A 72089-nucleotide genomic window follows, 5' to 3' on the forward strand; every position below is an offset into this window, starting at 1 on the left:
CCGCCTGCCGGTACGCTACTATCAATTTAAAATGTGGCAGTGATGTGAAGAAATGGGTAATGAAAGATTTTCGTCGGGAAATTTAGGCACCTAAAATATATAGTAACTCTCGAATCAATATACCACACATCAAAGAGACACACCACACACCACCGCTGTATATATGTATGCACGTTGTATATCCAACGCATCATGTACGTGCAGCAGCTGAAAAAGGGAACGAGTAGAAATGCTTGCTTGGTTAAATGGAAGCACAGGCCCTACACAGCCCCAAAAAGCCACACCAACAAGCAAGAGAACACAGATTACTGTATGACACCGATCCTTGGTCTCAATTCATTGGTGTTTCTACATATACTAATCCCAAACCGAAGACATCTATCGATCTTACTGGCTTCCAAAACAAACAATTTTAACTTGCACCATCTCTGATCTCTCTCGGGTCGGGTAGCTTTCTCGCTCCCTGTACCATGCTTCCTTGAACTCTCGTTCGCCTCTCATCTCCCATCCGATCCACTGTCGCCCAGCTTTGCTGCCACCATTCACCATGGACATGCTCAACTTCGTCCTCCTCGTATCCTCCATCTACGCGTCGTCATCGTTTACACCTGTGGCGGCAACTGACGCCGATGCCCTGCTCCGGTTCAAGTCCTCCATCCAGAAAGACCCTGGCGGTGTCCTCTCGTCTTGGCAGCCGAGTGGGAGTGACGGCGGGCCATGCACCTGGCACGGCGTGGCGTGTGACGGCGGCGACGGGAGGGTGACGCGGCTCGACCTCGCCGGCAGCGGCCTCGTCGCCGCACGCGCGTCGCTCGCCGCGCTCTCCGCGGTGGACACCCTGCAACACCTCAACCTGTCCGGGAACGGCGCGGCGCTCCGCGCCGACGCCGCCGACTTGCTCAGCCTTCCTCCCGCGCTGCGGACGCTGGACTTCGCCTACGGCGGCCTCGGCGGGAGCCTTCCCGGGGACCTGCTCACGCGCTACCCGAACCTCACCGCCGTCAGCCTCGCGCGGAACAACCTCACCGGCGTGTTGCCGGAGTCACTCCTCGCCGGCGGCGCGCCGAGCATCCAGTCGTTCGACGTGTCAGGCAACAACCTTTCCGGTGACGTCTCCAGGATGTCGTTCGCCGACACGCTCACTCTGCTCGACCTGTCCGAGAACCGCCTCGGCGGAGCGATCCCGCCGGCGCTGTCGCGCTGCTCGGGGCTCACGACGCTCAACCTGTCGTACAACGGCCTCACCGGGCCGATACCGGAGTCGGTGGCTGGAATCGCCGGCCTCGAGGTGTTCGACGTCTCGTCCAACCACCTCAGCGGCCCGATCCCCGACAGCATCGGGAACTCATGTGCTTCGCTCACAATTCTCAAGGTGTCGAGCAACAACATCACGGGACCAATCCCGGAGTCTCTGTCGGCGTGCCATGCGCTGTGGCTGCTCGACGCCGCGGACAACAAGCTGACCGGCGCCATACCGGCCGCCGTGCTCGGCAACCTGACGTCGCTCGACAGCCTGCTCCTCAGCAACAACTTCATCTCGGGCTCCCTCCCGAGCACGATCACCTCCTGCACCAACCTCAGGGTCGCCGACCTCAGCAGCAACAAGATCTCCGGCGTGCTGCCGGCCGAACTCTGCTCGCCCGGCGCGGCGCTTGAGGAGCTCCGGATGCCGGACAACATGGTGACTGGCACCATCTCACCGGGGCTTGCCAACTGCTCGCGCCTGAGGGTGATCGACTTCAGCATCAACTACCTGCGTGGCCCGATCCCGCCGGAGCTCGGCCAGCTGCGCGGCCTCGAGAAGCTGGTGATGTGGTTCAACGGCCTAGAGGGCCGGATCCCGGCGGAGCTAGGGCAATGCCGCGGCCTCCGCACGCTGATCCTCAACAACAACTTCATCGGCGGCGACATCCCCGTCGAGCTGTTCAACTGCACCGGCCTCGAGTGGGTGTCGCTCACGAGCAACCGGATCACCGGCACCATCCGGCCGGAGTTCGGGCGGCTGACCCGGCTCGCCGTGCTGCAGCTGGCGAACAACAGCCTGGAGGGCGTGATCCCCAAGGAGCTCGGCAACTGCAGCAGCCTCATGTGGCTGGACCTCAACAGCAACCGACTCACCGGCGAGATCCCGCGGCGGCTCGGCCGGCAGCTCGGGTCGACACCGCTCAGCGGGATCCTGTCCGGCAACACGCTGGCGTTCGTGCGCAACGTGGGGAACTCGTGCAAGGGCGTGGGCGGGCTGCTGGAGTTCGCCGGCATCCGGCCGGAGCGGCTGCTGCAGGTGCCGACGCTCAAGAGCTGCGACTTCACGCGGCTCTACTCCGGCGCGGCGGTCAGCGGCTGGACAAGGTACCAGACGTTGGAGTACCTGGACCTGTCTTACAACGCGCTCACCGGAGACATCCCCGAGGAGTTCGGCGACATGGTGGTGCTCCAGGTGCTGGACTTGGCGCGGAACAACCTCACCGGCGAGATCCCGGCGTCGCTCGGGAGGCTGCACAACCTGGGCGTGTTCGACGTGTCGCACAACGCGCTCTCCGGCGGCATCCCGGACTCCTTCTCCAACCTCTCCTTCCTGGTGCAGATCGACGTCTCTGACAACAACCTCAGCGGCGAGATCCCGCAGCGCGGGCAGCTGAGCACGCTGCCGGCAAGCCAGTACACTGGCAACCCGGGGCTCTGCGGCATGCCGCTGCTGCCGTGTGGGCCGACGCCGAGGGCGACCGCGTCGTCGTCCGTCCTGGCGGAGCCCGACGGCGACGGCAGCCGTTCTGGCAGGCGTGCGTTGTGGAGCGTGATCCTGGCCGTGCTGGTCGCCGGCGTGGTGGCGTGCGGTCTGGCGGTGGCGTGCTTCGTGGTGGCGCGCGCGCGCCGGAAGGAGGCGCGCGAGGCGCGGATGCTGAGCAGCCTGCAGGACGGGACGCGGACGGCGACGATCTGGAAGCTGGGCAAGGCAGAGAAGGAGGCGCTGAGCATCAACGTGGCCACCTTCCAGCGGCAGCTCCGGCGGCTGACCTTCACGCAGCTGATCGAGGCCACGAACGGGTTCTCGGCCGGCAGCCTTGTCGGCTCCGGCGGGTTCGGCGAGGTGTTCAAGGCGACGCTCAAGGACGGATCGTGCGTGGCCATCAAGAAGCTCATCCACCTGAGCTACCAGGGCGACCGCGAGTTCACGGCGGAGATGGAGACGCTGGGCAAGATCAAGCACCGGAACCTGGTGCCTCTGCTGGGCTACTGCAAGATCGGCGAGGAGAGGCTGCTGGTGTACGAGTACATGAGCAACGGCAGCCTGGAGGACGGGCTCCACGGCAGGGCGCTGCGGCTGCCGTGGGATCGCCGGAAGCGGGTGGCGCGCGGCGCCGCCAGGGGGCTCTGCTTCCTTCACCACAACTGCATCCCGCACATCATCCACCGGGACATGAAGTCCAGCAACGTCCTCCTCGACGGCGACATGGAGGCACGCGTCGCCGACTTCGGCATGGCGCGGCTGATCAGCGCGCTGGACACGCACCTGAGCGTGAGCACGCTGGCGGGGACGCCAGGGTACGTGCCGCCGGAGTACTACCAGAGCTTCCGGTGTACCGCCAAGGGCGACGTCTACTCGCTGGGCGTGGTGTTCCTGGAGCTCCTGACGGGGAGGAGGCCGACGGACAAGGAGGACTTCGGGGATACCAATCTCGTCGGCTGGGTCAAGATGAAGGTCAGGGAGGGCGCCGGCAAGGAGGTCGTCGACCCGGAGCTTGTGGTTGCTGCCGGGGATGGAGAGGAGAGGGAGATGGCGAGGTTCCTGGAGCTGTCGCTGCAGTGCGTCGATGACTTCCCGTCGAAGCGGCCTAACATGCTGCAGGTGGTCGCCACGCTCAGGGAGCTCGACGACGCGCCGCCGCCGCATGAACAAGCGCCTGCCTCTGCTTGTGACTGATGGTGATGGTGACGCTTCATGGCCACTGTTGTGTACTGCTGATGCCCATTGCTCGTTTCTGTGCATTTCTGCTCACAGTAATTCTGTACTGATGGACTGATCTTGAAGTACAAATTCGATGTCATCCTTCTTATACTTCAGTACAGATTGAACTGTTGCAATCAATCTGATCATAGCAAGAAAAAAAAAGATAATTTCTAAAATTCTTACAAAGTTACAAGAATCAGAAACATCGCGTGTTCAATTTCGTATTGTCTATAGTAGTTATTAGATCTATAATGTTTCATAAAAAATAACTCGCCTCTACTATTTTAGAAAATTGGGAAATTCATTGTTTCAATATTTTAGAAAATATTGCTAGCTTGTCTCTTTTGGGAAATTCAATATTCGTATTGTCTATAGTAGTTATTAGAAAATTGGGAAATTCATTGTTAAGAGATACATAGAGTGATTCAATATTTGTATCTGAGTTACTCACATCTATCTTTTAGAAAAGATAATCTAAAACATCCACTTAATTTTGCGTCTAAATTACCCATAATTACAAATATGAAAGCTAACCCACAAATTTGTATATAAAATACCTTCCTCTACCATTATAATAGATAATGTAAAGTAACCCCTAAGTTTGCATACAAATTGCCCACATATGTGATTATAAAATATACTATAAAGTAACACATGGCTTTATCTAAATTATTGCCGACCTCCGTGGTTATGTCATTATAAAAAGTAATCTAAAATATCTCCCAGTCTACACATATCTATTATAATAAATAATTCAACAATCATAAAATATGTTGCTGGTGTTTCTACATTATACACTTCTAGCTACCACCTTTAGATTAAAAGTAAGCATGCTATGTGCAACTATGTACACCAAGGTCATCCCCAATTTTTGTTTGAATTTTGAGATGTGAATTGGGAAAACAAAAAACAATGAATTTCCCAATTTTCTAAAATTTTGCTTCTAGAAAAAGATTTTGTTTCCTAAGTTAATGAAAATAGGATATAAACTTATGTTGATGAGTTTTTTAAGGTTTCAAAATGTGTTTAGAGGCCTACTAGTTTTCCCTCTAAAATTTCCAATTCTTTCTAGAACTTTTTTTCTATTTTTCCTAAACCAAAATCCAATTTTTAGATGCAATAAATTTTTTTACTGAGCTCCAAATATTTTATTTGGATTCTCCACATTTCAGTTTTATCTATGAGAATTTTCTATAAATGTAATGTTTTAGGAAAAATTTTGTGTTCTAAAAACTATTTTGTTTTTTTCTAGGATTTAATTTTGAATTCGAATATATTTTGAAAACTCGAAAAATAAGAAAATAAACCCTAATTTCTCACAACCACAAAACTAACATAGATTACTACAAAAATGAGTTTTAGCATTGGAGATATTTTTTTAGTAGAGGCGGCTCACCAAACCCAAATCCACCACTAAAACTGGTTTCCGAGCTAGGAGCTGGATCTAGAGCAGTCTTTAAAAAATAGGTGCAGCATAATAAAAATCATAACTTTTTAAAATAAAGTTGGATAAAGATAAAATTTATGAAGAGATGTACTACTTAGGCACCTTTCATTTTAAATCATTTAACCCTCACAAATTCTGTTTGAAGTTCTCACATTTTGAAATTCTATTTTTTAAAATTTTCTAAACTAGTTGGGATGGAGAAATAACCAAAACTAAAGTTATAGATGTCAAAAAGATCAATCTAAATCATTGCAATTGATAACATTTTCATTTCAAATAATATATGGTCCTAAAAATTAGTTTTAAGAGCTCACATAACGATCTCGAATAGAGAAACGACAAAAACCAAAGGTCTCTTGAAGTGCTATACAAGTTGGTAGTTGATAACTTTTTTATTTGAAATAATTGATCCAAAAAAAAGTTCTAGATCCGCGTCAGCTGGAAGATCCTCGTCGCGCAACTTGACAACATCATGCGGATCCGCCCACCGCAGCCCTCCACCTTGGTGTGCTGATCGCGGTTCCACGGCAGTGGCTTGCGCACCATGGCCATTCCGCCGAACAACTCCTATGGCTTCGGCTTGTGCATGATGAAGCCGCGCATAGGGATGACAGTTCCCATCGCCAAGCCCCCGCCGATCTCCCATCCACTACAAGCTTCCTATGCCCCACGCAATGGTACTGCCGCCTAGCTCGCTTGTGAGTTCCGAGGAGGGGAATATGTGAGGACCCATGGATTTTGGCCCATGCACATACCCACAATTGCGGAGCCTATTCCAACCTGATATGACAACAAACCCAACCGAACCCAACCTACTGTTTAAGCAAACCTGTTACAGCCCATCCAAAAGCTAACCCGCTTCTAACCCCAACCCAAATAACCCATTTCGACCCAACTCATTAGCGGGGCGACTTCCATATGTTTGAAAACTAACCTAAACCCAAACCAAACCAATCAAGTAGTAGTAGCGTATTTTAGAAAACAAATGAAGCCACCGTTTTCACTGTTCAAATTAAACCAACCCAAATTGTTGGTGTTTTCAACCCAAGCAAATTAAGATGTTTGACTCCCAATCTATTTTAGCAAATGGTTTTGAACCCATTTCAGGGAATGGTTTTCGTACAAGAACACGACAGGAACTATTCTAGGCTCCCCATCAGGTACGGACATGCTGCGCCGGCTTGGCATGGCTCCCGCCCTTGTCGGAGACGACAGGGCGGTGGTTCAGCAATGCAACGACTAGGAACAACATGTTGCTTAGGAGCTGAGGCACATCTGCATGCTAGATTGCAATAGCTGTGCTGGGACGTGGGCATGCTCGTACACCTGGGACAAGTTGAGCATCGATCGAGCCTAGCGCCCATGCAGCGCCGCGGCGAGCAGCATGGTCACCGCATTTGCATGCGCCTCCTGCTAGCCATGGTTGTGCGCCTCTCGCTCCCGTTGACGGCCGCAAGCGCCACGGTGGCCACAAGAAACACTGCTACATGACGTTTTTTTTTTTTTTTGACCTTCTCAGAAATCATCACAGAATTACATTGTCTATACCAAAGATGATACAACTGTGACGATTAGACGTCACAGAGCAATGTGGCAACTCAGTTGTGAATCTGTGATGAAGAACTTGGTTTGGTCATAGATGAAACATCCAACATGGTGCTGATGAAGCATCCAACGTGTCTTGTCGTCGAAAACTACGTTTGAATTTCTTAAATTTGTAGTTGACAACTTTTCCATTGGAATCCGTTTAGGGCCTCAAATAATCAATATATGCTCGGTTTGGGATAATATGTGGGGAACTAAACTCTAATATAGACACAAGTGAGTGATAGGTGGAGTGGTAGAGAAGGCTACGCGCAAGGGCAAGGTCTCAGGTTCGAATCCCACCGGCCGCGAAGCACGCGATTTTACGCGAAAAAAAGCATGCCAATGGGCCTTTCCTATAATTAAAATCTTTTTTTTCTATTTTTAAAAGTCAATTTTGTATTTTTGGTAAAAAAACCGCCTATAAAAATTTTGTAGAAATAACCCTAATTACCCGAAATGTGTATGGCCCATAATAAACAGACTCTGAAATGTGTATGGCCCATTAGCCCAATAGGGTTATTTCCCCACTTAGTCACTTCTCACTCCACCCCGAACCCAAACCCTAAGTCTACCGCACGCCGCACTCGCGAGTCCAGGAGGCGCTGCCCTCGTAGTCCGTCCAGGAGGCGCCGCCGCCGGGTCGCATTCTCGTCCCACTTCCGGCCAACTCTGGCGCCGGCAACCGCCCACCGCCCGTCGTCGTCCCCCACCCACCGCTGCAGCACCCGCCCCCTCAGTCCCATACCTGACCCCATAGAGGTTGGCCGATGGTCAGGCAGAGCAGTCCGCTCATGGCTAGGCCTCAGCTAGGGTTTGGGGCGCGACTGCTGCGTGCGCGCCGGCGGCCTCCGCTCTCCACCAGCCGCGACGCCGGTGTCCTCCACCGGCTAATGGCTCCTCCAGGGTAATGGCTCTAACCCTAAATCCCTCTTTTTTTTTGTGTTCTGCGCATCCTATTGAGTGAGTTTTGTAGAGGGCCTGGTTGTGCGTGTGCCATCGGGGCAGATCGATGGAGCGGCTGCTGGCTCAGGTTTGGATTTTTGTCTCTAGATGAATTTCTCGTTCCTACAAGTCTTGACCCCTTGTACAGAGGCATACGTGTCACCAGTTCTCAAATGGGGAAAAGTTTGGATCAGGGACAAGTTACAAATCTACATCTGTTACTTTGATTTTTAGTGTCTTCTATATGTGGCTAGTTCAGTCTACAACTTATAGCATTCTTTGCAATGGTTCAGATAGCTCATGATTAGTATTTCGTTATTTACAAAATCAGAACTATACAATGGAGCAAAATAACTATTTCTGTACATTCTGTATTTGCTATGATGACCCATTGATGCAAATTAATTGCTTCTATTCAGGAATGCCTAGTGATGCCTTGTACAGGGATTAGTAGGGCCATACAAAATTGGGGATCCAGATCGTGTCCATATATCCAAGCAGATAAAGTCAAATAAATGGTTTCTAGACTGTACTCTTTTGTATTATGCCATTCAAATGCCTTTTGTGTTGCATTCTTGGACATTTCCATATAGCTGTTTTTGGCACAGATGTTACCGAATAAGTTTGTGGTGGCAGTTCGATCAATCAGTCATCTATGCCTTGTGGTAAGCATGTTTGGTCTTCATTTCTACAAGTGGCAAGTGCTAACTTAGCTGAATAGCACGTGCGAAACATTATGTATCACCAAAACCTCTTTCATATGATTGTCTTCTTTTTTGCACGAATCATTCAGATGCTTGTCTTAAGCAGCCTGAGCTGCTCATCCTATTGCAGGCCTCAGTTTGTTATTCGAAATTTATGCTTATTTGGTGCTATGATGGTAATGGTGCAGGGTGTTGAATGAGCCCTTAGAGAAAGCACTTGGAGAACACTTCCATTGAACCTGACTTCGCCGGTAATACAATTGCTATTTACAGACCATTTTAGTTCTTAGTTTTGGTCAATTTATTGTTTACATGCTCTAGTTGTTTTTTGTTGGGTGCAGGCATCAGGGTGCCCAATGGCCTCTTCTTGCAGGTAAACTGCCATCTTTTGTACAAATGAAGACCTAAATAAACATGTCCTTTCTTTCATTTGCAGTCTATCCTATTTAGAATTAATTATAACAGCTCTGTTCTAAATCCAAGGTTGGGGACTAGGGGTTGCTATTTAGACTTCAATTTAATTCCTCTCATAGGTTTGCGTTGTGGGTATTTACATCTGCAATGAAACATTGGATTAATCTGTCTCTATGCTTTTCTGACATAGTATTATTCACCTTTGTGTCGAGAGATCTTGGACTTACTCAATTACTTATAACATGCAAAAGGTTGCCTTTATTTTTTGTTTAAAGATCCATGTCCCCCTACCCCTCCCCTGCAAAAGTATATGACTATGTTTTAGCTGAACTAGAACATGCAGGCTTCGAAAAAATAACTGAAATTGTAAGTGTATATTTTTTCCCTCATATTTCTCTAGTTGGCACCTTAGGTGCATGATATTAATAGCTGAAAATATGACTGAAATTGTGTGTCTGCAGGACAAATTGTTGCTCTCTCCAGCTGCAAAAATAGACCAGGAAGGTACTGTGCTCCGATTATCAAAATATTATGTTCCAAAGTGGCATCAATAAGGCGAAGGCCTCTCTATAATGCAATAAGTATTGTGCATTAAGAAAACCCATAGAGCAGTTACCTCATGTACTATTAGAAATCTTCGGGCTCATGCTCATGTATTGTTAGAGATCTTCGAGGTTGTGGCTCAATGTGGGCAGATACTTTGTAGCATAAGTTGTACAAGTATATAAGTGATTTGATTGCATATTTTGGAGCATAAATTGTACAAGTATATAAGTGATTTGATTGTTGAAATGGATGAAACATGTGTAATGTGTGAGATTGATCGACAGCTGTAAAAAATGGCTACTGAACAACAGCACCTATATTTTTTTTGTTTTGTAAATTGTCATTAGTGACGCGTATTCGCTAAATGAGTCATTGATGAGGTCTACACCAGCGACACGTCTTAGCTGAACGAGTCCGTGACGGAAATCCATGACGTTTTAGATCATCACATACCCTTTTCCTATGCTTCTAGACCATGCAATCCATGACGGAAATAAATACGAATCTGTGACGGCTCAATTCGGTGCAACAAATCTATGACGTGAGATACATGACGGATTTCTCGTTCGTCATGGATAGTTGACTGTGACGTATTTTTGACAATCTGTGACCAAATCCATCGTCATGTAAAGCACCAATCCTTGTAGGACTCCATCACCGCTAGGAGTAACGCCATGGCATCCTGCCAGGACTTCATGTCGTTGACATCTCTCCTCAGTCATTGACATTGCTGGCAAGCTAGGCCAAGCCGGCATCAAGCTCGAAGCTACCTCGGTCATTGACAACGACGGTGGGCTAGGCGAGGCCAATGCAGATGCAGACCTCGTCCTAACTCCACGAACTATTCTCAACAACCTGATCCAAACCTATGGGTTGACATATATAGTTGGGGAGGGTTCGGTTCAACCCAAAGGTTCTTTGAACCGGCCCAAAAAATGGTTTAAATGAGCTCTATTTCTGGCCTACTAAGTCAGTTAGGGTTAGTGGTCTCAATTCAATCGATCCTTTGGATCGAGAGGTTCGATCCTGCGTCTCCCAGCCGTTGGCGCCGACCCCGTTGCCACCCTGCCTCTCGGCCACTGCGCCGCCCACGACCATTGTGGCCACTCCGTCTCCGGTAGGAACCATGCCCGCCACCTCGGATCCCGCCGCGCTGCTGCCCAAGTCCACCCCAAAGGCGTCCTCTCCCGCCCCGGCGCCCAAGGCCAAGGCCACCTCGCCCGCTGCCTCGCCACCGGTCCCCGAGCTACCGCCCGCCGCCTCCCCACAGGTCGCCGGGCACTCCTCAGTGCCCTGGATGGCGTCCCTGACGTACTAGACGACGCTGGCCGCGGCTGCGGGGGCCACTATACCACAACACCAACATAGGCGCCGAACCGTCTGACGCGAAAAGCCGTTATAGCCTCACACGATCTGACGCAAAAAAGATATAGCGTCAATCCTGAGCTGACGCAGTAAGTCCTGACGCTAAAGACTTATTGCGTCAGACCCGAGTTTTTGCGTCAGACAGCATGTCACCAAGATTTGTTATTGCGTGAGACAGTCCATTGCTAGGATATAGCGTCAGTCCATCCAATAGAATTCATATTTATAGCGTCAGATTGTTCAACAGGATAATTTAAATGTAATAAAAAAATAAATTCAATTGAAAAAACATTTAGGACATATATATATATATATATATATATATATATATATATATATATATATATATATATATATATATATATATCAAATCCACATTAAAGCTTAATGTCCATCACATAAACATATATAAGCACATACATCACATAGAGGTCAATACATACATATATTAATCTTGTCTCTTGCATGTTTACATCACATCCAGCAAATTAAGTGAAGCATACAATCTTGTCTTCACATTACATCATCTAATAAAGTCAAGTCTACCAAAAGCACATGAATGTACACCAGCAAGCAATCATAATAGTTTGTGTTTGCTACACTAAGGTTTGTGCACAATCATATTGAAAAACAAAAATAACATCCACTAGGTTATCTGGAGAAGCATTTTCCATAAACTCAAGCCAAAGACTTGTTGCCAGCACTTCCTGAAAAATGAAACATGTTTAACCAATTCATTCAAAGACATAAGTAAATTGAGGATATATTGTAAGTGAAATTGCTAGCAATATTCAGCTGAAGCTTGACCACTTGCTCTGCTGGAAGCAGATGCTCTGAAACGGGGGTTATCTAAAATAAAATCTCTACTATATGAAGGAAAACAACAACATGCACAACAATCTTGGATAGGATCACATATTCATGACCAAAGAGCAACAATGGCACAGAAAAATTTATCTAATAGCCAACCATTGAGAACAAACATCCACAGGCTATCTAACATAGTTTCTGATGAATGCAAATTTAGGAATATACCTGCAATGCCCTTGACAGGTGTACTGGATGCCTTGTTGCATTCCTTCTTCCTGCATTCTTTTACCTATCACATATAGGTTTAAAATTAGGAACATTATTGATCATGTATCACAGATCAAACCAAAATGAGAATTATTTCAAGTCTAGTTTATTACTGCTTTGTTTTAGGACAAAAACCATATACTTGCAGATACTAGCACATAAGAAAGAAATACATACACAAACTGGATGGAAGCTAAATTCGTTCTTTTCAATGTAGACAGGAAATTCGTTTATGTATTTTGAAAGGTGGAGAAAACTTAGGAATAGTCCATACCAGTGGTACAGATGATTTGCTTCGTACTGTTGAAAAGGTCCTTGGTCTTTCTTGATAGGACCTTCCATTTTCCATGTCCGCTTCCATCATGATGGAATATGAGTTTGCCCTCCTTGTCACTGGAAAAGGAATGAACTTCCCAACTTGGGGTAGGTCGCCCCCTGAGCCCTGGCGCTGAATTTTGGATAGTCTATGTCTGACCACCTCTCAAAAATAGTAAGCCCTAAAAGTTAAACACATCCAGATTTTCTTCAGCCTCAGTGACAAACTTCTCTTTGATTGAAAGGGTCCTTTTGCTGTCAAGTCTACAAGAGGATATTAACATGAAACTAGGTATAGTGAATGTGCTATAGAAGCGATAAAGGTATAGTGAACGTTCTATAGAAGCACGGTGAACAAGCAAAAGGTACAATTGTTGCCTAAATCATGAAATCCGTTTAGAATAAAATAAAGTACAGGACCAAAGTACCGAGGCACCTTCTATACTAAGGACAATTCAAAAGTATATAATCTTCATTCGACACACCTACAATCTATGTGGCAGATATGGCATTTCCCAAATATAGCCAATACAGGGATATGTTTCGGTAATTTAGATAATATAATAAACAATAAGACACGTCAAAATTGTAATAATGGCAGTAGAGCCTAGCTGGAAGGCTTAGCTGGGTGGAGATCTAACAAATAACCAATCTCTTCGCTGAAAGTTTACACAGTTAAAAATCTAGCAGAAATATTACTCTTACTTCATTTATTCCATCAGGACTGGGTCCAGGTAAGGAATAATTTTAATTTTCGGGCAAGTAGCAGTTCTAAGTTCAGAACCAAGTGCAGTAAAAAAAAGAGAGTAAACATCCTCTGTTTGTAATCACTGGGCAGAGAAACAACTGCAGACGGAGCAGGGGTAGGTTCTCACCGCTGATTCACGCTGGCCGGCACATGGCGGAGAGCTCGTAGCGCGCCCGCGCGCATGCAGGCGTCTTTGGCAAACGGAACCCCTGGGACGTCCACGGCGAGCGGATGCCGCCTGCCGAAGCTCGTGGCGCGGTGGTGGATCTGGTCCCTGCCGCGGGGCACGGGGATGGATCTGGAAGGAGGAGTGAGAGGAGGCGGCGGCACCCACGGGAGCAGTCGCCAGCACCGGAGTGGGTCACGGGAGAAGGCAGCAGCGAAGCAGGCCGCCACGGATCTGAGCTCCATGGTGAGGGCGTGGGTCGAGGCAGGAGGGAGCAGAGGCGGGCGGGAGCGGGCAACGGGATTTGGGGCCGCAGGATTTGGTGGCGGTGCTGGCAGGATTTGGGGCATGGTTAGGGTTTCAATGTATACATGGGCCAGGCTCAAATTTCGCGGGCCAACTAAGCGGCAAGCTGGCAGGTTTTCACTAGTAAAATCGACTTTTAAAAATACAAAAAAAATTAATTACAGGCAAGGCCCACTGGATAATCGCCCGCCCGTCTCCGTCGAAGTCGCAAGTCGTGGTTTTTTTCGCGTAAAAATCGCGTGCTTCGCGGACAGTGGGATTCGAATCTGAGACCCTACCTTGCGCGTAACCTCCTCTACCACTCCACCTATCACTCACTTATGTCTATATTAGAGTTTAGTTCCGCACATATTATCCTAAACCGAGCATATATTGATTATTTGAGGTCCTAAACAGATTTCAATGGAAAAGTTGTTAACTACAAAGTTTCATAACTTTTCAAGATCTACAACTTTTATATTGGTAGTTTCTCCATCTGAGGTCATTTACAAAATTTGAATTTCAAATTTGAGAAATTCGAACATTGTTTTCGATGACAAAAGATGATTTCAAATGAAAAAATTATCAACTATAAAGTTTCATAACTTTTTGAGATCTACAACTTTCATTTTGATGGTTTTTTCAAACGAGGTCAATTGAAAAACTCAAAAAATTTAAATTTTGTTTCTAAAAGAGAAAACTGAGCACGGGCAGGCGAGCGAGGGTGTGGCCCATTATTTCTGGACGGTGTACCTTTTTTAGCGTCAGATAGTTAGACTCTGAATATAAGTACCTACAGCGTCAGACAATAGCATGCTAAATTCAGATTTAGCGTCAGATGGTCTCTGGGCAATGTTTAGCGTCAGATTATCTAACTGCAAAAAAAGGATTTTGTGTCAGATGTCTGACGCTATAAAAGTGTTGTGGTGTAGTGGGGTAGTCGGACGAGCCCCCTCGCGCGTCGGGCGCCAGCCGTCCTTTGAGTCTGACGTCGCGCGCTGCCGCGATGGTGTCTGCTTTCCTCCTGATCTCCTCCTGCAGCTCCGGCTTCAGCGCCACCTTGGCCTCCTCGGCCAGCTCGGCCCGCCGCACGGCCTCCTCTAGGCTGAACCGTAGGTCGTTGATCTTTGTGCGCGCCTCATCCAGCTGCTTGTCCTTGACGGCAACGTCGGCGCCGGCGTCGCTACCCTTCGACACGAGCACGTACCCGTCTAGCTGCTTGGCCCCCTGCCCCGGCTCGGGCTCCAGCTCCTTCGTGTACAACTCGTCCTCGTCTTTGGAGACGATCTCCGTGGCGGAGGCGCAAGTATCTGAGCTGCCTTCTCGCGGCGTGGAGGTCGCTGGAGCTGTGGCCGGCTCCGCTCGTGGTTCTTGGTTCGACGCGCTCGCGACCTTCTCAACCTTGGCGATGCTGATGACGTCCTTGGCATCAGAGTGCACGCTCTGGAAATCGTCCGTGGAGCTCTCAAGGACAAAGCTGGCATCATTCCCTTGGCACACCGTGAAGTCTGGAAGTGTGCCATCCAACTCAGCTAGTTCCTGATTGCTGTCAGCTTCGACACATGGTTGATTGGCATGGTTATCTTCTCCAGAGATTTTAGCAACAAGACATCTTGTCTGCACATACCGTTGCTTAGTCTTGTACATACACTTGCTTGGTCCGTATGTGCATATAGGGTGGGTCGAACCATGATATCCATTAATTGGTGCACCGCGGGTCAGAAATTTACTTAAATAATTTGGCCGGTGCTCCATTTGATTACAAATGGATAAATGGTTCGGTTACGGTTCGTTCCAAGGTTGAACCACCCCTATTTTGAGGTTGACATTACTTGAGACAAAAATATAAGTCACACTGATCCATCCCAAAGTATTTCCTCCAAATAAACCAATCTAATCCAATGCATTTATGATACCAGCCCAATGTATCTAACCAAGGAGCAAGAGTCCAAAAGAGAACCCACACCGTTAGCAGGGCAACCCAGCACGTCCATCTCCTCACGTACGCTTCCAAAGAGGCTGCCGGGGTTAGCACGCGCGGGTGCGCTAGAGATTGGGTAATGTTCAATGTGTTATTAAATCATTGATCTGCATATCTTGTGCGAAGAAAAATCATCTGCATATCTCACTGACTGACTGACTCATTCGTTCATTCAGGTAATACTGTATGTGTAACACCTCAGGCGCCAAAACAAAAACCCATCATCAAAGTAAAGCGCGGAAGCAACAACAAGGACAAAACTTATATTAAGTAAAGTTTCAACTTAAACATTTTTATTAAATCATGAAGGATCACCTTCATGGTACACTAAGTTTATTACAACAAGCCAAGAGCGATATTATTTTATCTAATTGTGGGTGAAACCGTGAAGATGTGCCGTTAATCCCATCCCTTCAAGCAAAGCATCCAAACAAAGCACCTAGAAAGATAGAGGGGTGAGAATAAATCTCAGCAAGCAAACTGTCTGAACATGTCATTCAATCTACAAGTTAACTAAGCATCGATTAAAAAGTAGAAGATATGACAACATAAGAAATTAATAATTCATACTCAAATTATTTATCAAGTGATAGCAGCATAATGGAGTAAACATCATCATGGTATTCAATAAATAAACCACCTCTTCAAATAGAAAAAAATGCCTCATATCCACATCCTCAATGCAAGTAAACCTCAGAGTGCAGATGCAATGCATATGCATGTCCACTGCCTCCATACCCAACAAGGTATGAAGCTGCATCGTACCCCTCCTCGGTGAACGTACGATGCTGTACTGGTACAGTCGTGGCTAGCAAGCGGCGACATCCACGAATGCCATGCAATGCAATATGATGCAATGATATGATGCGACTGCAAGAGTAGTTGCCACATATATCATTTACCTCCACAATCAAATATATCACACTTACCTCGTGAAAAAAGATAAATACTTCCCACACATGCCATATGTTTCCACAATTATAAAACACACCACTTACCTTCCAGATGACATATGAGATTCAACAATTATGATCACAACAAATAGTACTATAAAGAATACGTTAATTAATTCATAATAGGTAGATCATCTTAGTTCAGTTAATGTTACAACAAAATGTAGGTAGAACAAACAACAAGTCAAGCTGTAGCAACCACCGCTACGTTTACTTGCCTCAAAACAGCGATGCAAGAACATGAGCTAAGAATGATCTAAAGACGCACCACCTGTTCAAACATTATCACCTCAGAAAATAAACTCATTGAAACATTCATAAATGACAAACAAAACACTTCTATGGCCTACACCATTACTCTCCTCAAAACAGCAACCAAACAACCAATCAACATCACCAACCCTACTTTACATTTTTAGTGTGAATAGGTTACATGTTCAAAAATTACGAAATTTTTGTAGAAGATATAAAACTCCGTTATCTACAACTTTTATATAAATCAATCTGGCATATGAGATCTATAAGATAGCATAAATAGCCTCTGAACTTGACTGAACTTTTCTGATGACAAAAACAAGATAGCAAACTTCTAAAATTATAAACATAGAAAACTTAACTAATATTCTTCAACTTTCATGTTATAAGCTTTGGATTTTTATGGACTGAAAGATACTCATAACAAGCCAAGAATCCAACTACACTTTTTCAGATAGCAGAACAACAACTGCTGACTAAAACACACATAACTGGAGCTATAATGATCGAAAATCTATGATATTTAACAATCTGGAAAGCTTATGAAATTATAAACAAGTTTTATTTAGATCATTCTATGAGATTATGGACGTATGACAATATAAAACTGAATGTATCTAACTGTGTATAGATTTCAGACAGCGCAAATGCATCAATAAACAACGACCATATCTCCTAAACCATAAGGGCTACAATGGTGATCTTTATGCCAAAAGAAAGATATTAAAGTCTGATGCTTGAATACAATTTCCCTATGATTTTTAGATACATAAAAATAGCCCAAAACAACACATAACTTACAACTGCGCAATCTGGAAAACACAGCAGGGCCTAATTTCGAGATTAGATCCCTAAACCGTCAACTAATCCAAAGGAATTATCAAACCCTAGCATAGATTTTCCACAAAACCAAAAGAGAAAAGAAGAATTTTACCCCAATGAGTTAGATGAGGAATGAACACGGCAGCGATCCACGAAAGAAACCCCAGTTCCTCCCACCTCCTCCCTTCTCTCCTCACCTTTCTCTTCTCCCCTCTCTTCTTTTCTTTGTCCTGGATATGAAAAGCTATAGATGGCAACTAAAGACTTGGGAGGGGGAATATAAAAGGCCACCACGGGTACTGTAGCGGCGTGACACTGTAGCGTTGTGCTACGCTAGAACTCCTAATTATGTATTTACCATTTTACGCTTTCTAACATACAAAACGTATTTTGGGGTGTTACAGTATGTTTGTTTTGTCTAAAAAATGCTGTATGTTGTTGACCGCATCCCCAGTTCTTAGGGAATGAACTTGGTTGCACTCTATAATTTGTCGCATATCAGACTACTTATGGTTCATGAGCTTGTCCCCACATGAGATCGATCTTCTTTAGGCCTCACCTGTTTGCGTGCTGCCCTTCGTAGTTCGCTTTGAGATACAAAGGTGCGGGGCCAGCGGCAGAGTTTGACGGCTTGCCAAAAACAATACGGGGACGGCGATATAGATTCTGATCAAGATACGATGTGGAAACCACCACAGTAATGCCAAAATACCAACCACAAACGTTACATTGGGATTGGGGTCCCGGTTGGAGGGCCGACGATCGACCATGTATTATTGTATTGGTATTATATTATACATACAATGTATTGGTATTTATAAATATGTAAACACTTAAATAGTATAAAAATATCTCTATACTTTGTAATGGAAAAAAATATCTATCAAGATTATATTTTAAAATTGAGACAAACTAATATCAGATTATATTATGGTTGATATGATCGCCAGGGTCGAAGCTACGTAGTAGCTTGCGGGTGCCCAGGCACCCACAAAAATTTAAAAAACCACACATTTTCACCATTGTTGTGGATTAAATTTCACACCTATAAGAGAGAGGCACCCCCATCCAATTCGTTCTAGCTTCGCCCTTGATCGTCATAAAATAAGTTATAGGTTTTAAATTCTATAGAAATGGTAAAACATAAATAGATATAGATATGTACCATTCGCATTGTTTTCATGAATTTTTGATAGTTTTTTCCTCTCTCGTTGCAATGTACGGACCTATTTGCTATTAAAAATAAAAAGTTAAAGCTAAGCTTTGAACTTGAAGACCATCATATGGAAACTAGAAAAATACCAACCACAGATACAGATGTACATTGGGATTGGGGTCCCGGTGCCGGCGGGCCGACCATTTATATTGCACAATGCTCGTGTATAGTAATATATACGACCTTTACTGCGTTCAAAACAAGGCAGTCCAAGCATACTATAGAGTTATAGACCGTAGCAGGTGCGCACGGAGCTTTTCACAACACAGTCTTGATACCACGTACCGTAGCACGCACAAGTCATGGCTGCCGGCGGGGGTGCCGACCAAGGGAGCAATGCTGCGACTTTTCCCATGCCAGCAGTGGCGCTGAGCTCCGGTGGGAAGCCGATGCCGCGGGTGGGCTTCGGCACGGCGACGGCCACGCTCGGCCAAGCCGAGGGCCGCGCCGGCGTGACGGAGGCCATCCTCCGCGCCCTCGACGCCGGGTACCGCCACTTGGACACCGCCGCAGTGTACAACACGGAGGCCTCGCTCGGCGACGCCGTGGCTGAGGCCGTGCGTGCTGGGACCGTCGCTTCCCGGGACGACCTCTACGTCACGTCCAAGCTCTGGATGACCGACGCGCACCCCGGCCGTGTCCTGCCGGCGCTCCACAAGACACTTCAGTATGTGACTACTATATATGTAGCCACGCACTAGCAGCAGGCAGCACAGCAGTACGATTGATGGTCTTGTTGCGAACAATGCCTAATTCTTTTTGTCGATCAGGAATCTGCAGACGGAGTATGTGGACCTGTACCTGATTCACCACCCGGTGAGCATGCAGCCGCCGGACGAGGCTCGAGGAGGAGAAGGGCCGGCGGTGGTGGCGAAGAAAGGCCTTGTGGCGTTGGACATGGAGGGTGTGTGGGAGGAGATGGAGGAGTGCCACAGGCGAGGCCTGGCCAGGGCCATCGGCGTCAGCAACTTCAGCTGCAAGAAGCTAGAGTACCTGCTCTCCTTCGCCAAGATCCCTCCGGCTGTTAACCAGGTGGAGGTGAACCCATGTTGCCGGCAGGAGAAGCTCAGGCAGTTCTGCAGGACTAAAGGTATCCAGCTATGCGGCTACTCTGCCATGGGTGCCAGCGGCACGGCATGGGCAAACAACTCCGTCCTGGAGTCCCCTGTCCTCAAACAAATCGCCCAGGATAGGGGCAAAACCGTTGCCCAGGTAATGAACTCTTATAAAATAGTACTAGTAGATTTCACTACTGTTATGATTACAAGTTAGAAGTGAACTTATATGAGCCAGCTGCTGATGCTGAGGTTGCAGGTGTGCATTAGGTGGGTCTACGAGCAGGGTGACTGCGTGATCGTCAAGAGCTTTAACCCGAGCAGGATGCGGGAGAACCTTGGCATCTTCGACTGGGAGCTCACTGACGACGACCGCCGCAAGATTAGCGAGCTCCCAGAGTCCAGGGGCAACTACGATTTCTTGGTACATGAGTCTGGGCCATACAAAACAGTAGAGGAGTTGTGGGATGGTGAGATCACAGCCGGCCAATCTAACGAAACGCCGCTCGTCTCCTACGACTGATGATAGTGCTTTATTTGTGATTTCCTTGGTCATGGAGGCGGGGATTGTATCAGGTCTTTCTCTTTGTCAAGACAGAAATGGTCAATATAAGTTATGGAGATGTGAATTTACACAAGCAAAACCTCACTTATCCGCGCTGACCTTCAAACGGGCTTCCATATCTCACACTACTACAGTCAGGTACAGCAGGGGCGGCTAAATAAGCTTTGTAAGGGCGGCTGGCCCAGCCGTCCTTATGCAAACGCTCTTACTGTAAGGACGGTTCAACACCAGCCGCCCTTACAGTGGGCCACTGTAAGGGCGGTTGGAAACAACGACCGCCCTTACTAGTGACCACTGTAAGAGCGGCTGGTGCTTCCAGCCGCCCTTATAGTGAACATTAGTAAGGGCGGCTTGTGTCTCAGCCGCCCTTAAGTTTTTCACGTAGTGTCAGCAGGAAAGTCCTTTAATCAAGATACGGAAACACTTAGACAATGATGTAATGCTACAAAGCCTGCAACTTGCTTGTAAGACTTGATGCTGATGTTGATGTTGATGTTGTGATGTACTGCTACCCTTAACGATTAAACTTCTTCTATACCTATACATATGTAATTGCGTAATTGTGGATGTTGAGAAATTGTATTTATTTTACTGTATCCCTCACATTAACAAATTCTAGCCCTCTCTAACCTACTCTATCAGTTTTTGGGTTTTTTATTTATTAATTGTGAATTCATCTGCTGCATAGCATAACTTTTGGTCTAGCTCTGTCTCCTATTTGCTTTCCTTTTTTTTTGAGGGGACACGAGGGGCTCAGGGCCCCTACTGAGCTATTTGCATTCCTTGAGCCTAATAAACAATAATTGGTGAAATTAAAAAACAGAACAAGAGGATATATAGAGTCTGTTTGGAACTACTCGAACTCTATCGTAGAGCAGCTCCAAAAAACTAAAGTTTCTAAAATAGCCTTTTAGATGGTTTGCAAAACCCTATTACTTTCTGAGTAGAGTTGGCGGAGCTATCCCTTGGCTAGTAAAATTGGAAGTGGAGCTAAAAAAAGGTGGATCGAAACAGTTCCCATATACACATGCCAGTAGCCAATCTCAACAATGCAACTTGCCACATACATGTAGGCTCTGTCCATTCAATATATTATACTGTATAGTATGATATACAGTAAGATGTTTGGTGGTAGACGATAAACCCTTAACAACAAGATGTTTGAGATGATTTCATAATCTTGTTATGTGTGTCTTAGTCTTTCTAACGTGCTTTATAGTATTATCTTGTTATGTTTTATACTTCCTCCATCCCAAATTATAAAGTATACTAAGAATCTTGAGAGTCAAAGTATCTCAAATTTGACCAAAATTATAAAACAACTATAAATATTTATATCATTAAATAGATATATATACTGCGAAAATATAATCGATAAAGAACCTAACGACACTTAGTTGATATCATAAATATTGTTATCTTATCATACAAATTTGGTCAAATTTGGCATGCTTTGACTCTCCAAGATTTTTGAAATGACTTATAATTTAGAATGAAGGGAATACGATTTTATTATGTAGAGAATATTAATAAGTATATATGACAAAATTTGTTATATTTCTCTCTCAATATAAATAAAAATTATAAATTTATACTAGTAAACAAATTTTGTTGACACATGTTAGGGGGACCATGTCGCCTGCTAGCCCCCATGGCTCCGTCACTGGTGTCAGTGTTCTAAATCACCGGCTAGTAAATTTCTAAGATTGTGTGTTGAGTCTTGGATAGTGAGCTTGGAGGGCACAAAAGAGTTTTGCCGTAGGGGTTACAAACAGGCGAGAAAGGGAGAGGGCTCATAGGTCTCTGTATTGCGTGGATGTATTGTTGCTATATGTGTGTGAACAAAGAATATTCAAATATCTTGATAGAGCCCCAATCCCTCCCTTTTATAGCTCAAGGGAGGAGCACTGGGTTACACTGTGGGAAGAGAGGGAAAAGAGAAAAAGAAGAAAGAGAAAAATAGAGGAATGCAATGGAAGAAGCTTTAGCGGTGGTGTTGTTCTCCTCCAGCAGATGGGCCCTACTCGCCCTGATGTTAAGGATCGAGGTGCTCCTTGCATCATGGACCTATTCGCCACTGTGGTAATAGTGATGTGTCGCTCACCGTGGTGGCAATAGTAGCACGTCGTCCGCCTGGTTGTGGAGCCATGGCGCACGGTATGGCTTGCGGTCCAGTCTGCACCCCCCGGACTGGTGCCATATGCGATTTGAGTGGCATAGTGCCGATTCGCCCGACACTATTACGGGTGTGCACTCCTAAGTCTGGCCCAACTTGGCCTTGGGTGATGTAGGGTGTGCCAACTATTGTACTATGGCATGGCCACTGTAGTATGAATCACCATATCGGAGTGGTTGGGGGACAACCCAGGACCTCTGCGGGTCGAGACGCTTTTCGCCCAACCCTTAGATTCACCCCAAGTCATAGGGAAAGGCGAAGGCTCCCCCAACGGGTTGGGTGAGGCAGAATGCATGTTCCATCCCACGAGTGAAGAAGGCCTCGCACCCAAGGGGTTGTGCGAGGCAAAACTTATGTCCAGCCATTGGATGGGCCGAAACTAATGTTTGGACCATCAGAAGAGGCAGGGTTCCTTTGAGAAGGACTAGATCAGATTTGGGTCATGTTCTAAGTCACTCAAAGTGGCTTTAATGGGTTATCAAGGCCATTTATCTGAGTACCTTGACAATGGTACCTCACAACGGTCCTTACATATCAAATTTATTTATCAAATAAACAAAGAAAAGGATCCAAATGAAATCAACATCCAGATTTAGGGTTTTATCTGACAGAATTCCACGAGTTTTGGTGTTTGTGTATTTCTGTAGGGGGTTATCAGGAAATACGGAAGAAAGGCCCACACGTTGGGATTACATAGAGATATTAACGTGCCGCGCAATTATCTTACATCTAGAAGACTCCAGAAGCCACGGGAACGAAGCGGAGGCCGAACGGGGCCTGGCCCAGGGCGCCCGCCCTGAGGACCATGGCGCCCGCCCCCTGTTGGAGTCCAATCAGGACACTCTTTCGGGATCAAGCTCCACCGACCTAAAGGATCAAGGATAACCGTTCAATCAATGTCGGTTTGATCCAACGGCCCATATTCACTTGGAAGGACTATAAAACCAGACCCCTGGCCCCTGAAGGAGAGAGCCTCTCAACCCTAATTCATTATTCATCAAGGGAGAAGAAGCCTCTGATCAAGCCTAGAGCCACCACATCAATTAGATATCTAGATTAGCATAGCTACATAGGATTAGAACTAGGAGTCAATCTTCGATTGGTTTCCGGATCTGTCAAGAGGATTCTTGGTAATTCTCTAATTGTTCTTCTAATTGTTCATCTTTGTTCTTCAATATTATGAATATGACTTTGTTCTACTTCAATATATTGCTTATGACTTTGCTCTACTTATTTATATTAAGATTATATTGTTCTTAGTCTATCATAGTTATATACTTGGCTTAGTTAGATTGGATCTATATACATGTTTAGGATCGTATAGCGTTTATCCATCGGATCCATGGGTAAATAATAGATATTGTGTAGGCGTGGTGCTTATACCGTATTTATCTGCGATTGTACCCTATATGCCAGATCGCGGGGTAGTTCGTGGTAGTGACAGCTCCATTGATTCTTATATAGTCCCCCTCTCGTGTATAGGGTTGGCAGAGCAACATTATTACAGGGGAGTGATTGCGATGTTTCTCATATTCCTTGATAATATCACTATGCATGGGCGTAGTCCTGTCTCACAATGATTGCTAACACTACAAGAAACACATGGCTTTTTAACATTTAGTTATGTCACAATATATGGAATTTATGTTACAAATTATGGAATTTATGTTACAAATTAAGATTTATGACATCAAGTTGACAAAAATGAAAACGTGGAAAAGCCCGCGTCATAAAATGATTATGTGACATTTGTTTGGTTCATGTCACAAACATATGACATTGGTTTATTGTCACAAAATCGTAGGCCTTGCCACGTGGCAGCTGACATGGCAGGGAGAAAAAATGTCACAAAATGAGTTTTGGCCTACTAAAGCCCACATAGCTCATGGGCCTGAAATCTATTTAGAGTGGTGTTAGCTGGTCCATTATTTTCAATTACAACCCATATAGATTTCGAGCTCACAACAATTCAGCCCATATAATATTTTTTTACTCTCATAATACATCCCGTATTTTATCCCACATATTTCAGCCCATATTTTTCACAAGCCCACAAAATTAAGCCTATTTTTTTCCAGCACACATAATTCAGCCCATATAATTGCATCCAAATAATTTTCCAACATATAAAACATCAGATCCAAATGAATTAACATCTTCACAGTAAATACAATATCATTACATCAATCTATCAATTCATTACAAATGTAGGGTCTCAAGCAGCAAATAGGCATAATGGCATTCTAGTGATTAGCAAGTACCCAACTGCTTCAGTCTAGCTGCTTCAGTTTTTCCTCTCTGAAGTTTAGAGCCTACAAATATACAGTAAAGGATAAGTTGCAATTATTCAAAAATCTCTCACAAAATATATAGACTCAAAATCTAGTGATTTCAAAGACATGAAAAAGGCAGTCAGCAAACCAGAGACCAACACATCTTATCAAGATAATAGAAATGTGGCCTCGAATTATGTTCTTCTATTAGACTCAATCAATCAAATCCCAACTCTGAAGGCAGCATACATAACAAAGAAAATGCTTCCTTTTTTTCTTTTTGTTCAGACCAAAAATTTATATCAAGTCTTAAACCAGGCACCAATAGCAGTCTGTACATGGCAAATGTACAAAATATAAGTGGATGATATGCACTAATTGACTTTCCAAATAGAAACTACATGCAGCAAAAATTACCAGGTATTAGGATCTCAACATGAATAGGCATTTACCTTTAGCTGACGGTGTCCCAAATCTGGACCTTGATGACCTTGCCGTCGACCTAGAGACTGCGGGTGGCGAACTCGACGACGCTAACGCCCGGTACCCGCCTGGTGAAGCGGGAGAGGAGGTTGGACTTACTGATGCCGGAGCCGCATTTACTTAAAGACAAACCCTCAACTGCAAGTAGTCACCCCCTTATTTACCAGTTCACTGCCAAGCTTTGTGGCGGATGAAATCATGCTGAAAAAGGAACCACATGCTACTCATAAGACAGAAATACAAAGTGCCCAAAAAAAGCAAAATGGCCTTTGAAAACTAAGGGAAATCAAACCATTTTTCTTCTGCACTTATGAAAATAGTACAATACTTTGCCACTCTAACTTGTGAAGGTGAGCTCAGCTAAGTTTGTTACAATATAACTATCATTCATTAAATATGTAGCACCAGCCTACTCAGTGAGTTTCCCATAATTATCAGAAGTATTATGTTAGCTATAGAAAACCGAGTCAAAGCTTGGACAGAGGTATCCTAAAAAAGAATCTATTGTGCCTGTGCACATACCCAACTAATGTAGCACATATTGTAACATTTAAAAGGAACCAGCAACTTAGAAAGAGAAAAATATCATATGACACCATCGACAATAAAATATTACTAAACAATTCAAGGGTCTGCCCTTATCCACTAAAGCTAGAATGAACATGCACACGGGCAGTTTTTGGTCCATACAAAATAAAAAATCTGTAGCAGCTCAACCTATGAAAAAGAAACATGTTAAGTGCATCATCAGACAGCCTGTACAAAGCTATGACAGCAATAAGGTATAAGTAGTTAAGTGCATCATCAGACGGCCTGTACAGACATGTAGCTGAGTACACTAAAAATTGGAGGTACTCGCAGGAGGGATGGACTCAACTTGCTATGAACCTTGATAAAAATGTGCCTCAGAGCTACTGACCCCTCTTTCAAGTAACCCACAACTCCAGTAAATGTGATACATAACCTGGTCAACAGCTCCCTACAAATGGATATGAAATCGATTCAGTAAGCAAGTATGGGAGTATCTTAACTCAAACTATAGCCTTGTATTAGACAAAGAAGGAAGCAGCAGCATCCGTGCTAGATCTACTAAGGAAAGAAGATAGCATGGAGCGATTTACCTTGTCATCTGTGGCCACGGTACCCTGCCCTACCCCACATCGGCAGCTCATGCTGATGCGCCTTCGCCCAAGGCTCGCCCTCCACCTCGGCGATGCTCGCACCACACAGCTATTGTCCGTGGCCACACCGCTCCACTTCGGCCGCGCAGATGGCAGACGGACGACATCGATCTCAGAACCTCAATGTTGATCCGGCCGGGGCAGACGATGGTCCAGAGAGAGGCCACGACGGCGTCGATCTGACCGCTACTAATCTAGGAGAAGGTGTGGTGCTGCCAGTGAAGCCCCTCGTCGGTTCTCGGAGGAGGGCATGGCCTAGCGGGGGCGAGCGATAGAGTGCCGGCGGCTGTGTGGTTTGTGCTGGCGGAGGATGAGGGGCAGTGAGTTAGGGTTGGAGAGGGGAGCAGCTGACCAAAAATATTTTGTTTCCCAGGAGCCTGTGCTGTTCGATCAAAATGGATGGTCCAGATCGTCCCATGAGTCACGTGGGCTTGAGGGAGCTAAAGCCCAACGCATTAGGCCCAAGTTCCATCCATATATGACTGATTAATCAAAATAGATGCACTGTTCAATAAAGTATACTTTTTAAATAGTATTACGTTTTTCAACTAGTATCATGTTGGTGATTATAAATCTAATTAATTTAGAACCATACATCCTTCGGCCAGTTAGAGGTAGGAGGGGGTTTTCATTTTTTTTCTTTTATTTTCTCTTTTCTTTTTCTTTTTCTTTTTGTTTTCTATTTTCAATCTATTTTCGAAAATAAAACCAAATAAACTCAATCTACAGGTGGTAACCTATGATCAATAGATGTGGCAAAAGGCCTTGTCAACATGCACAATTTATTTTTAAAAAAATTAATAAAATAATTTGTGACACACAAACAAGCCTTGTGACACAGAAAATATTGTCACTAGATGAAATTTGACTTGTTAAATGACATTTGTTGTGACATACAACTTGTTATTGTCACTAAGTCACAGCGCCTAAAATATAATGTCACAAAATAGATGATATAGTGACATTATGATAATTGTCATATTAAAAACGTTAAAAAGCCACACATTTCTTGTAGTGTAAGTATAATTGCACTAACTATGATAATGCTAGACTATATAGTTAAGAATAACTTAGGAAATATTCTTGTAGTTCGTTCTAATACCATGCTAATGACTTGCTAAAATATCTAATTGAGGTGCTTATCATATTTATATGTGGCTAAGTTATGCTGATCAGATTAATTATCTTTGTCACTATTCATTACTCTATATATCCTTTATGTGACACTTATCCCTGTATGAAAGAGTTAGATAAATATTCTCAATTATACATACAATGATAGATACTCAATCTTATATTCCATTCTATAATCAACATTGATGATTACTAATCCCTTCCCAGTGGTAAAAATATAAATAACGATACCTGGAATACTTCCCGGTTAAAATGCTACATCGGTATTATCTGTGCGCTTGCAGATCCCATTCATTATTTATTTAGATGAACAATTGCATATTTCAATACCGCGTCTCTCATGTCATGCTGGGGATGACAACTTGGCTTAAGTGGTATGAGGGATAGGTTTGGCATTTTTGGCGCCGTTATCAGAATTAGAAAACTAAGTCTACTTTTGGTAATGACGTTAAGAATACCCAACAACCCCTAGGGTCCGTGGGTGATAGGATGCCCATGGTGTGCATGGGCTCGGGGCACACATGAGTAAGTAAAATGAACCCTTGGCCCATTTAGTTTGATTTTTGGTGTTTGGTGATAAAAAAATCAAATTGGATGAATGTGTTTGCAAGTGTTTTTGTTGTAGTACAAACAGGGTGCATATGCAGACTTGGACTAGTTTGGAATGAGGAAAAGATAATCAACAACCAAAAGTAAGACCCCAGAAGATGTGTTGATATTCAAAATGAAGCTAGGAATTTAAGACGCAAAGAAAAAAACTCAAAGCAATAATGGAGGAGACGACACAAAGAAACATAAATGGGGTAGGCACTGCTTGCCTAGTGGTGGGACTGCCCACACTGGTGGTGGGACCGCCAGGAGGACTGGTTCACTAGTGACACTAGTGTCCACCAGCTCTATACCTCTAGATGGGGAGTACAAACACCATGTTTTTTGCTCAAGCTTCAGCTATGCCTCACAGCCAGACCGTGAGAGCCGACGGTGGGACCGCTAGGCATGGGCAATGACATGTGGGGAGGAGGTGCGGTAACCATTGGTGCAACATGTGACCATTACCAGCCAGATGGTGGGACCGCTAGGTCTCGGGTGAGAGCTGTTTTGCCCCAACGGCTATATTGAGTGTTTGGGATTACAAATACCCCCAACCTACCCAAACATAGGGGGAGGAGTTGGGAAACTTTCCATAGGTGTTGATACACCTCTCTAGTGTTGTGCATATGCATAGTGCTTAGTGATATATTCGATTATTAGTGTAGGTGCTTTGCGAAGTGAGGGGTACATGCATCTATTGCCCTCTCTCCTTTGTCTGAGAATAGCTATAATGCACATGCACTACATTCCAAGATGGAGGGAGCATCTAGTAGCAACCTAGTAGGAGGATCCTATGCACCTCCTAATAATTAGGTAACTAAGTATTACCCAAACTCTAATCCATGTCCGATAGTGTGTTGTTGGTCATCCATCACTACATCTCTGCTAGAGTTAGGGTTTGCTCCCCCCTATCCCCTGTTGGCCCCTAGAATGCTAGTGGTAGGTTGGCATATCAGTGGGGTATAGGTGCTATAGCAAGGTAATGGAGGCGCACCATTGGTCACGGTGGGTGGTTTTGACTGTCTGCAATGGCTAGTGCAGCGGATAGAAGTCTCAGCAGCAAACGATTAGTAGAGGTGATGGATTACTCAAGGAACATTTCAAAGCACTTGGGCCAGGTGGTTTCCTAGCAGATTTACCAAAACTTTTGAGAAGTAATAAGATCATCTACTGCCTATGATTTTCACCAGGGGGATTAGCCATTGTTTAGTTGGACTTGGAGGTTATAACCCTCATTCCAAAGGTGTTGGAAGAAAAGCAAATACAATAATATATGCCTATTTGCCTATTGAACATTACTTTTAGAATGTTTACTGAAGTAGCTACTAATCATGTTAATAAAGTGGTTGACCACATAATGTGCCCAACTCAATGGACTTTAATGAGTGGATCCAACATCCTTGAAGGGTATTTATCCTGCATGATACAATACACAAACTATAAAGGAATAAACTAAATAGGGTCATTTTCAAAATAGATTTTGAGGAATCATGACAAGGTTAGATAGCCACTTTTGCTACAAATGCTGCATATGAAAGGTTTTTCACCCAAATGGATCAAATGGGTTGAAACTTTATCATGGGTGGTATATGGAAATTAATGTAAATGTTGAGATTGGACACTTTTTCCAATGAAATAAGTGGCATCGTCAAGCGGAGCCTCTATCTCCTTTTTTGTTCAACATAGTTTCTAACATGTCAAGAGTTCTTATTAATAGAGCAAAAGAAGATGTGGAGTTAAGAGGAGTGGTGCCACATCTGATGAGATTTTTTGAGACTTGATGTGGATTTTCGTAATTTTGAGAGTTTGATTAGGGTTTTTTGGTTTCTGAAACATTATTTGAAATTTTGGGTCAAACCATAGGCATATAGTTAATAATAATCATTTTCTAATTGTAAACACTATGCATAGGTATGAAATTCAATTTCTAAACATTTTAGAAACTCACATTCCTCACCCTTTTTTTAATAGAGTATAATCCCATTTCCATTGAAACAATGGAAATACACATGTTGTCACCATTGAAAACAAAAATAAAACAAGTGTTGAACAATTTTAAAAAGTATAAAATATTTCACTTTATTTTGTGATTTCTAGTTGCATCACCAAGTAGAAATTTTTGGGTGCAGCATTATATTTACAGTAGATGAGGTCTTTAGCACTTCACCACTAAATATTTTGTGGAGACTGGTTTGAATGTACCTAAAGTTAAACAAAATCATTTGGAAGTGGTATTCTCCACAAGAAATAATTTTTTGCATTAGTATCTTCGTACAGGAATCATTTTAAGAAAAGATAACTTAGCCAAATACAATTGGCAAGGCAGGGAACAATTTGCTGTGACCATAAAAATGAGGTGATTCACTTCCTCCATGAATGCCATTTTGCCCATATGGTTTGGGCCTACATATACACGTTGCTTTAAGCCTTTATTAACCTCATAGTGTTTTTTGCATGTTCATGAGTTGGCTTACGGGGTTTGGGACGGATTTAAACCATTCTTTCTTCTTGAGGTAGCAGGTACTTGCTGGTCTTGATGTTTGAAAAGAAACATGCTTATTCTTCTTTGTAGGTGGTATATTTGGTTACTCGTTGGCTTCACATATCAGTATGAAATATGGAAAAATAGCATTTTGAGTGTGCAATGGTCAATACAGCACCCTTGCCAAGTTTAATGACCAGATGGAAATTTTACTCATTTTCAAAAAGGAAAATATAAATGGTTCGGCTCTACGGAATTGATTTCCTCTGCTTAGTTTTTATTTGAATTTCTAAATTATCATGAAAAAATAGTAATATATTTAGATAGTCATCATACATTTAATAATGCAAGGTGCCTAAGAGCTGAATTTGTTTAGGCGAGTCTTACAGAGTCAGGGTGAGTCTTTTTAGTCATTTAGTTGGCCGGCTAGTTATAGTTCAATGGACAAAGTGACAAACCCCCGACCACCATATTGTCTCTAGTCCTGCTCGCATCTTAATGTAAATATATATGCAGACCTCATGCAAGTTCGGCCTTCTTAAGCTGTGGTTTCAGAAAGAAACAACTCAACTGTAATTTGTTTTTGCCAAGACCACCAAGCTTAGCTTTTCATTTTTTGATTAGACTAGGTAGCGTATCCGTGCGTTGCTACAGGATAATAAATATTATGTACTAAAAATACATAGATCACATAATAAGATAACATTACTATAAAATTTAAGTATCAATATTAAAATAATATTAATGCAAACCACAAAGTTTATGAAATTAACATAGTCATTCCATCCGCCGTCCATATCACCAACGACACCAGCGCCAGTAGCGTCCTTCGCGGCACCATGCTCCTTATGACTAATATTATTTATGCAAACAAATATGATGTTAGTGAGATATTATTTGTGCAATAAAAATTGAATGAAAAAATTGCATTTATGAGTTAGTAATGTAATGTTACCTTACCTATGGCGTTAGGACCTCCTTAAATACAATATTTTTCGTGAAAATTCCATCCGTTGTTGGGATCTTCTTATCCTTATCTTTTTTATTTGACGTATTCTTAGGTTTTTTTCCCTCGGCATTCCTTTTAGCATTTTTCTTATCCATCTTTTTGGCCTTCTCCTCTTGTGCATCCCCATCAGGTGGAAGGGCAAGGATCTTAATATTCGTTCTTGATGTGGCTCTAGACATTGCAACGTACAACTGTCCATGAGAGAACACCGGTGCGGGTAGGTACACACCCACGTTTGGGATAGTTTGGCCTTGTGACTTATTGACTGTCATGGCAAAGCTCAACCTAATAGGAAACTGCTTCCTCTTAAACTGAAACGGGAACATCTCGTCATCAGACGGGCAGAGCGGTATTCGAGGAAGGAATACCCGCTTTCCAGCATGCTGCCCCACAACAATTTCCGCATCAATTGTATTTCTTCGGAACCCTCGCACCACCAGCCTTGTACCATTGCATAGCCCATTAGCAGGGTCAATATTCCTAAGCAATATGACAGGACATCCGAGCTTCAGCTTCAAGACGTGTGGCGGTAGCCCATTAGGGGTCAGACTATTAAGGAACTCTGATGGATAGTAGTTATGTGGATCATCTACCGCGGAGTCAAAACTGTGATACACTGTCTCACCTCCCTGGAACATATCAATCATTTTCATATTGATCATGTCCACCCAATCGTTACGTGTAGATAAAATCGCTCGGGTGGTGATGTAGTCTTTGTCCGCCATGTTTTTATTTAGATCTGGGAAGATGATGTCGATCAATGTATGAAGATCTTTCTCTGCATCGCCAGAGTACAGAACACAGATCTCGTCTGGAATACGTACATTACCATCTCCATTAACCTCTTCTGTTCCTCCACCAATACGCAATAGATAATCTGCAAACCATGGATCACTTTGAGCCCTCATGTTACGGACGAGCTTTAGGTGGCGTACGGATTCCCAAAGATATGACCTTCGTAGAGAAGCACCGACTATCTGAGCCCTGGAGCCTTTCCGCACAACAGGGAGGACCTGTCTAAAATCGCCACCAAGGACAACAGTCTTACCACCAAAAGGTAGGTGTGACCGTCCCATTATATCTCGTAGGCTGTTGTCTAGTGCTTCAACATTTTGTCTCTTTGTCATAGATGCCTCATCCCAAATAATGAGAGCTGCTTGCTGCAACAACTTGGCTGTACCACTCTGTTTAGTGAAGGTACAACAACCGCCCTCTTGAAGAGTGAGAGGTATCTTGAAACGGGAATGGGCCGTCCTCCCACCTGGCATTATGGACGCTGCGACTCCAGATGTAGCTGTAGCCACGACAAGCTTGTCCTGGCTACGAAGTTTTGCAATTAGTGCCCTATACAAAAATGTCTTCCCTGTTCCACCAGGTCCATCCACAAAGAACAGCCCGCCTTGTTTGCTACAGACCGCGGCCATTATCTCATCGTATGCAGACCTTTGCTCAGTGTTGAGTGAGTCGCATAATAGCACATCTTTAGGATTCTGCTCGATGCTAGCTTCCTCAAATATCTCACGAGGAATATGGCTGGCATCGTCGTATGAGTGATCAATATCTGGAAGAGGAAATGCCTTTATGCCCTTCCCCATAGACTGCAGCATGTTTCTAATATCTATTAAAACCATCTGTTGTACCAGATCAGGAGATGGATTATTACGGCAGTAGTCCTCTGACATTGCATCATAGTGTTTTTTCCATAACCCCATCACATCATGCGGCTCGCAAAATACCAGTATTGTTGCGAACAGTCTTCGCAAAGAGGAAGGCATCTGAAATAAAGTAGCTTCAGTTAAACATTCATCCAAGGTATTATCTTCTTCGATTAGACCTCTCCTTTCTGCAGCTTCACGAAAAGAAGGTAGTAGAATACCATCAACTGTCCTGAGGTGTTCGTATGAGGTAGCACCAGCAACATTATTCAAAAGAACACGAAGAAAGTAGCGTTCACCCTCGGCAGGATGAGCAGAGATGACTCTTCCAACTTGGAACACAGAGTTTTTCCTTTTCTGCCAGAATTTACCATCAGACTGCCAGGTAAAATGCTCGGGGAAGTCTCGATATAATATTCCGCGAGCTTCCTCATGATTCTTATTTGCTTCGAAGTATGCTGTGAACATTGACTCTTATACACCTGGTCTGTTAACGATTCGTTCGACCTTGTCCCGTTTGTGAAATGCAACCATGTGCATGTCAGGTAGATGAAGCTGCAACTGCTGTACTGGTGGATGATTTTTGCTCAAGTCAAAGCCATATATCCTCCATAGCGCTTCTGGAGGCGTCACCCAACGGGCATCTCTATACTGTTTGATCTCATCAATGTTTCCTTTCTCGTCTTCTTTATCGGTCTCCCTCATCACAACCGATGCCCTATCATGTCCCTTGTATATGTATTTGAACAGATATTTTACTGTTTTTATGCTCCCACAAGCCTCAACATTTATATGACAGTTGAAGGTACGTAGCAAGCAAGGGTTGTAAGGGACGACCCATTGATTGTCAAGGTAATGGCCTCGAACTTTTTGCATGCGCCCATCATTGCGTCGTCGATAAATGGGGTATGAATCCTTTCCTTGTGTTGATGCCTCACAGAATGGGCGTGGGTAAAGGTTTTTGCATGACCCACGACCTACTGTGCACGGACATGATGGATTAAGCACCCCACAAGGACCATGCATCATATGTTTCGTGACCATCTTGTATAGCTCGGGGTACTTTTTCTTTTTTGGTAGCTCTGCACTGATGATCATATCATATTGCTCAGGACATGTGAGCTTGTACTTTCGTTCCATTATTAGCAAGAAGTGTGCATGCGGCAAACCCCTCTTTTGAAACTCTACTACATATACGTAGGCTTTAACCTTCCCAAGTATGTCTTTTTCCATCAACATTTTCCTCATTGCATCCAACTTTGCTCTGAAGACCCGTGTGACGAGATCTGGGCGGTCCTGTGCTGTCTGGCCTGGGTAAAGTTCATTCTTGATCTCATCCCAGTTAGGGTTACAAGTCATTGTGAGAAAGATATCAGGTTTACCATACTTTCGAACCAGAGCCATTGCATCCATGTATCGACGCCTCATATCACGGGGTCCTCCAATGAATGATGAAGATAGGACAGTACGCCGTCCGACATTCTCAGCAGACCCTTCACCCGAATTCATGCTATCCACCAAGCCTTGGTATAGATCAGCCCTCAATGTATCCTGATTCATCCTCATGTAGTCTAAACGTGAGCTCTCAATCTTGATGTAGGTGTCGACGGCAAACTGCTGGAAAAGGCGTTTGCCATAGAGTATTGGATTAAATATCCCTGGCCGCATCTGAAATTTGTAGCAATAGTAGTCACGCACGGAGACACATGTATTTGAAACAGGTTCTACAAGAAGACATTGTTCAAATTAGTATCATGAGTTAGCAGAAAGGATTTTACTTTGCATTATTTAAAAGATTTGAAATTACCTCCATCATTGTCACCATTGTCAGCACGCCTTTTACGGGTTTCTCGAGCTCGCTCAACTTGAGCCATAGTAACACCCACTTTTGGAATGCAATTGTGCCACCCAAGCTCACCCTTTGGAAAGAACAATGGGTATGACAAGGAGTCGTAACATGCATTATATGAGCGAATGTCATGTATAGACCGATCTTTCCCTTGGAGGAGAACACTATGCTCAAATTGACCATGACGCTCACTACCCTCAACCCAGACGGCGGCAACCTCTGATGTCAACGGCACGTTATATGTTCTCTGGTCAAGGCGCTGGTCAAGGTTTAGCTCGACTCGGTAATCCTCAAGGTTTTCAACATGCCCCATACTCCTTAATTGCTGAGAGTAGGGATTCCCTTCAAGGATCCCCACCAATTGTTGTATAACTTCTCTGTCTTTTTGGGCACATTGCTCACGACACTTGCTCATCCGATGATCGAGGGACGGGTCATCATCGTAAAAATAAAGCTCGAGGTGCCGCTTTTCGACACCCTCCTCTTTACCAAATGATCGTATGTTATGGTAAATCTGACCATGGGCACGGAACGTGTAGACACCGCAGATCCGCATGTTAGTGGTGATACGATCTAAGTGGCAGTACAAAGAAGTGAAAGAGAAGTGACCATTGAAATATCTGATGTTTGCTCGGAAATGCCTAGCATCAGCGTCCGAGCTTGACCACAATCTCATGAGCTCTGGTGGTGTCTCAGGACTTGAAAGATGAATCTTTCCACCCCTACAACAGAAACCAGGGGGTTCGCCCTCAAACTTCTTTGCGTCGCAGTGCTTGCAGTTCGGCACCGACGGTAGCATGTGCGACTCTGACGGGACATTAGCGTACACCCGGTCGTATGGATCAGGCTCACTGTTCTCTTGCTCATCTTTGTCGAGATTGTGCTCGATGTCAGATTCATCCTCGTCGTCTTCTGAAAATATGTTGATGTGTTACACATTGAAAGCAACTATCTGATAGATTTTTTTAACTATTACGTGTTGTACCTTGTCCGGCAAAAAAATACGCCTCGTCCTCTTCCTCATCCTCCTCGAATATGACACCCTCGTCATAGTCTGTGCAGCACAACCATATATATGATTAGACAAATGGCCTATAAAAAAATAAAAACACATAGATGTAATAAAGTAAATACCATCCTCGACCATAGTGTCCGGTGTATGGTCTTGTGCAACGTTAGTAGGTATTGAATTGGTATAGTCAACTGCAGACGGTTTCGTATGTGTGCCTGTGCAATTATTTGGTGGTTGAATTAGCGTTTCCTGGGTAACACCATCTGTAGCAAAAAATAGGTATGAGATTTTGGAATATGAGAGAAAAGTACCAACAAAATATAGTGATCACGGCTAATTACCGTTGCAAAGAACACTCGATTGAGTCAGGCCATTCGAGTCAATGCACTTTCCATCCGTACACACTTTAGTTCTACCTCCAATGTTCGCTTCAAAAATCTGATTGCGACGTGATAAAAGGGCATTTCTTTCACCATTGGCCACTCGCTTCCGCTGAACGGTGTGTGCTGCATCCAATTCAGGGGTCTCGCCTTCTGGATCTTGAACTATAGTTGTGATGTGAACCGGCGTTCCCGTCAATTCAGGTATCTCCATATTGTTTGATTGGGGTTCGGGCGATTGAGGTGAAGAAGGGAAAATAAGTTGAGGGTTAAAGTGAGGGCTTTCCATGGCGATTGAGTCTGGATGCAACTTGTTGACTCGGTGTTCTCTCACCATCATTTTATAGTTTTTTTTGCTCTCTTTTCGTTTCAACTTCTTTTCTTGTGGAGTCATTTGTAGTTTTCTTGTAGTATTTTTGTGTGCATTTTTTGCTGCATACAACTCACGACGCCTCTTGTTTATTAGCGCCTTTTGTTCAGGAGACATTGCAGCCTTTCGTGCTCTATCTAGCTCACGCTTACGCTCTTTTGTACATGTAACAATATTGTCGATGGAACCAGATGCATTTACATCACCTATATTTACATCACAAAAAGTAAGGTCTCAACGTCTAATCCATTAAGGACACACAATAATTAAAATTCTGTGATGATAAAGTATACACAACATTGTCAGCTACTCTTATGTTCAAACTTCTTTTGTAATTAAAAACAAAATCATGATTCTATAAAGGCGTACCCATTTCATGAATAGTGTCGATATCTGTCTGTGTTAAATGGTCGTCAATATCACCAGGAACTCCAATGGTTAAAGGGATAGGACCACCTAAAAAATTATTGATATAATAAGTATCCTATGACTCCATGATATTTTTGCTATAAGAAAATCAATTTGATTACCATACTTGTTGACTGGGTAGTCTCATTTGGAGTCATTTGTAGCATCCTTGTAGACTTTTTTGGTGCTTTTTTGGTTGCATACAATTCACGTCGTCTTTTATTCAATAGCGCCCTTTGTTCAGGAGACATTGCGGCATTTCGTGCTCTGTCATAATCACGCTTATGCTCTTTTGAACACGTGACAAGCCGGTTGCCGAGACCTAAATCATATTCAGAATGTGTATATATATACAAACACAAGCACGATTCATTAGAATCTCAAGCAATGGATACAAAAATATACCCATTTTATGAACAGTATTGTTACCTTCCTCAGTGTCAATGTTATGCACGTCACCAATGCCACCAATCGTGCTTAAAGGTACCGAACCGTCTACAAATATAACCATACAATACAAATTAAAGCATTCCATAACCAAATTATGTAAGTTATAGTCATCGCACCAAGTAATACTTTTATTTGGAAAATTAGTCACCTGATAATTGTTGCAAGCTGTTACAATAGGATGACTGCCTATGGAGCCAGTCACTATTTTCATCGCTTTCATTTATTGTATTCCCATCTACAAGTTTAAACACAATAACAAATTATTAACCCATAGAATGCAAATTGATCCTTACAATAAGCAAACTATGTCACGGTGCCACATCAATAAATATGTTTATTAGCAGAAAAGTAACCTGATAGTTGCTCAGCACCATTATTATAGGCTGAGTGCACATGGAGCCGGTCACTATTTTCACTCATTTTATCTGTTGTACCCCACTCACGGAGTCTCTTATTTTTTCCACTACTATTTTCATCAGATGTTGTTGCATATAGTTCTCTCTCCCTCAGCCTCTTCTGCCCATTAGCATCCCCATCTAGTCGCACCAACTCGAGTCGGGTATGATTCCCTTAAAAAAATTATGTTATTGAGTTGCAAATATATGAACATAGATATGTAGAGATATCGTAAAAGTTTATATACCTTCATGCGTTGTATTTGTAAGGTCTCCCAAAGGTACCCGATCACCGGTTGGCCTTGGTGTGTCCATCAACACTACCTGTACATATCTCTCACAACATGTAGTACACTGGATAGCTTTGGCAACACTTGAATAGAGAGGTTAACAACTTCCAGCAGGTGTTTCACATCACATGAAAAGCTAATTTCTCAATTCTTTCTTGATAATTATTTTCTATAATTTTGAAACTCTTATACAACCTTTTTATTACTTGAAATTTCTCTCTATCTTAGAAGATGATCTATAATAAAGACCGTTTGATTTGCTTGTGCAACAATCTGACTCTATTAGTTTTATCGGCAACCAACCTAATAAATTCTGCTAGTATGTACGTGATGCTAGATGTATCCAGAGTTAACTGTCTATTCTAAACTCTGAATGCATATGGGTCATACATATTCTAAAAAGTAGTCGCAAATAAATCATGTCTATGATTTGGGACAAATGAACAACCAATCGGAAAGCTTCACAACTTCTGTATGATGCTTAGACTTGTGATATCAGAATGGATTCATCTTGTGTTTTGGAAAGAAGACAATTGATTGTGAGTCAATAAAGTGACTGACTGGAAAAGAACTACCTTCACTTCACTGTATGGCTGATTATTCCACTGATTTGATCTACACTTGCATTTAAATCAAGAAAATAGGTTGATAGTTTACCTCCAAAATTTCTTGGGTAGATCACGATCCTTTCCTGAAAACAAAATCAGAATAGCAGTAACCAAAGGTTACTCTAAAACATGGAAGACTGAGAGGAATATCTCCAAATAAAAAATAACAGTGGTAGACAAAGGCATAAAACTAAAGTTACACAAAAATAAAAGACTAAATAAATCGAATCCATTTTTTGCAGAGCATAATAAGTCCCGAGGAGGCAGTAGTGAATAAAAATCGGCTGCATGCAGTCCTGAATGATATGCTTAAGTTCAATCATCTTCCACACAAACTTTTTGTCTGCAGCAGCATAAAAGAGGAGAAAATAGAGGCAGAAAAAAACCCAAAGAATCAAGAGTCCAGTTTCAGTAGGTACAGCACCACAGTGAATATGGCTAGGAAAATTCAGGCACTTGTGAAATTGTAGGAAAAAAGACCAGAATCATGGTCATGAAACGTTTTCAAATTGGGATGAACATTCACACACCTTCAGATACTTTGGAGGGGTAGTTAGCATGGAGTTTGAAAATTTATATTTAAATAGGATGAGGATTAGTATATTCCCTATACTGTGCAATAGATTTTTTTAGCATCATGGAGTTTGAAAATTTATATTTAAATAGGATGAGGATTAGTATATTCCCTATACTGTGCAATAGATTTTTTTAGCATCTCTCTACAAATTTAGATGTACTGCAAGCATCACTTGAAATTGTTTGGCAAAATGCAGAATATTATTTTTTTCACAGAAATCATTTAGCATGTGGATTATAATTTTGGAGGAGATTGATTTCAAGAATTTGAAAGTTTCACAACACAACAACCTGCACTCACTTCATAAATTCTGCTCTGTACCGCACCAGGTTTCAACAAAGACAAAGCAAAAAAAAAACAGAGTTAAGGTTTATGCTACTATTTTTGTTTCCTCGAATTAAGTCATTTCAGTATCCAAATCTTAACGTTTCCTTGACTCAATGAAAACAGAAAAGCTCCATTTTTAGGTAAAGGAAACTTCGAAAGTTTCTGAAGTGTAAATATAAAGTGAAACTCAAGATAAGCACAATGGTCTGCACATGAACACATGATAATCTTTGGGACCGAGTTATAGATTAAGACATTCGGAGCTGGATAGCACATGTAATGTCAATTCATTTTGGCGTAGACCTTCACTAATGCAACCGAGTTAAAAACAATAAGACATTTGGGTAGGAATGACGGCTGACCGTATGCTTCGAGACAGGATGAGGTATGCAGGGAGTTGCTGCCGTGAGCTGCTTGGAGTCAGATTGATCGACGTTTCGGTCGCGGTGATTCCTCGTTTCCTGTTCACCGACACCAAGCGGCTCACCGTCGAAGCACAACGCCGGTGCTAGTGTCGGTGCTGCCCGCGACGACGACGTGCGCTGGTGCCCGCTGGTCGAGGTGGAGAAACGTAGGTGCGGCGACGTGGTGGGAACGGCGTTGGTGCCTCACGGTGTCAAGGGATTCGCGATGTCGTTCGACGGCCTCACGTTCGCGGGTGCAGGGGTCACGGGTGCAGCATGGCGTCCGGCAGCGGCCCGTCACGAGGGAGATCGCGGAGGTGGCGGGACACAGGCCGCGGAGGCGGATGTGGCTGCGGACGGGATTGAGCCGGTGGCGACGGAGGCGGCGTTACGCAGGCCGCGGAGGCGAACGTGGCTACGGACGCGATTGAGCCGCCGTCGGCGGAGGCGGCGGGACGTCCGCCGCAGAGGCAGACGTGGCTGCCGACGGGAGTGAGTTGGCGTTGGCGTAGGTGGCTGGATGTCTGGCGGAGGTGGCTGGATGTCCGGCAGCGGCCCGTCCTAGCCCGATGAGGCGTCAGCGGAGGCGGTTGTGGCTGCGGACGCCGACGCAGGAGTTGCGTGCGCTGGGCAAATCTCTCGCATGCGTTGGTCAAATTTCCTTTTAATAACTGACGCAAATCTCTCGTTTCTTTCCTTGCTGCATGCGTTGGTCAAATTTCCTTTTGAGTAGAGGGTGGGCCCGAGTTTATTTCCTTTGTCGCATGATACGCTGAATCAAAAGTGAAGCGATCAATTTGTCGCACGATGCTGGTGTCTCCTCTTTGTGCTTTTTATTTGTGTGGGAGAGAGATTGTGTGCTTTTATGTAGAGGTCAGGAATGAATAATCATATATGAACTTGATATAATAATTGCGAATTAACAATATTATTTCTTTATAGAAAATACATCTTCAAATAGTAGCTTTTCTGTAACTAAAAGTTTGCATATATCCAAGATTAAAAGGATACGCAAAATATAAAAAAACATAGTGCAGGATGCCTTGTAAACGGAATGAAAGCATAGAGTTTTCTTGACTAGTAGTAACCTAGCATGCTGGTCTCAATTGGTAGGATCCAAACTCAAAGCATCATTGTTAGCCTGGCCAGCCACAATCTCACCATCCCAAAACTCTTGGGCAGTTTTGTACGGGCCAGATTCATGGACGAAGAAATCGTAGGTTCCCCTCGATTCTGGGAGGGCGCTAATCCTGCGACACTCGTCTTCCGTGAGTTGCCACTCAAAGATGTCGAGGTTCTCTCGCATCCTCTTCTCGTTGAAGCTTTTAGCTATCACGCAATCGCCCTGCTCGTACACCCACCTAATGCACACCTGCAACATCCCAAATAACCTAGTATAATCAGAGCCAAGGCAGCAGTCCACTGAATTTTTGTATCATTATTTAATTTTATTAGTATATAAACATTTCTTTGTTTCCTTCTTCTCTAAAAATATGTCTATCCGTGTGACTGCTTTGCATGGTGGTAAGAAGCAACACTTTGTAGTAAATAAAATGCTCATATTATTGAAAAATGAAATCTACTTATACAGTCAGTCCAGTCACCTGGGCGACGGTTTTACCCTTTGTAAGGGCAATCTGCCTGAGGAGAGGGCTGTTCATGACAGAATTGTTGGCCCATGGTGCTCCCTTGCCACCCAATGGAGAGTAGGCGCAGAGCTGGATTCCTTTCTCCCTGCAAAACACCCTCAGTTTGTTCTGCCGGCAGCATGGGTTTACCTCCACCTGCTCTAATTTCAGTGAGGCACGTGCAAACAAACTTACTTCCTCTTACCTATTTTTCTATATACATTTAGATATACACTATGCCTACATATATAGTAAAAACAATGTATTACAAAAACAAAACATATATAGTCGTTTGGAACGAAGAGGCAGCACATTGCACCTCAAATGAAATGCAATAGCCAGCAAAACAACCGACTGAAACCGCAGAAACAATGATCAAATTAAAGGACGAATACATATTAAATGCTTACATGCATGCACTACGGGATAATGGTACTTTGCCGAGTGTACACTTGGCAAAGACCACACATCTAATTTTCAGTCGGTAAAGAGGTTTTTTCTGAGTGTTATTTTTTGGGCACTTGGTAAAGATAGAAACGAAAAAAATTTGAAAAATAGGGAAAAAAGAAAAAAAAATGCAAGAGGCCTACATTCACCAATTGGTAGGATTTGAACCCATGACCTCTCTCGTGTGTCTCCCTCCTTAATTGCTGCATCACACTATTACTTGTGTCTATATTGCATTTCGGTTTCTTATATATATTATACCAAATCGATTATTTGAGATTCTAAACGACTTCAAATCAAAAAGTTGTCAACTACAGAGTTTCATAAATTTTTGGGACCTACAATTTTGATTTAGAGAGTTTCTCCATCTGAGGTTGTTTATAAAATTTGAATTTCAAGTTTGAGAAATTCAAACGTAGTTTTTGCATGACAAGATGGTTCCAAAACAAAAAAAGTTATCAACTACTTTTTGAGATCTACAAAGTTTATTTAGGAAGTTTTTCCATCCGAGGTTGTTTGAAAATTTTAAACTTTAAATTTTCAATTAAAGACGTAGTTTTCAATGATAAGTTGAACTCAAATGAAAAAGTTGGCAAATACAAAATTTCATAACTTATCAAGATCTATAGAGTTTATTTTGGTTGTTTTATCATTTGTTCATCCGACATAGTGATTCTAATATTTTTCATAAATCTTATATATCTCTCTTATAGTTTCATAAACTATAAGAGAGATATGTAAAATTTGTGAACAAATTTATTTTGACTTTGTCAATTGAAGAAATGACCAAAATAAATGTTGTAGATCTTGAGAAGTTATATAACTTTGTAGCTGAAAACCTTTTGATTTGAATTCGTTTAGGGCTTCAAAATTCAATGTGAAATTTTCTTTGTCGAGTGTTTTTAACACTCGGCAAATAAGGACTTTGCCGAGTGTAACACTCAGCAAAAATCCTCTTTACCGAATGTTTCCTTTTTGCCGAGTGTTTTTCTTTTAGCACTCGGCAATGAAAAAAAATACTCGGTAGAGCATTTCACACTCGGTAAAAAACCGAATTCCGATAATGATGGGTTCCTATTTATGCCAAAGGACTATTATTATATATCACTAGAGAAGTGGCTTTCACACGGTGCCTGTCATTACCTTTACCCTAAGACTCGACAGCAGTAACAGAGATCGCTATCTAGTGTCTAAAAATAACTGCTACACATATCCCCATCCATAAGTAGTGTAGGTGGCTGGTGCCTGTTGACCGGTTGTTGTGGCGTGTGGCTGTGAGACGTCGCTAGAACATGTAGCAAGCACCACTACACCAGCGTCCACGATGGACTCAATCACTCAACCTAAAGAAATGGACTTAAACCGGCCTTGTTTAATTCCCAAAAATTTTCAAAATTCTCCGTTACGTCGAATCTTTAGACGCATGTATGGAGCACTAAATATAGATATAAAAAGTTAACTATAGTTAGTTCATGATTAGATAAAAATTACCAAATACAAACGAAAATGATACGGTAGCTAAAAGTATTTTTTTTCCCCAACTAAACATGGCCTAATTGACAGAATTATATTCAACGTAAAAGCTTTCGCTAATAGTCGCAGCTAAATTAGATTGGGGGCACAGCGACGCCGGCTGGGTCGGACCGGCGGTAGGGCGTGGCGGTGGATCGGAGGTCGCCGGTGTTGGACGTCATCATCGGATCAGAGAAAGAAAACAAAAACTGCATGCTTTGCTTGGTCCTGGTGGAAGAAGAAGATCCAAAGGAAACGGATCGGAATCCAATCACTAACCTGGTTGACGGCCGGAGGGATGTTGGCAAAGGAGAGCAAGTAGTCCAGCTTCTTGCAGCTGAAGTTGCTGACGCCGATGGCCTTGGCCAGCCCTCGCCTGTGGCACTCCTCCATCTCCTCCCACACACCCTTCATGTCCATCTCCACCAGGTTTTCCTTTGCCAGCACCGGTCCCGCTCCCGCCCCTCCTTCCGCCTCCGGCAGCCGCATGCTCACCGGGAAGTGGATCAGGTACAGGTCCACATACTCCATCTGCAGATTCCTGAACGGCCAGCCCCCGGCGACCGGCGACCGGCGGCCGTCAATTATCAGTAACTATCGAGGACCATGCATGTCATGTATATGCAATGCATTGGCCACTTACTGGAGGGTCTTCCTGAGCGCCGGCAGAACGTGTCCAGGGTGCGCGTCCGCGATCCAGAGCTTGGAGGTGATGTAGACATCGTCCCGGGAGGCGAGCGTCCCAGCACTCACGGCCTCCGCCACGGCGTCGCCGATCGCGCGCTCCGTGCCGTACACCGCGGATGTGTCGAAGTGGCGGTAGCCGGCGTCCAGGGCGCGGAGGACGGCCTCCCGTACGACTGGGCGATCCCCGGCGTTCCCGAGCGGGAAGGATGCCGTGCCGAGGCCTATCCGCGGCATCGGCTTGCCGGAGCTCAGTGCCACTGCCGGCACCGCGGACCCTGCTGCTTGATCATCCTCGATGGCAGCCATAGCAAAGCGACTGTAAGTTTGACAGTAGGAGCAGAGCAGTCGTGGAGGCAAGCAGCTTAGACTCCAATGGATGAGACGCTGGCAGTGGGAGGACACCCATCGACTTATTGACACAGTCGCTCGATTTACAAGTCATTTTAGATAAGATTTGTATCAAACTTTGAGAATATAAATCATTAATAATTTCTAAATTGATAAATTTGTAAATGTAAAAGCCATATAAATATATTTGTCTTGAAAAATATTTTTATAAAAATATGTATATACATTATTTTTTCTAAATATTTTTATAAAAGTAAGAGTTAAAATTAGGTTTCAGAGACTATACTGTTGTCGTAAATAACTTTTAAATTCAATATGGACAGAGTACGTGTGCAACTGTCCATTGCCCAACTTAAGACCGCAGATGGTTGGCTAAGGCCAGCCTTAATGGACACGTCATTAAGATTAAAATGAAACTAATCTATGAAATAACTCTAACAATGAAGTATTTTACTTTGTTGTTTCCAAGGCTAAGCAAAAGTATTTAATTGCTGCAAAATGATTGAATCACATGCAAAATGGTGAAACAACGCTCATGGTAAAATTACTTCCTCCTTTCTTCTCTTCGTTTCATACAAAAAAAAATACAGTTTTGCTGATATAGCGCACTAATAAATATACATAACATCCTGGTGAAATTCCTGAGACTGGCCTAATTGGAATGCCATACAGTCACTGAAAATTAAGTTCGGGTCCATCCAAATTCCGATCATCGAATTGGAGTCACGCGCGGAAGAGCAGCGAAATTTTATTTGTTTATTTTCTTTTTCCGTCGACTGCCTTCTTGCATCGTGCAGCTTGAAGATTTTTCCACGTCAAGACAAATCGGAGATCCCAAAACATTGCAAAAATCAATTTGACGATGGATGCGTGCCGTGCCGTGCTGGGCTGGCGAGCACGCCCAGCTGTGTCACGTCGACGTCTGGTCCGTTTCTTTTCTGCAGTTGGTTTGTCTTATAAGCTATTTTTTTTTCTGTCAATCAACAATTTTTTTCTTATAATAAATTAACAAATAGTATTTTTAACTATAAATTTTTTGACCAGTAAACAGACTTTATTCTCTGTGTTCAAATTTTCTTTCTAGGTTTTCACAAAAATATTCTGTTGTTGTACATGCATGGATATGTGTCCATCCATATGGTTCGATGAATACTAGTGTTGCTATTCATCCTTAATAAAGTTATTAAAGGGTGTCTAACGGCGCTATTCCTACATAGACTATATTTGGATATATGTCGTATTAGATACTCAATGTACTTTCTGATATTTGTTCTAGCGTAGGCCGCTGATCTTCGGGGGCTACACAACTCAAAATCTATGGCGAGTGTTTGTGTATTGTCATTGGACAATGAAGCCGCTGTTCGCTTGGCTAAAAAGCTATGACTAAAAATAATGTTCGTTGATTTGTTATGAGAGAAAAAATATTGTTTAATGTCTGGCCGATTTGGTAGAAAAACACTGTTAAAAAGACGATAGTGCATTGTCCAAGCAGTACGTCTAGATGCTGCCATGCATATGTCCATGTGAATCTTGTTGTATTGCTTGTTCCCCATTTTCTCAGAGGTGAGTGAAGATGTGAGAGACTGAGAGATAGATTAGGGCTTCCTACCCCTCCTTAAGTGCATCGGTGCAGGGTTTACATACGGATAATCGGTGGACATATTTTCCTGGTTAGTTACACTAAATCCTGACAAATGAATCCAGATAAATTAGGGTATATAAAGTTCATCAGCGGTCCCTAAACTTGTTCGGATGTGTCATCCCGGTCCTTAAACTCGCAAAACGACCATTTAAGTACTTAAACTTGTTCGGTTGTATCATCCTGGTCCTTAAACATAAAAATCTCCTATAGGTTCTCAAACTTGTTTAGTTGTGTCATCCCGATCCCTAAACTTATTTTTAAGTCTCATCTTGGTCAAAACAGGATGAATCTAAAAACTCTATATTGAAAAATAACTCATAACTTTTTCATATGAACTCAAATGAAGATAAACTTTATATCAAAATTGTAGGCAACAATGTGATCTACAACTTTGCGGCGGTTGAAAAGTTTTTAAATTAAAATCGTTTCAGGTCCCAAAATATTTTTTATAAGTTTATAAATTTTAAAATTTAAAATTTAAAAATAAATTTTATAACACTAAACAACTTCAAATAAAAAACTTTTTCAACTACAAAGTTGTAGATTGTGCTGAGAGCTATAAATTTGAGGACCTAAACGGATGATTTCTAAGTTTAGGGACCGGGATGACATAACTGAACAAGTTTAGGAACCGAGATGACACAGACAAATAAGTTCGAGGACCTAAACGATCGATTTGTGAGTTTAGGGACCGGGATAACACGACATCACAAATTTAAGGGACCGGTGGTGGATTTTACTCTATAGCCTTATTTAGTTGTGAAAAAGATTTCGGATTTTGACATTGTAGCACTTTCGTTTTGTATTTGATAATTATTGTCCAACTATAGACTAACTAGGTTTAAAAGATTTGTCTCGTAAATTACAGATAAAATATGCAATTAGTTTTTATTTTCGTCTATATTTAGTGCTTCATGTATGTAACATAAGATTTAATGTGACAGGAAATCTTGAAAAGTTTTTGAATTTTAGGGTGAACTAAGGCCTTGTTTAGATGCAAAATTTTTTTGGATTTTGACTCTGTAGCATTTTCGTTTTTATTTGACAAACATTGTCTAATTATGGAGTAACTAGGCTTAAAAGATTCGTCTCGTGATTTACAGGTAAACTATGCAATTAGTTATTCTTTTTATTTATATTTAATACTTCATGCATGTGCCGTAAGATTCGATGTGACGGAAAATCTTGTAAAGCTTTTGGTTTTTGGGTGTACGTAAACAAGCCCTAAACAAGGCCAATATACTGTATATATTTACCCAGTTGGTGAAGATCCCTAGGTAGATGTCGGGCTCCAAGTAGTTCGCTTGGACCACCCTAGACAAACAGGATTGGTTAATTTTATCTGCCATAATGATATCTGTGGGCCATGTCATCGTCCGTAGCTCCCAAGTGCTTCATGATCAAAACAAAACAATACTCCCGCCGTATCAGAAAAAAAAGGACGTTCTACGGCCCCGTACGGTTTGCAGAATTAAGGTCCTTTTATTCTACGGCCCCATATTTTAGACGCTAATGCCTCTAGGCTCCTTGGTTACCCACCGAGCAATTAAATCACATCAATTAATTGCCGCAATTTAATTACTCCGTGTGTAACTGAGGAGTCCATAATAATGTTAATAGTTAATACCTCTAGACTCCTCGGTTACCTACGAGAGGATTTGAACTGTGCCCACACGTGGTAGCCTAACCAATTCACCTACAGACTTTTATTGGTAATACGGTAACTCTATTTAATAAGGACAAATAGAGAAAAATATTCTTAATTAATCACTCTTTGGTATGCTAAATGTTGTCCTAAACGACTTTCTTTACCAGTATGGATAGAATATTGGTGATGTCTCTGCCTCAATTGAGTGCTTTAGCCATTCCCTTTGACCAAGACATTCAAGTTCTACCTGTCGGTGCATGCTTATTCTTTCTTTGTAAGGGGTCATGAAGGACTGATGAAGTATACTTGTGTAACCGATGAGTAAGAATACTACAACATGTGTGCTAATAACGGGTTAGTCCAAGTGTTATCTAGTCATTCTACACATGGTGATTGGGCTAGTCACTACAAGAAGATAGAATATCTTTGGGGGCTAATAAATTCCTTAAGGGACGAAATTGAACCCTTGAGGATATATCGTTTATCTTGGCGATGGTAGGAAACCTCCTAGGACATGCATAATTCTTGAGTGGTATTCCGAACTGCCAAGCTAATTCTACATTCCCTTGGGTGATATTCAAAACTCTCAAGGTTATTTTATATTTCCTTGAGTGTTATTAGAAACAGCCAAAGTAATCTAGCATTTTCTTAGGTGTATCGCACTACCATGGAAAATGCACATTTTGTTAGATGTGATTGGAAACCTCCATAGAAGCGCTCATTTCCTTGGGTGCAAACTACCAATTATTGTAGCTGCTAAGAAAAAAATGCTTACAACATTCAATTGGTATCAAGCATACAAGTGGTTTTGGTTATGTGATGGTCAATCGGGGAGAACCTATTTTGCAAATGGTCCAAGAAAGTGAGGAAAGTGGATTATGGAGTTAGGAGGAGGCTTAAGTCCATAATACCACAAGGGGCATGTGCATGGGCAAGATAAGTTCTTAAAGATCCCTACAAGTGATATCTTTTAGCATCATATAAACTTGCCTTTGCATTGCATCCTAGCAAGTAGATAGGTCTTTAATCATGTATTTATTATCATTTGATTGCTTTGGTCATGTTGTCATGAAGCACCAAATAGGGGAGATTGTAAGAAAAATGGATCATCAGCCAATTTAGTTTGATTTTTGGTGTTTGATGATTAATAGGACCAAATTGGACTAATGAGTTTGCAAGTGTTTGTTTTGTAGCCCATGAACAAAGGTGACATAGATCAACATCTCACAAGACATATTAAGACCTACATGATCAAGCAAATTTGAAGCCATGAAAGATGGAACCAAGCCGGACACAAGGATCTGAAGAAACAAGTCACATATGGCCTGAACAACAACCATTGGACAATGTCACATATGACCATCAGACGCAAACACTAGGAAGGTTCACTAACGTTCGATGTATATATGACCTTTACAATCTGATGATGTCAAATGTGACCATCAGACAATGTCATATATGAGTCTGATGTACTCCAGAAAGGTTCTAGAGAGGCGCAAAGCGCATCAAACATGTCTAATCAGACAAATAGACAATGTCTGATGCATATATGACTGTCGGACATATGTGCAAAATGTTCGATGTGATCCCAATGGTTGGAAATGGATAGTCACATATAGCCGTTGTGAGACATCAAATGCTGACATCATTTGTTTGATGGTCACATATGACATTGTGCGACGCTCTACAAAAGCTGCAATTTTGCCATCAATGGCTATATTTAGACTTGGAGCCTATAAATACCACCCTAACTGGCCATTTGAGAAGAGATAGAGAGAGTTGAGGAACATACCAAAGGAGTTGCTACTCCACTCTAGTGCTCTCCACTTGCATAGTGCTTAGTGAAACACATGGTGATTAGTGTAGGTGCTTTGTGAAGTGCTTAGGCTAGTTAGACCACCGCTGAATGCATCTGCTCTAGGTTTAGGCCTAGTGTTTATGAGGTTTGCACACCTCTTACCTGTAACACTCGATTTTAAGGACAAAATCAGATATGCACCATATGTGAGTTTTAGAAGACAAGCCTCACATATAGCTACAAATAAGGGGTAATATCAAAGGACAATGCATAAATTACATAGCGTACATAGAAAATCAGAAACAACCTTAGGCAGCAAACCACGGAATATAACTCCAAACTTCGGGTGTTAACTTCACTCTACAGGATCCAACTGACTGGTTGATCACAAGCCCAATACTTCTCCTGAGGTGTGGGGGAGATAGCAAGAGTGAGTCCAAGACGAACTCCGCAAGTATAACAACTAGATTGTATAGATTCCACAATCTCATGATCAATGTGACATAAATAATATAGAGCATTAAACAATAATCAATGAGTTTCTTAACACAAGATTCATCACCCTTAATGTAAGAGTTCCCAAGGCCGCTCGTGACCGTGAGCACGGCTAGTATACCAGTATTTTAACACTCTGCAGAGGTTGTACATCTTTACCTATGAAGTCTTTCAAAGGTTCGTCTAACAAGTTAGGGCCGCTTGGTTTCGGTAGTCAGTCCGTGTGATTCTACCACTCGCAGGGAATCCACGGTCTGCTATCCCCCATTTGCGCCACACGGATAACCTCTAACAAGCTAGAAAAATTACTCATACTTGACTAAAGCCACAGCCATTATAGCCCTCATGGTTGCACTTTCATCCCGGTTATCACTTACGAATAAATCCTCAAGTTGCTAAAAAGTCATTATTATCATTTGTTGCTTTATATCAATCTAGTAACAAGATCATGGTCATAGAATTAAAACCCAAATGCTAGACTTGCCTTGATCCAATTGCTTCTGCTGGTCCTGCTGAAATTACTTGCTTCCAAGGCTCTGATCTTGACCACCGAAGTAATGCCCACTGACTAAACTCGGTCACCAATCATCAACACACAAGCAATCGGGGACAGACATACACGAAGCAAATAAGATTACAATTAGAACAGTACACCAGCAGTAAATAAATTTAAATAAAAGTTTTCCAAAATCATCTACACGCTACTACGATCACGTCAACGCAAAATTCACGCAAAACGGAGTTACGACGCGAAATCTACGCATTAACCGGGACTGCAGAGGCTATCTATGGACTTGTATTTAACTAGGAAATCTATCAGTGGTGAATCTAAACAACAAAGGTACCAGCGCGAAGCTTATGAAATTATAAAACTAACGCAACTTGAACGGATCGAATCGGAGCTAAAACGGAGAAGATATTAATTTTCTAAGATTTTATATAGAGAAGTAATTAATTAAATAGGGTTACAAAATTAAAATATTTCAAACTGATGAACCAATATTACTAACATGTAGATCTCATGAAAACGAATCTAACGCAATTGGAACGGGTCAAATCGGAGCTAAAACGAATATTTTATGGCCAAAACAATGCAGTGGCAATTCTGTAAATAAAGCATGATTTAAACGAATTTAAATAAATACAGAAATTCCTTGATTTTCTCTCTGGCCGAGGACTGCGGGGCAAAATCAATATCTTTGGGGGACTCTTTAGCAAAATGGCTCGCGAAGGGGTACGGAGCGCCCTGGTCCGTTGGATTAGAAATCAACGGTCACGATTTGATCAAGGGAGAAAGAGGAGGTCGGCCGGCCGGAGTTGAGGAAGGGGCCGGCGGCGCTCCATTGCCGGCGACGAGGAGGTCGCCGGAGTTAGGCGTTTGGGCGCTACCGTGCACGATTCTCGAAGCCGAGCACACAGGGAGAGAGAGGGAGTCAAGGCGAGTTCGTTCCCGCCCTTTTTGCAGCCTGGGGACACGACCAACATGGAGGCTGACGGTGGCACCAAGGCCGGCCCGTCGGAGCTCACGGGGAGAGCTCAAGAGGCCACGAGAACGCCTGGGAATTGGACGGGAAGAACGAGGAGGAGGGGGCGAGCTCACCAGTGTGAAGATAGGAGGCGGAGATGGCTCAACGAGGCCGGACGGCGCGCGGAGGGTCACGGCGGCGCTCCGGCGGCGACTCACGGCGCTTGCGCATGGAAACTGAGGTGGAGAGGAGCTGTATGAAGAGTGAGAGCAGCGGGACTGGCTTGGGCGCGTCCAAAAGGCAAGACGCGGGGGGGGGGGGGGGAATGGGATCGTGGGAGCGGGGGGGGGGGGGCGCGGCTTGCGGCCAGCAATTCGGCTGCAGAGGGAGAGAGGGGAGGAGGCGGTTGCGGGAGGAGAGGGGAGAAGCTGACAATAGGGCCTCGTGACAGAGAGAGGAGGGAGGAAAAGAGGGGGCAGCTGGATGGGCCTCGGCCCAAGAAGAGAAAGGGGAAGGCGCGGGGTGGGTTGGGCCAGCAGGCCGAGAAGAAGGGGAACAAGGTTTCTTTTCTTATTTTTTTTGAACCAATTTTCAAATGCTTTTATAATTTGAATTTTGAACAAATTTCTTTTTGCTTAAATTCACACATCACAAAAAAATGTTGCAGCATGTATGCATCAAAATGTTTCTAACCTTATATTAAATTTTAACTTCCCAAAATTTATCTATTTTTCCTATATTTTAATGCTCACAAAATTGACTCAATAAATCAAATTCAACTATTTTAAAAACAAGCAAATTTTAGGGTGTTACAATTCTACCCCCTTAAAATGAATCTCGTCCTCGAGATTCGGAAGAGTCTCAGATCCTCTGAGAGAAACAGGAAAATATCTTGATAATCCTTTCATCTTCACAACTTGCATACCAAACTTAAACACTTGTCTCAAGGTCACACCTCGTGAACATAATTTCCATTGAATAACTATTATTCTTAATTGACCAAAGTCCATCTTGACTACTAATTTCCTTTAGCTTACAACTCCAAGAGACATGGGAACTTAATATGCATTTGCTTCATCAGGTAGGAGTGGTCCACCGCGATACTCAATTCTTTTCCCTGACGGTGCTGTTAAGAGCATTTTGTACTGGGTATCATAGATCACTCCTTTGTGTGCACACAACCATCCATTACCAAGGACCAAGGGAATACCAAGTGACTCTAGCACAATGAGGTTTACAGTGAAGTTTTCTTTGTTTATGACCAGATTGATATTTGAGCACACCTGATCTGCTTGTATTTCTCCCACTGGGGTTTGAACCAATAAAGGCTTCTTCGTTGGACACTTCACCCTCTCGATTGTCTTTACGAGGTCGGTGGAAATGAAAGAATGCGAAGCACTCGGGTCAAAGAGAGCAAAAACTTGCACTGAGTCTACTTGAATATAGCCACCAACCACTTTGGTAGCTCCATGAATGTTATGCTGCTTAGTTTTCCATTGATATAGTCTCGTTGCACCTTACTTCCATGAGCAGACTTCTTACGACTTTTTTTTCTCTTTCGCCGTTGTGGATTTTGATTTGATTCACTTCCAACTTGCTCTTCAGTATCATTATTTTTTATAGTACTCAGTTTCATCATACTCATAACATCCTTCAAAGGCAGGATCATCATTCTCTTCCCACGTATCAGTAAGAGGCATCATATAGGGCTCCTGATCCATGAGATACTACACTCCCTGTCATGAAGTGACCAACGTCAATGACACGAGAAGGAGAGGTGATCATATTCATAGAATATCTCACGAGACAACTCTCACTTCAAGATAAGTTGAAAATGCGTCAACCCATGATAGCAAGGTTCTACCCCCTTAAGAAAGGTCAACTAGGAGGCACAAGGAAGGTATCTTGCACTTTTTCTTGACAAGTTATCTTGCATTGAGACCCTTTTGACATCCCAAGAAACTTATGTGCAAGGAAGAAACAAATATCCTGATTTTCCTCGCGATATGAAAATCACCAGCGCAGTAAAATGGACATAACTCTTGTTTTGTTAATCTAATAGGGTTATAGCTTATACCGTTAGAAAGCTTAGAGAATTTTCTACAACCTTTCTATAGAACACTTTTCCAAATTCTATAGTTATATTTATCCAAAACAGCAGGCAACCAAAACTGGTCCAGATTCTTGACAGGACATCTGTATCGTCTTGTGATTTTTGTAACTTCCAAACCATAATAGCTATGAGGGTGATTCTTGTGGCCAGAGAAAGATATTGAAGTCTACTATTATCCAGAATTTTCTCATGATTTTTAGTCATCCAAGAACAGAGACATAAACCGATAAAGATGAGATACTCTAGAAAGGCAGGATAAGGTAACAAGAGAGAAACCAAAACCCAACTATTTATGTCATTAATCCTTATGCCTTAGACATGTAAACTAAATGAAATTGTGAAGAAACTCACAAGATCATTACACTCATTACAAAGATCCAAATCAAACATAAATATAAAGACAATTCAACCAAGCAGTAAAGGTTCACAAGGCACACAAACTCGACTTTCACTACTAGCGTTTTTATTACACAAGGGCACAAACTCCTATATCTTAAACTCAGTGTGGCTTCTTTCATGATACTACTGTTGGTTCTTCTGTGGACAAGACTTTACATAGTGTCCTTCCTGTCGGCAGTGATAACACTTTTTCTTAGCTGGATCCTTCGTGATATCATTTTCCACTGAGGTGTTGCTCGCTGTGTTATCAGTTCGCTGACACTGAAGGTTTGTCTCTGGCTGGCTAGCTTTCTTCCTAACTTGGTTGATCCTTCGAGGTTGAAACTCTTTATAAGTGATGGTCCATCCATCTATGCATACCTCATGAGTAGTGGAGTTAGCTTGAGAAGTTTCTTCATCTCCAAGGTTTGGATTTTCATGGCCAGAGTTCAAAGCTAAATGTGACAACATAGGATTTGGATGTTGTTCACTTCCCAATGCTGGCTCTAGTGATTTTGCCTTCCTCTTCTTATCCTCATTAGTCACACCATTTGATGTTACCTTAACTTACTTTTTAGATGACCTATTCCGACGACAAGGAAGACCATAATGCCTACAACAATGGCATTGATCTTGATATCCCGATGTACTACTACCAACACCTCCATGGGTTCTCATGTTTTTCCAAGCTTCTGCTACTTGTCTCTTCACTGGTCCTGAGATGCACTGCTGAGAGTTTCCATTCTGAGTCATTCCTTCCACTACTTGCTTTTGCATGGCTAGAAGCTTCTCCTTATCGAATGCTTTTACGGGTGGCATCTCTAAGCCCTTTCGTTCATTCATGCCAAAGGTCTCTTTATTATGAGCCATCTAAATAGACAAGGTGGATGGATTTAGAATAGGGACAAAGTTTTATAACAGAATAGGGCAGAGGTAAGCATAAATTTTAGCAATTATCAAGGTTAAGGTGAAAGCAAGAAGTAAGCAGAGATAGAAGCATCCTAAAACGTCCGGTTCTAACTAGGCTTGCGTCCTACAGTCAACATTGCTTTGATACCACTTTGTAACACCCGATTTTAAGGAAAAAATTAGATATGCACCATATGTGAGTTTTAGAAGACAAGCCTCACATATAGCTACAAATAAGGGGTAATATCAAAGGACAACGCATAAATTACATAGCGTACATAGAAAATCAGAAACAACCTTAGGCAGCAAACCACGGAATATAACTCCAAACTTCGGGTGTTAACTTCACTCTATAGGATCCAACTGACTGGTTGATCACAAGCCCATTACTTCTCCTGAGGTGTGGGGGAGATAGCAAGAGTGAGTCCAAGACGAACTCCACAAGTATAACAACTAGATTGTATAGATTCCACAATCTCATGATCAATGTGACATAAATAATATACAGCATTAAACAATAATCAATGAGTTTCTTAACACAAGATTCATCACCCTTAATGTAAGAGTTCCCAAGGCCGCTCGTGACCGTGAGCACGGCTAGTATACCAGTATTTTAACACTCTACAGAGGTTGTACATCTTTACCCATGAGTCATGATTTACCCTTTCGCCTGAGGTGATCAGCCTCGTAACCCACTACCAAGGTAGGTCGGCAGGGATCACTATGAAGTCTTTCAAAGGTTCGTCTAACAAGTTAGGGCCGCTTGGTTTCGGTAGTCAGTCCGTGTGATTCTACCACTCACAGGGAATCCACGGTCTGCTATCCCCCATTTGCGCCACACGGGTAACCTCTAACAAGCTAGAAAAATTACTCATACTTGACTAAAGTCAGAGCCATTATAGCTCTCATGGTTGCACTTTCATCCCGGTTATCACTTACGAATAAATCCTCAAGTTGCTAAAAAGTCATTATTATCATTTGTTGCTTTATATCAATCTAGTCACAAGATCATGGTCATAGAATTAAAACCCAAATGCTATACTTGCCTTGATCCAATTGCTCCTGCTGGTCCTTCTGAAATTACTTGCTTCCAAGGCTCTGATCTTGACCACCGAAGTAATGCCCCCTGACTAAACTCGGTCACCAATCATCAACACACAAGCAATCAGGGACAGACATACACGAAGCAAACAAGATTACAATTAGAACAGTACACCAGCAGTAAATAAATTTAAATAAAAGTTTTCCAAAATCATCTACACGCTGCTACGATCACGTCAACGCAAAATTCACGTAAAATGGAGTTACGACGCGAAATCTACGCATTAACCGGGACTGCAGAGGCTATCTACGGACTTGTATTTGACTAGGAAATCTATGAGTGGTGAATCTAAACAACAAAGGTACCAACGCGAAGCTTATGAAATTATAAAACTAACGCAACTTGAACGGATCGAATCGGAGCTAAAACGGAGAAGATATTAATTTTCTAAGATTTTATATAGAGAAGTAATTAATTAAATAGGGTTACAAAATTGAAATATTTCAAACTGATGAACCAATATTACTAACATGTAGATCTCAGGAAAGCGAATCTAACGCAATTTGAACGGGTCAAATCGGAGCTAAAACGAATATTTTATGGCCAAAACAATGCAGTGGCAATTCTATAAATAAAGCATGATTTAAACGAATTTAAATAAATACAGAAATTCCTTGATTTTCTCTGTGGCCGAGGACTGTGGGGCAAAATCAATATCTTTGGGGGACTCTTTAGCAAAATGGCCCACGAAGGGGTACGGGGCGCCCTGGTCCGTTGGATTAGAAATCAACGGTCACGATTTGATCAAGGGAGAAAGAGGAGGTCGGCCGGCCGGAGTTGAGGAAGGGGCCGGCGGCGCTCCATTGCCGGCGACGAGGAGGTCGCCGGAGTTAGGCGTTTGGGAGCTACCGCGCACGATTCTCGAAGCCGAGCACACAGGGAGAGAGAGGGAGTCAAGGCGAGTTCGTTCCCGCCCTTTTTGCGGTCTGGGGACACGACCAACATGGAGGCTGACGGTGGCACCAAGGCCGGCCCGTCGGAGCTCACGGGGAGAGCTCAAGAGGCCACGAGAATGCCTGGGAATTGGACGGGAAGAACGAGGAGGAGGGGGCGAGCTCACCAGTGCGAAGATAGGAGGCGAAGATGGATCAACGAGGCCGGACGGCGCGCGGAGGGTCACGGCGGCGCTCCGACGGCGACTCACGGCGCTTGCGCACGGAAACTGAGGTGGAGAGGAGCGGTATGAAGAGTGGGAGCAGCGGGACTGGCTTGGGCGCGTCCAAAAGGCAAGACGCGGGGGGGGGGGGAATGGGATCGTGGGAGCAGGGGGGAGCTGCTTGCGGCCGGCAGTTCGGCTGCAGAGGGAGAGAGGGGAGGAGGCGGTTGCGGGAGGAGAGGGGAGAAGCTGACAATAGGGCCCCACGTGACAGAGAGAGGAGGGAGGAAAAGAGGGGGCAGCCGGATGGGCCTCGGCCCAAGAGGAGAAAGGGGAAGGCGCGGGGTGGGCTGGGCTAGCAGGCCGAGAAGAAGGGGAACAAGGTTTCTTTTCTTATTTTTTTTTGAACCAATTTTCAAATGCTTTTATAATTTGAATTTTGAACAAATTTCTTTTTGCTTAAATTCAGACATCACAAAAAATGTTGCAGCATGTATGCATCAAAATGTTTCTAACCTTATATTAAATTTTAACTTCCCAAAATTTATCTATTTTTCCTATATTTTAATGCTCACAAAATTGACTCAATAAATCAAATTCAACTATTTTAAAAACAAGCAAATTTTAGGGTGTTACATTACCACTCGGTGCTTGCACGCACCATTGTTATATTCAGAGTGGCTTGTAGTCTTGCAGACCACACCAACCGTGATTGTGGTTTGGCTGCTACCGTGTACCGGAGGAAACAAGGCCCATGGTGTTTAGGCCAAAAGCTTGATAATGAAGATAGCGGGAAGCGGTCCAGGAGAGGCTTGCAGGCACATCGAAGACCCACTTGCACTTGGGAAAGGCTCGAGGTTATCCGTGGAGTTACCTGATCGGGAGATTGGTTGTTGGTAGGGATTGCAAGAAGCTCCAACGAAGACTAAGAGAAAGCTTGAGCATTTCTTGATAACTTGGTAAAAATATCGAAGTCGTCGATGCGATTTTGTATCTCTACCTCACTCCTAGCTTCCATATTTACATTGCAACCATGTTTGTGTGCTTTACCTTTCTTAGCTTAGTTGATCGGCTAGTTGGTAGAACTGAAACCTAGACTACATAACTCTTTTGCGATAGAGATAGCAACATATTAGCAAAATTGTAGTTGCACATTTGGATAACTAGAAGAACACCCCGCGTGTTGCTACGGAACTACTAATTTGGAATGAAACTTAACTATTCATACAAATCTTAGGAAGAGATTAACTAATATAAACTAATGTCAGTGGATAGCGTGGCATGCTGATGTGGACAACTAAATCTATGTTAGTGGAGAATGTGTCTTGGATATCATAATTTCTTGTGCTAATGAACTTTAATTGCAACTGATAGTGGATTGATGAGATGGACACCTTGCATGTCAAGAAAAATTGCTAGATGAACTTTAATTGCAACAGATAGTGGATTGATGAGGTGGACACCTTGCATGTCGAGAAAAATTGCTAGTGGGGTTTTGTTTTATAAGAGTATAGGATTTAATTATTTCCATAAGTTTTGCTAAAGTGAAAATTAGAGGTCATAGTTAGAAGTAGATTTTTAAGTTGTCTAATTTACTTCCCTTTCTTAGGCGTCACAGTCCTTACTGGACTTTATGTAATCATGGTGCTTATTATACATTGTTTGCCAGTGGATGCACCTTCCATTGCAGAAAGTATGGAAGATCTCATGGGTGATAGACTCGTTGATCCTCTGTTAGTCTACCCCCGTCTATAGCACTAGTAGGACCAGTCATGACGGAGGAAGTTATATTTGTGCTATGCTCCTGCTTTGAGATGTCCTTTATGCATAGACGAAGAATTAACTATAATTATAAAGTGTATATGCCTTTGTAAGCTTTGACATGTTGATTAGAAATAACTTAGGAACTTTTCTCTCTTCATTGTTATATAGTCTAGCTATACTACATTTATGAGTATCTATCTCTTTCTCTAGGTTGCCGTGCACTTATCACATACATATGTTTGGGCTTACCCCTGTTTCAGAGTAAGTGTTTAGTTAGTGATTTTAACTATATATATAACTATTACTATGTAGCTGGCTACAAAATAACTTATTTTGTAGCCACTTTGAGTTACGATAATTATTATGTTGATTTATGAGATTATAATAACTTCTTACTAAGTGGTTTACTATAATTTTACGGTAAATATCCACATGCATTATAGTAACCCAACTATCGTAAACATATATAGATTTTATCGTAAATTAGTATGTAAAATTATCGTAAATGAAGGTGGCTAGAGAATAACTTATTTTGTAGCTGGCTACTGAATATTGTAAATATGTATTGATATTATCATAAATTAGTATATAAAATTATCGTAAATGAATGTGGCTAGAGAATATATATAGGGAGAGTATATTCAGTAGCCAGCTACAAAATAAGTTATTCTGTAGCCATCTCTATTTACGATAATTTTATATACTAATTTACGATAATATCAATACATATTTACAATAGTTGGGTCGTTACTATAACACATGGAGATATTTACCATAACGTTATAGTAAACCACTTAGTATGGAGTTACTATAATCTCGTAAATTAACATAGTAATTATCGTAACTCAAAGTGGCTGTAGAATAAGTTATTTTGTAGCTATATATATATATAGTTACAGTATATATGGTCCAACGAAGTATATGTAGACGTAGTATATGATCATACTAAATCATTTAGGGCAGTATGTATATCAAGTATGCAAGTATATATGAAGTATATATTTATACTATATTTTATATAGTACTGCAGTGGCATTTTAGTAATATATTAAAAAGTATGATCTCTTTCGAAAAAAAATTACGTACGAAGATTTGAAGTATCTTAAATTGAGTATATAAACATACTCAAATTAATTAAATTAGTGTGAACACATACGTAACATGATTTATTGAAGACGGAAGTAACTACGGGAGTATAGAAAATACACCATAGGAGCTTAGGGCTTCCAATAGTTAGTAGAAGCCCCAGCCCCAGCCCAAACATCAGGTCCAAACCAAGAAGCCAACTGGTCACCAAGCCTTCCTTAATGTCCATGAACAACACACCCACGTGAGCCTGCCACCCTACAGCACCCACCAATCCAACACCCCACCTCGTCGTCTCCCCCCCTCTCACCTGCTGGCCATTTCAAAATCTCTCTCCTCCTTTACACCATAGAACTTGCGGTTCACCTCCTAGATACGGCGGCACGTTTCCTTCCTCTCCGACGGTTTGCCGAGCATGGTGGCCTCCTCTCCGGCTCCTCCCTGATGGTGCCTCTCCCTCGACCGCGGCGGCCCCACACCCCTAGCGTATGCATCACATCCAGAGGCTAGGGAGCATCTGTGATGATGCAGCATCCTATCCTCGACTCCATCGATGGTGGCGCCCCCTCCCGTCCTCGACTTCACCGGCAGGGGCGCACCCGTCCTCTCACGAAGATGAGCCACCATAGCAGCCGGTGACATCCTGAGGAAGCAGATCCAGGCGGCCCGGCCAGCGAGCTCGGCAACTGTAGCGATGGGGTGTGGCCAGGCCCGCACGCTCGGTGGCTCCTTCCCCGATGCCCTCCCCTCACCGATGGTAGCAGATGGAGTGTTGTGAGTAGAATTTATTCTAATTGAATCTGTTTTGATGCACACCAGATCGATAGTCTACTACAACGCTAGATGCATCCAAATCTAGTTGGTCATCTTCCCTCTCACCTGCCTTGTATACTGCAGTGAGCGACATTTAGTCCAGGTTCCTGAGCACAAATCGGAGGCATTTGATGACCATTCTAGTTAATTTAATAGCATGGTTATAAATTTGAATCCATGATTTCTTTTTTGCATGATTTGAGATGGAATCCTAGTTACTTTTTTTTGAGTTAATTTCCTTCCATATGATTAGCAGCGGCTGGCTATGTGCTTGGATGACGGACGATGGCGTCGTAGCGGCTGCAGGGATGGCTCGTATACATATATTATCGGTAAATATCCCTTCCCTGACAAGCCACGACACTGCCGCATCATAATTGAAGGCAAATTTGTATTGGTTTCTATGCATAATTCATCTTCATTATTTTGTGTGTAGATTTTTAGTTATTATGCTTGAGTGCATAAGTTTTTATGCATGACTAAACTATAGCTTGATACATATTTTATATATTGTTACAACAAATTAGTCTACATTGTTGGAGCAGTTAACTACGCACTTCTATACAATTATATACATAGTTGGAGTACCTTTTTATGCAGTGTTGATGCTTCTATTTACAGACAAATTTGCTTTATGTGCTTACATACATGAGTGTCTATGCATAGCGATTATGGTTTGGCAATCTGACTAAATAAATATTGGCTTTCGCAAATTGTTTCATGTATTTTGATTTTTTTATTTCTATGCTTCTTGAGCCAACCGTGTAATCAAGAAATCAACTAGAATTCTATACATCGTTGGAGCACATTTTATACATTATTGAAGTACAATTTATATATACATTTTGGAACTCAATTTTATACATTTTGCGATTTTCAATTTTCTAGTATTTGCACTGCAGCAATGTCAAAAATTGATTTTTCTAATTTTATACATTTTGGAACTCGATATTGCACATGCCTCAGTCAGAAATTGATTTTCTATGCTTATTTGATAAATTTCTATGTTTCCCACACGCCACCAATTATGATGCGGCAGTGTCATGGCTTTAAGCTCTTCCAGGCCATGAGCGCCGAGCCCCGGACCCCTTCCCCAACATCTCCGGCAATGTCAACAGCACCGGCACCTCTTTCTTAGTGACCATGGTCCCCATCCCCCATCTCCAGCAAAGGCACCCTCCCACATCTTCAGCAAGCATGGTTTTCTGTATAATATTGATGCGTCCATTTAGAAACATTATTTTTTGTCTGCGTACATAAATTTATATGCATACTAATTATGATTTGGTAATCTGACTAAATAAAATATTTATTTATGATGGTTTGTGCTTATTCTTGATTTAATGTGAATGCAACTCAAATCTTTCCCTGCGAATTTATTTTTGTCCTTCCATACATAAGGTTCTATGCATAACAATTATGACTTGACAATCTGACTAAATAAATAATGGTTTTCACATATTGTTTTCATGTACTTTGATTTTTTATTTCTATACTTCTTGAGCCAACCGTGTAATTAAGAAATCATATGGAATTCTATACATTGTTAGAGCACATTTTATACATTGTTGGAACATAATTTTATACATTTATATATTGTTGGAACTCAATTTTATATGTCTTATGCTTTTCAATTTTCTAGTATTTGCATCAATGTGAGTTTCTATTCTAGCATTAGTGAGTTTCTATGCATACATTCAATTTTATTTGATAAGAGGCTAAAATTGCCTGTTTTTTTTTGTGAAACTACATATATGAGCGTAGTGCCAATTGGCGGTGGCGGATGGGGGCGTGGACAACGGTAATGGCATGGCGCGGTCAAGGATGTCTTCCACGGATCCACTTTTGATTTTTTATACTTCTTGAGACACAGTTTCCATGCCATGGATTTTTGTGTTTTGATTCAATTTAGTGTCTATGCATTATTCCTCTATTAATTGTATGTCCCCAAAGGGACAAAATGGTTTGGGTTGTGTTTTTCACGGTTTTTGGATAAATAAATCTCCTACATAGGAGGGTTTTATTAGGTTCTATACATTGTTTCTCTATTAATTATACATCCACATAAGTAGGAGGAAAAGGAAAAGTTTATGTTAGGACCATAATTCATTTTTGTGCATATTTTATACGTTGTTGGGTGGGTGCGGCCAGCTAGTCGAGGGAATAGGTGAATTTTTTATGAACGTGAATTATGTTTTTTGCTGTATAAAAATATTTGTCACTGGGACTATTTAGTACTACGTCTCCCAAAATGAATTTTGTTGAATCGGATGGCTCATGTCCGTGGTCTGATTATTTATGCCGTGACGTGTGGAGGGATGAGAATTTCTGACCATTATTTTCTCTAAGTTGCACTTTCAGCTCATGTTGGAAATATGTTTTTGCGCACGCTAAAAACATGTTTCTATGCTATTCTATATGCCTTTCATGCCACTATAAGGTTTCTATACATGCTAAAACATGTTTCTATATGTTATAAAAACACATGTTTCTATGTTGTTTCTTCCTCACAGATGTTAGTTTTGTTCAAAAAAATATTTTTTGCTTTTCTTTGGTTACTATGTTTACATGCATAATTTTTAGTTTTGATTTGTTGTGTTTTTTGGCCAGCAAATCAGAAAAACAATTTTCCTCTTGTTGTTCCTACTAGTACTGTCTAGTAGTAAAAAATATATATGTCTGCTATGCATGCCTAATGAAAAGTCTATGGAGATTGCTTGCTTCTTGTTTCTTCTAGTGGTAAAGTTTCTATGCAGTTCAGGGTTGTTGGTTTTGCAAGTAAATTTGGTCATCCGTATGTCTGTGATTTGAATATAAATTGTGAATTAGATTATTTGCAAGGATGTCAGTCATCTATGTTTCTTTCCCCTGCAAGCAGGTTTCTATGCATGGTAAAACTATGATTTCAAAGATGTTGGACGAGCACTGTGCTTAGTTGCATAGATTTCCACACAAATTGAATTCATACTCATTGTTTTGTTTGTTGATTTTGTGTTCTTATAATTGTATGCATAAGTTTCTATACATAGCTAAACTGTAACTTGCTATATATTGATGGTATACAATTCTACACATTATTGATTTATAATTCTATACATTGTTAGAGCAGTTTTTATGTGGTAAAAAATAACTTTTATTCACCGAAATACTAATTTCTATGCAATGCGATAAAAACATTTATGTGCATATTGACTACTAATTCTATGGTGTGAGTATGAGTAGTAATGGTGTTGCTGTAATCGGCCCCCATACTATGAAGCATGATGTTATAGAGAATAATGATTGTGTCAGGCGGAATATCCCATCTTGTGGAGAGGTTTTTACGCATCAATAAAAATTATTGTTATTTATTCAACTACTAATTTATATGCAATGTAGCACTAAAAATCTTTATGTGCATCTTGACTATTGATTCCATGTACCTAATCGGTAATGGTTTTTGTGCGCCATTGTAAGGGTTTTTGTGCACCATTGTAAGGGTTTTTGTGCCTGCTCAAAACATGTTTCTATGTCTTTGTTGTGGTGTAGGATGGTCGAAAGGATTCCTCTATTTGGTGTGAGGTCAATGGTGGCTCGTCATAGGACATGGCTTGCGACATTCGCAACTTCCTTGGCTTGTGACAATGGCGTAGTTTGATATTCGATATAGTTGATAGGTTAATGTAAAAAGTTAGTTTTTCATATGTTGTGGTTATATACTTGGATGATACGGGTGAAACTATTGGTTTTTATGTAACCTCTGTTGGGTTTCAATTTTTGGTTGACTTAGTGTCTATGGATATTATGAGTTGGGAACATTATGGATAGTCCACATCTAATGTGTAGTGTTTTGTATGTTTTATTCTCCTAGAGGGAATTATGGTGTAAGGTTTCTATACATTGTTTCTCTATTAAATAAACATATCCTGGTGCAAAAAATGGTGTAGGTATGAGTAGTGACGGTGTTGGTTGTAATAGGCTCCTGTAGCAGAAAGCATGATGTTGTTACAAAAAATCATGATTGTGTTAGGTGGAATGTCCATCTCGTGGAGAGATTTTTACGCAGCAACAAAATTAATTTTTATTGATTCAACTACTAATTTATATGCGACGTGGAACTAAAAACCTTTATGCGCATCTTGACTATTAATTCTATACACCTACTCGGTTCTCACGTGTCAGCATTCAAATTTTGGAGAAGACAAGATCGTCTCTATGTGGAGATGTTTCTATACGGTAACAAAATTAATTTTTATTCATCCAACTACTAATTTCTATTCAACGTTGACGCCAACACTTTCTTACATGTTTTAACGAGTGATTCTATATATTTAATCGGCCGTTACGTGTCATGATTCAAATTTCAAATTTTAAAAAACACAGGATCGTCTCTATGTTTCTCACTCACAAGATCTATTCGTAGACAGATGCATAAAACTTTATCTCATAGTGCACAAAATTATGAATTTTAATTTTTTTCAAAAATATATTCACAACGGATCTTGAATCGTGCAAAAAAATATCAGGAGTTCAATGGTGAAAACCGTTTTTGAATAAGATATTTCGTTGAGAAATTATTGTGAAAAAAACGGAAGAGATTAGAGTGGACGCAAACATGCAGGCATGTGTCAGTATGTGTCAGTCTATGTCAGCTCTTGTCAGGTGTAACATCCAGATTGTAAAGAGGTTTTTACGCAGTAACAAATTAGTTTTAATTCATCCATCGACTAATTTCTATGCAACATAGCGTCCAAAACTTTCCTATGCAGCTTGACCTAGATTTTTATACATCCGATTGACAGGGTCCACTGCGGTCCCCACCTGCTGTGCGCGTCAGCTCAGTTAACCTGAATGCGTGGACTAAGTGGCATTGGTTGAGTGCCTGGGATCCCCCACTTGTGCGCAGGTAGGGGTTGGGTGGGGTGTTGGCCGGGGCTTCTAATAACTATTTGTAGCCCTAGGCTCCCAATATACCCCTATGGTACCTAGAATACTCCCGGCAAAGTGCTACAATGTTATATTGTGTGCTTGCAGAATTTCTATCTTCTAAACTCACATTGATAAATGTGGACAAATCCTCGGTAGGAATTGTATTTGATGTCGTGCGAGCATGAGAAAAGGGCAATGGTCTGAACTAGCGGTCTCAACTGAACTAGTTCAGATAGGAATCCAATTTTTTCTGCATCTCCTTGTGGTTCGTATACCCCAGCCAAGAAATAAGTGGCTCCTTCAGCTCTCATTGTAATGTTAGCACTGTCGGAGAGATGTGTTGTGTGCGGCGATAGCAGTTCAATGTTTTTTTCTTAAACCGCAATGATGATGCCGCCAGAGGCACCAACTGAAGGGAATACTGCAATCTGTGATGGCAAGTGGGGGCCTAGAGTATCATTCAGGGTTGTCTGATTCCAGTTAGCAATTTTCGTTTCCTGTAAACCACAATCGTTGCATTGGAGGACATAATTAGGCCTCACACGCTAGCTCATTTTGCAGGATCATTCAGTCCCCTTACATTCCAGCATAGTAAATTGCAGTTTTCTGGGCCATTGAAAGCTGATGACAGAACTCTCAGACAACATTTTCATTGACCCGCACTGCCCCTCCAACTGATGGATTCCAGAAGTTAGTAAGTTACACACATATCTACTGCCTGGACACGCTGACAGATAAGGGCTCGTTCCTTTTGAACCGTTTCAAGCCCGAATTCATTCCGGTTGATAGAATCTTATACAAATATAAACTAACTATCCAGCCGGAATAAATTATTCCTGGACGTCCATACCCAGAAAACGAACGGGGCCTAAGTTGGCGTGCTGGAATCGTCAAAAAAAAAAAAAGTTGGCGTGCTGGGTGCTGACACCCCATACAAAAGCAGGCAACCAACCTTGGGCTGGGCCCTTGGCCCACTACTCTTCGAAGGATAAACTGATACAAGGTGTGGTCTCCCACCCGCACCAGAGAACACAGACTCTTGTTTTTGAATAACTGACAACACAACCACACTGCTTAGACTACACACACTGTCACTCTATTGTTTTCACAATCGGTTTTGTGTTCTGAACCCATTCAAGCTCTTGTGCTTGCTGCAAATAAGTCAGATTCAAGCCATGGTTATTGTAGTAGTAGTAGCAGTAGTAGTAAGGCCCAATGCAAACAACTCCCTTTTCTAAAAATTCTACAGATGCAATCGCTTGGGAGCGACGTACTAAGATCACCTATTGAATTTTTGCTAATGATCTAGTCAACACGACTAGGATCACAGCCACATGGGCTAATCGAAGCATTGCTGGTGGTTCTTGATCTGTAGGGGTTAGCGATCTGCCTCGTAGTGCGAGTGCTCCATCACGGGAACCTCTATTTGCTACAGCTTCTTATAGTCGAAAAGTCCGATCGCATGTACTCTACATACTGCTACGAAATGAGGCATTGGTCGATGCCCAAAATCGTCAAAAACCTCGGCTTTTTTTTGGCTCGGGGCTAAAGGCCTCTTTAGCACCGGTTCGTAACACTGCTGCATGATCGGGCATTAGCACCGGTCGGGAAGGGCCTGTTGCCCCGGTTCCCGAGCCGGTGCTGCCCTTCCGGGACTAAAGGCCCACCCTTTAGTCCCGGTTCGGCCAACCGGTGTTAAAGGGTTTCTTTTTCTTTTTTTTTAGTTCACTTCTTTGGTTCTGTTTATTGTTTATATATAATATATAATAATAGGTTTTTCAATACATGTTTTGCTGATACAATAATATATTTATATTACACGCATATTAAGCATATATAAATGAAAATTATAGGCTAAGCTTAATAGTTAAGCTTTGCCTATAATAAAATGAATAGACCACATCAAAAATTAAATAGATATGTAAAAAGCTTTATATATATATAGTTTTATATGTACAAAATTCGTAACACATATATACATAGAGTTTGTTCTCCCAATGTCTACAAACGATACAAATGATCATCGTTGTTTGGTATAAGAGTTTCGTTGCCGTTGAAGTGAAACTCGCCGTTTGGATTGATCACTTGGTCGCGGAGAAATCCTGCTATCGTCTCTTGGATAGCTTTGATTCGGTCTTGTTGTAGGACCTTTTCCCTCAGCCATTCCGTCTTTAATTTGAAATAAATAAAAAAGGTATTAGTTATCTAAGTTATTCAATATAATTCAGGAGATAATGAAAAGAGACATGTAACGTACTCTGAGCGTCTCTGTGGGTGTTTGATTGACTTGTGCCATCATGAATTTGCACACGTAATATGCACATAGATTGTTCCCTCCTTCTTGTCTTAAACACCACTGTACGATGTATATATATATAAAAATATTCATAACCACGACAATAAGAAGGCTAAAAGTTAGCGAAAGTTTGTTAGCTAGTAGAACTTACTTGTGGATGTATTATGTTAAGCGGCGCTTTACATCCACTGAGATGTTCACGGTCAATGAATCTTTCCCAAACCCTATACACAGCCATTGTGGATCGTGAACTAATAATTACAGAGTCATATTATGATATTTTTGTAGCTGAGATCGACATTACGTACCTTTGAATAATGTTTACCATTTGTTGATAATTTTCTTGTGGTTTTCTCATTGAGTCAAAGATTATCAATCGGTTCTTGGGAATTTCAATGACCATGAGTATCCAGTGAAAGCTGTTTACACACACATATATAGGGTCAGTCCTATAATGTAAAATAAAATATGCATGCACTTAATAACTATATAACTCACTCGAAGTTGAAGGGGAAGAGTATTTTTTGTTTTTCTTTTTGGTTTACAAAGAACCTCATAAGATTGGTGCAGATTTCTGTCTCATAATCTGCTGTCCACACTGCCTGCGGAGCCTTGAAAACAATATAAGGGTCAACGAACCCAATACTATTGTCATTTCTCATTCTGAGCTCTCTCATTTGGTGCCTGCATATATACATACAAATCCTAAGTGTGTAAGGATTATATACATGTAATTAAAGAAGTTAGAAGTATAATAAAAAGGAAAAATACTTACAGACAAAAGCAGCTGACAAGAGATTTGTCAAGAGCGTCGAGGTGGCATAATTGGTGCAATTCTTCGAACTGCACGTATATGAGGTCATCTCCACGGAAGTAGTGATGTTGTCTAATACGAACAGAAATCCAATTCTCTCCCCTTTTAGACGCCTCAATGCACCATTTGTTTATTGCAAACATTTGTGTGCCGAGCTCGTGTAAACGCTTAGGGTCGAATAGACTCCTGCCCGGTTCATATCTTGCCCTCCATTGATCAACTACCTCGGCTTTTTCAAATGTATGACATCCAAGAATGGCGGTAATTTCTTCTATATTTAAACCGCTCTGTCCAAAGTAACTCTCAAGCGAGTCTAGCTCAGACAACGCTAAGGATTTCTTTGGCATCAAGTCTTCATTTGAGCCGTATTGATTTGGCACAATCAAAGGGGGCACCGGTTTTGATACTTCTCCGAGCTGTGGGACCCCCTTTCCTACTCTCTTCTTAGTAGGCTGTGAAGACTTGACCAGAGACCGCTCATAGTCCGAAAGTGCTGGCTTTTTCTGAGCTTCGCGTTGCTTCTTTTGATGGTCCGCCACCTTCTGCCTCAGTTCCGATGGCTTCACATAAAAGTACGGCTTTTCTGGGTTAAGCCGTTTTTTCCTTTCCTCCTTTATTTTATCAAAAAATTGTTGGACCTCAGCTTTAGATGTAGCAATTACCTCCTCTTCACTCTTTTCGTAAGGTAATTTTTCTGGTGTCTTAGCTCTCTTTGCTGAGGCAGCCTTCTTTGGAGGTGGGACCGATGACTTCGGTCCTTCTTGGACGGACCGCTTCTTACTACCTCGCTTTGGAGGCGAGGGGACCGACCGTGCACTCTTTGGAGAGGGCGGTGCAGGCGGAGGAGTTGGAGAACGCGGTGGAGGAGTTGGAGACCTCGGTGGAGGAGGTGGAGACCGTGGTGGAGGCGGTGGCGGGGTCGGTGTGGCCGCCGCAGGTGTTGGAGGAGATCCAGCATTGTCACCGCCCGCAGCACTATGATGCGCTGGGGAGAGAACTGGACTTAGGTTGGAGGAGTCCCTGCAAAGAAAACAATTACAAGTTTTGTGAGTAAACTTTTTTTAAATTTCAATACATAATAAATAATATAAGAAGTAAAATCACACACAAACCTATGCTGAGGAATAATTATGAAGCGCTTGCGCCAACAAATAAATGTCTTCTCAGCTTCACCTAAGGTCTTCTCTCCGTCTCCCCCTTCTATGTCTAGTGGCACATTGCCACAACCTTTCTCAACCCTATCAACCGAGACGCTAGCATATCCACCAGGTACTGGTCGATTATGGATTCTTGGAGTGCCCGTTCGGTCGATAGGGTTGACAACAGCGATAGCCACCTTTTTGGTGGCATTCCCATCTGGTACATGCAGCTCACAGGTAGTAAAAGCCTCTGTGACATCATCCACGGGGAAGTGTAGCTTCGTGTCATCCTGAATGGTTGGTACTTCCGTGGATGCGCAACTGCTTTTCAACTGGCCTGGGGGGCTAACATTGACCTCGGGCTGTGATGTACCTTGCCCTTTCGTCATTTGACTAAGTGCTGCTTGCACTTGCCTTTGAATCTCTGCCTGCATCCATTCTTCACGAGCTTTCTCGCGCTCTTGTGACTGCAGAACAAAAGCTTCCAGGCGGCGGATCCGCTCTGCCTCCTCATCCTTCTTTCTCTGGCGGCTTCTGTAGGTATCTTGATCGGCTTGGAATGATTGCAGCCACGGAACTGCCCCATAGCCTCTCGTACGCCCACCGTGCTCAGGATTTTCAAGCGCATAGGTGAGTTCATCCTTCTCCCTGTTAGGCCTGAACTCACCAGACTGAACCGCCTCACGTGCACGGACTAGTCTCTCTGCTGCTCTTGAGATTTCTTGGCCCCAAACTAGCGCCCCGGTGTCTGGGTCCACGCTTCCCCCATGACCGTAGAACCAATGCTTGGAGCGCTCGCTCCAATTCTTTGCTATTGTCTCGGGTGTGACCCCCCTAGCAAGCATCTCCTGTTGCATTCGGTCCCACTTGGGAGCAGCACTCTTATAACCACCTGATCCCATATGATGGTGGTATGCCTTTTTACTGGCATTCTCTTTGTTTCTATTGGCTCGTTTCTCGCCCTCTTCTGATGTTTTGTACTGCACAAAGTCATCCCAGAAGGCCCTCAGCTTTACATATTGCTTGAGGTTGAAATCTGGAGTCTCGTTTTTCTTGACATATTTATTGTACAAAGACTTCTTCCAATTCTGGAAGAGTACTGCCATCTTCTTCATAGTCCAGTCATAAATTCGCACCTTCAACTCTTCATCGTTGGTGTCGAAGGTGAAAACGTCTGTGACGGCTTTCCAAACTAACTCCTTGTCACGATCAGAGACAAAACTGATCTCAGGAGCACCTCGCTTCTCTCTCCATTCACGACAACTGATCGGTATTTGATCTCTCACAAGATATCCACAGTGATTAACATATTTATTTGCATGCTCACCAAGTGGTCTGCCTGTAGCTATCTCAAACTCAGAGATTACATAGCGGCCCTCCAACGGCTTCTTTGGTCCTCGTGGAGGTACGCTTCTCCCCGTAGAGGTCGATCCAGAAGGCTACACGTACATATAGAAACAAAAATACTAAATTAATAACCAAGTAATAAGTCTAAAACCTAATGTAAGAGATGCATTATTTATATATGTTTACATTTACATACCTCGCCAGTAT

At 42.5% G+C, this 72089-nt stretch overlaps 4 protein-coding genes and 2 long non-coding RNA genes across 9 annotated transcripts; 3 read left to right on the forward strand and 3 right to left on the reverse strand.

Moving 5' to 3' along the window:
• On the forward strand, positions 229 to 4152 carry LOC8083890 (brassinosteroid LRR receptor kinase BRL2). Its single transcript, XM_002464758.2, has one exon. It carries the CDS (start codon positions 548 to 550, stop codon positions 3920 to 3922), a length of 3375 nt encoding a protein of 1124 aa, XP_002464803.1. The 5' UTR covers positions 229 to 547; the 3' UTR covers positions 3923 to 4152.
• On the forward strand, positions 18958 to 20983 carry LOC8083891 (probable NAD(P)H-dependent oxidoreductase 1). Its single transcript, XM_002464759.2, has 3 exons — positions 18958 to 19439; positions 19543 to 19984; positions 20087 to 20983. Exons 1-3 carry the CDS (start codon positions 19075 to 19077, stop codon positions 20348 to 20350), a joined length of 1071 nt encoding a protein of 356 aa, XP_002464804.1. The 5' UTR covers positions 18958 to 19074; the 3' UTR covers positions 20351 to 20983.
• On the reverse strand, positions 24667 to 26851 carry LOC110431984. 2 transcript variants are annotated; one of them, XR_002449436.1, is made up of 4 exons: positions 26446 to 26848; positions 26202 to 26303; positions 25294 to 25525; positions 24667 to 24880 (listed from the first exon to the last, which is right to left on the reverse strand). It is a non-coding gene; the product is annotated as an uncharacterized LOC110431984 (long non-coding RNA). The 2 variants fall into 2 exon arrangements; XR_002449435.1 differs by having other exon boundaries at positions 25294 to 26303; positions 26446 to 26851.
• Positions 37288 to 40492, reverse strand: LOC110434877. 2 transcript variants are annotated; one of them, XM_021459710.1, is made up of 8 exons: positions 40405 to 40492; positions 39188 to 39221; positions 38489 to 38564; positions 38199 to 38414; positions 37994 to 38080; positions 37825 to 37890; positions 37523 to 37717; positions 37288 to 37443 (listed from the first exon to the last, which is right to left on the reverse strand). In XM_021459710.1, exons 3-8 carry the CDS (start codon positions 38553 to 38555, stop codon positions 37343 to 37345), a joined length of 732 nt encoding a protein of 243 aa, XP_021315385.1. In that variant the 5' UTR covers positions 38556 to 38564; positions 39188 to 39221; positions 40405 to 40492; the 3' UTR covers positions 37288 to 37342. The 2 variants fall into 2 exon arrangements, with proteins under 2 accessions (XP_021315385.1, XP_021315375.1); XM_021459700.1 differs by lacking the exons at positions 39188 to 39221; positions 40405 to 40492 and having other exon boundaries at positions 38489 to 38777.
• Positions 41362 to 45131, reverse strand: LOC8083892 (probable NAD(P)H-dependent oxidoreductase 1). Its single transcript, XM_002467347.2, has 4 exons — positions 44677 to 45131; positions 44313 to 44574; positions 42051 to 42230; positions 41362 to 41818 (listed from the first exon to the last, which is right to left on the reverse strand). Exons 1-4 carry the CDS (start codon positions 45024 to 45026, stop codon positions 41549 to 41551), a joined length of 1062 nt encoding a protein of 353 aa, XP_002467392.1. The 5' UTR covers positions 45027 to 45131; the 3' UTR covers positions 41362 to 41548.
• LOC110432052 lies at positions 60797 to 65296 on the forward strand. 2 transcript variants are annotated; one of them, XR_002449527.1, is made up of 3 exons: positions 60797 to 61339; positions 61632 to 61710; positions 62418 to 65296. It is a non-coding gene; the product is annotated as an uncharacterized LOC110432052 (long non-coding RNA). The 2 variants fall into 2 exon arrangements; XR_002449528.1 differs by having other exon boundaries at positions 61635 to 61710.

This window comes from Sorghum bicolor, chromosome 1 (genome assembly GCF_000003195.3).
Source record: "Sorghum bicolor cultivar BTx623 chromosome 1, Sorghum_bicolor_NCBIv3, whole genome shotgun sequence".
NCBI lineage: Eukaryota > Viridiplantae > Streptophyta > Magnoliopsida > Poales > Poaceae > Sorghum > Sorghum bicolor.

Bases quoted from the DNA above. Each gene is read 5' to 3' on its own strand.
- LOC8083892 (XM_002467347.2), bottom strand. From the start codon at position 45,026: ATGGCTGCCATCGAGGATGATCAAGCAGCAGGGTCCGCGGTGCCGGCA. The intron at 44,575-44,676 runs GTAAGTGGCCAA...CTGGCCGTTCAG, and splicing joins GCGCTCAGGAAGACCCTCCA to GAATCTGCAGATGGAGTATG. The intron at 41,819-42,050 runs GTGACTGGACTG...GGGATGTTGCAG, and splicing joins AGGGTAAAACCGTCGCCCAG to GTGTGCATTAGGTGGGTGTA.
- LOC110434877 (XM_021459710.1), bottom strand. From the start codon at position 38,555: ATGGACACACCAAGGCCAACCGGTGATCGGGTACCTTTGGGAGACCTT. The intron at 38,415-38,488 runs GTATATAAACTT...AATTTTTTTAAG, and splicing joins TACAAATACAACGCATGAAG to GGAATCATACCCGACTCGAG. The intron at 37,718-37,824 runs GTAACAATACTG...AATATGATTTAG, and splicing joins TAACATTGACACTGAGGAAG to GTCTCGGCAACCGGCTTGTC.
- LOC8083890 (XM_002464758.2), top strand. From the start codon at position 548: ATGGACATGCTCAACTTCGTCCTCCTCGTATCCTCCATCTACGCGTCG.
- LOC8083891 (XM_002464759.2), top strand. From the start codon at position 19,075: ATGGCTGCCGGCGGGGGTGCCGACCAAGGGAGCAATGCTGCGACTTTT. The intron at 19,440-19,542 runs GTATGTGACTAC...TTTGTCGATCAG, and splicing joins GCGCTCCACAAGACACTTCA to GAATCTGCAGACGGAGTATG. The intron at 19,985-20,086 runs GTAATGAACTCT...CTGAGGTTGCAG, and splicing joins GGGGCAAAACCGTTGCCCAG to GTGTGCATTAGGTGGGTCTA.